The 72,089-nt window shown below is 38.5% G+C and overlaps 4 non-coding genes across 4 annotated transcripts; 1 reads left to right on the plus strand and 3 right to left on the minus strand.

Annotated features, from left to right (window-relative positions):
- Window positions 1-26,622: 26,622 nt before the first annotated feature.
- TRNAH-AUG (transfer RNA histidin (anticodon AUG)) lies at window positions 26,623-26,693 on the minus strand. Its single transcript has one exon. It is a non-coding gene; the product is annotated as a tRNA-His (tRNA).
- A 725-nt stretch (window positions 26,694-27,418) lies between these two features.
- TRNAL-AAG (transfer RNA leucine (anticodon AAG)) lies at window positions 27,419-27,490 on the minus strand. The gene has a single exon. It is a non-coding gene; the product is annotated as a tRNA-Leu (tRNA).
- Window positions 27,491-28,376: 886 nt separating this feature from the next.
- TRNAP-AGG (transfer RNA proline (anticodon AGG)) lies at window positions 28,377-28,448 on the minus strand. The gene has a single exon. It is a non-coding gene; the product is annotated as a tRNA-Pro (tRNA).
- A 29,090-nt stretch (window positions 28,449-57,538) lies between these two features.
- TRNAP-CGG (transfer RNA proline (anticodon CGG)) lies at window positions 57,539-57,610 on the plus strand. Its single transcript has one exon. It is a non-coding gene; the product is annotated as a tRNA-Pro (tRNA).
- The last annotated feature ends 14,479 nt before the right edge of the window (window positions 57,611-72,089 follow it).

Genomic DNA, 72,089 nt, shown 5'->3' on the forward strand with positions numbered 1-72,089 from the left:
CCGGATCCTATTAATTTACAAGGACAATGGGAAATTTCGTTAGTAGAGATAATATATACAAACAGCTTTTACAATGTAATATACAAAACCAATAAGAGAAAAACACCTGAAGATTCATTGGATGATGACAACTTTAAAAAACCTAAAAACCCCAAGTCATGCGACTTAACATACCAGGTCGAACGAAAAGATACAAAACTGACCAGATACGAAATCTATCAACTGCATAATATACCGGCTGGTCATTACAAATCACTAAACCACGTTGTGGAAACTATCAATACTTCCAAAGTATGCGAAAAAACAGCTTCTTTATTTCATATTAATGAAACGACGGGACATGTAAAACTAAAAACCGATGCCACTGGTGATACAAAAATTATCTTCAAGACCCACAAATCATTAGCCGACATCTTGGGGTACAAAGACCATCTCAATATACAAGGTGTGAGCGATAGACCAGCCAGGCTAAACTACCACGTACCATCTCAATTATATATTTATTGCGACCTGGTAGAAGGGGAAATTGTCGGTAACATCCACGCCCCCCTCTTACGTATTATACCCATCGAAGACAAGAAACACGGGGATGCCGTGTGCCTTACTTTTGTCTCACCCCATTACGTCCCTTTGTCAAAACATTATATTAGCGAGGTTGGCATTTATATAAAGGATCACATGGGTGAACCGGCTTTATTTCAGTTTGGACTGTTGCACTGTAAAGTTCATTTAAGATGCGCAAGTCAAACGCGTTAGATAAAAAAGATGTGTCTACACGGATTATTATACCCAACAAGCGATGTCAGGTGGTGGTCTGAGTTTTTACGTCGGCAAACAAGGACAACACGGTCACGGCATAGGGTCCTTCTTGAAATCTTTCGGAAGATACGTATCACCTTTCTTAATTAAAGGGGCAAAGTTCCTTGGTAAACAGCTTCTGGGCACATCTTCAGAGATTATAAACGATGTCGCCGCTGGAAAGGATCTGAAAACTTCCGCTAAAAGAAGATTCACCGAAACGCTGGATGATGTACAACAACAATACGGTAGAGGGGGTGCCAAACAAAAGAAAAGACTAGCTAAAAATAAAAAAATACCAAAGAGAAAGAAATCTATAAAACAAAGAAACACAAACAAATTTAAATCAGATAAACGTAAACTTTCATTCAAAACGGTTCGCGATATTTTCTCTCCCTAAAAAATGACCGAAGCTTGCAGTACTGGTTTCGATATTTTCGCCACCCCTCCCCTTCAAACGGCCATCGAAAATTCCAAATGGGTTCCGTATCAACCTTTGACTTCCTTGAAAGGTGACCAACCTATTGAATTTGAAGTAACGTCTAGCGGCAGCGAATACGTGGACACAGCCTTAACAATGCTGTACACCAGAACTAAAATTGTAAATGAAGATGGAACCGCTTTAACAGCCACTGACGAGGTTGGACCAGTAAATAATTTCCAACACAGTCAATTTGAGCGTGTCGATTTGGAGCTGGGTGATTGCGCAACAACACCCGCTGCTAGTAACTACGCGTACACGGCTTTGCTTTCGGCTCTGACGTCATACGGTCCGGCGGCTAAAGAATCTCATTTGGGGGCTTCTTTGTTTTACAAAGATACAAGTGGAAGCATGGATTCGCTTACAGAAAATATGGGTTTTGTTAAACGACAGAAACTCACAGCATTATCGGAGGAAGTTGAGATGTATTCCAGCCTTTACGTAGACATGTTTAATATCCCTCGACATCTGATAAACGGTGTTTCTATGAAATTAAAATTACACAGAAGCAAACCTAATTTTTGTCTTATGGGTAAACTTCCCGCCGCAGGCACTGGTTATAAACCCGTCATCGTGGAAGCCATATTATACGTCTTAAAGTTGCAATTAGCCCCTAAAATTCTAATTGCTCATGAACAAGCCTTAAGTATTAAACCAGCCCAATATAGTTACACTAGAACGGAAACTAAAATATTTACAATCTCGCCTAATATCTTAAACACATCAATCGGAAACATCTACCTAGGTACCCAGCCCTCAAGGATTACAGTAGCTATTGTAAAGCATACTGCTTACAATGGAACATTGGATAGTAAGCCTTTCGACTTTGGACATTGGAATGTCAATCATCTAGCAGCATTCATCAATTCCGAACAATACCCATCCAGAGCCTTAAGACCCAACTACAGTAAAAAGCAATTTGTCCGAAGCTATTACACTTTATTTTCGGGGTCAAACTGCCACTACAATGACAAGGGAAACAATATCTCTATGGACGACTTTGCCTCGGGTTACGCCATTTACTGTTTAGACTTAACACCTGATGGTTACGCGAGTCATTCAGATCATTGGAGTCCCACGAAGCAAGGACAATTAAGATTAGAATTGGGATTTGAAAAACCCACACCCACTACTCTTAGTTGTATCGTATTAGCCGAATTCCAGGCTTTGTTACAAATAGATAAAAATAGAAACGTGTCAATCGTTTGTTAAACAAATAATGAACGCCGATCAGATAACACGCTTTCTACGATTCACCCCACATTTCCTAGGTGTTTACCCAAGTGATTTATTACCCGAAAAAATTGACAAGTTTCCTTCATCTATTATAATAAATTTAGACAGTCACTATAAAGACGGGTCCCACTGGGTATGCGCTTACTTTGATGGAAACAGAAGGGGTTATTACTTTGACTCCTTGGCTTTAGGGAACTTTCTCCCCTCGATTAAAGAATTTGTTAAAAGAAATTCAAGAAAATGGTCCTTTAACAAAAGAAGACTTCAAAACTTGTCAAGTTCGACATGCGGACTATATTGTATTATGTATATAATACAAAGAACAAAAAGAAAGAGCCACAAATCATTCATGAAGCAGTTTGGACGAGATCGGTTGAAAAATGACGTCATTGTTACAAACATGTTGAAGCGCGCCCGTAAAGATTAACTTAATCCTTTTGTTAACAAATACTCTTTGTAATCTCTTTTGTATTTTTAAAAAATAAATGTGTCACCTTTTTTTAAATACTGTTTTCTTTTATTTCATATATTAAAGAAGGGGGAAGGTAAAAAAGGGGGGGTAGTAAATTTAGGGGGGATATAACTCAGATAATTCTATCATCATATTCATTCAGCATCATGAACTCCGAGCTGCAAAGATATCACTCTTTTTACTCCTGGCCACAAGATGAAAACTATAAAAAAGCTTTAAGCAGAGCGGGTTTTTATTCGTTACATACTGATGATCTAGTACAATGTTTCGAATGCAACGGGATTTTGCTAGCATGGAAACCGACCGATAACCCTTACGAAGAACATTTAAAACATTTCCCTAAATGTAATTTTATCAGAGGTAGGCCTACTAAAAACATACCCTTTACCATTGATGAAACAGAGACGTACACTAAAAATATAAAAGTCAAGACTGAGGAAAATCCACCGGAAAAACCTCAAGAAAACCCGGAAGAAACTTATCACACCTTTAAAGTCAAAACTAAAGATCTCGAAAGATTAGTTTTGGAACTCTACGTTAGAAAACAACTTAACGCGTTGTATATCAAAGAAAGGCTTAATGACTTACGTAAGATTTAAAAATAATATTAAAATTTATCTTCTTCCTTACGAAGATAGAAGGAATTATTTTAGAATAAATCAAATACATTTTAAAATGAAAATTGAAAAAATATCTTTAATATTAGAACCTATACTTTTAAAGAAAATAAAATAACTTTTTTACTTTATATTATGGTCTTTATTCCTACAGAACCATCTTTTGTTATAAGCCTATACAATCAATCAAATATTGAAAGGTAAAAAGAGGAGATCGGGAAAACCCGACTCCACGACCTTGAGTGGCCGCCATCTTGAAATACTCCATACTGGCTGCACACTCTCTTTCGCCTATTCAAAGGCACGAGAGTTACAAGAAACCCATGACTACGCCTGTGTATTTTCAATTACCATATGAGTTAAATGGTTGAAACGAATCTGGCCTTAAAACATTTCGAACAACACTTGTTTTTCATGTACCATCCACAGAGGAAAGACGACAGACTACCTAGACCCTAAGCTAGTCTGTTTATTACAGACTGATTTACTGTATTTTAAAATTAATAATTACCACTTCTGGTCGATGTTGAAATAAACGGGATAGTCTCATTTTGGCAGTATTTGGTCCAATAGCAAATTCGGTCTAATGGGACTCGGCCCAATGGGCCAGCAGCCATTGAAAGGCTGGACGTTTATCGAAATCCTAGATATTCACCGCGTAAAATTTTATAACGATGGTAATGGAGTAGAAGATAATGTAACAGATTTTTTTCTTATGGAATATGACCATTATACGAGGTGGCGTTTCTAGAAGTCAATGTTTACGTGGGATAGACGATAACAAAATTTGGCGTGTTACTAGCCGAAGAAATCGTAATGCTAATGTGTGATATATGACATAATGAAATCGAAATTTTCCGGATTCTTTGTTAATTGATAACGCGGTGCGGAAATTGCGACCACATTTGCTGCGAATGTGAAACTGAGTTTACAGACACACAGAAACGTCCAATGCAAGCGTCACATGGAGAGGAAAAAAACTTTAAATTCTTAAAATTAAAAATTTAAAATGAAAACAAATACAAATTGGAAAGCCGGATAGGTGTCCCCCCATATCACCCAATCTCATTTGCGCGGCTCACCCGCTGTTGGGCAGTTTTGACCCATTCTTTCACAGCAACTCTGTTTTTTGGATGCATTTGAGAAATCCTGTGTTTGAGCACTATTATTACAATTATACTGTAAACTCCAAAAAGGCAAATCTATTTGCTTTTCTTTTGCATTGTGGCTTTTTTTAGAAACCGCAAAATTTCTTTCAAAACCAAGGTGTTACAATTGCCATTAGAATGTTAAATGTATTACTTTAAAAAGAACCATTTAATTTTTTGGAACTTATAAAGAATTTTAAAACTGTTTTCATGGTCACACAGCGTGTTATGAGAAAAGCGACCGTTTCCACCCCTACGGATTTGTATGTTGAAAGTCTTTAAATAAGATATTGGATAACGATTGGTTTTAGGAGAATCCGCTTTTAAGAAATATAGGGTTTAATAATTTATTAAAAAGCTCAGTGGGGCTTTTATGATCATGATTTTTTTTATTAAATGAGTTTAATCATAAGAAAATAATATATAGCTCCCTATAAGTATGAAACGTAGTACATTTTCATACTACAGCATTTGCTTCCAAATTTGGCGCGCTTACGCTTTTACGCCCCGTGGGAGAAGTTTCGGTACTACGAGTAAAAGGGGGGGGGCGAAACCATCGCCGCCACCTAAGGTGCCCGCGAAAGGCACGATGGGCCGGGGAAATATCGCCGCGCCCGTAGAGACACAAGATACTCCTTACCTCGTACCAGTGTAGGAGCTAGCCTCAGTCGTTCAAACCTCGCGCCATCTATTAATCTATTATGATAATTTTGACATGTACATACTTAATCAGTTATAATTATCATAATAATAACTTATAGACATTTATCTATTTAATTTCAATATAAAATTTGAAAATTTTCTAAACAAATATTTCATCTATTTAACGCCAATAACTCTTAATAGGTGGCATTAGAAACTTTTTACAAATTTCAATGGAAGCAAATGCTGTTTACATGGCTTAAATGGAGAGTTTCATACTTATAGGGAGCTATATATTATTTTCTTATGGTTTAATAATTTTCTTTGCTTGGGGGAAAGTTTAAATACACATTGTAACTGATTGCCCCGGTGAAATATAAGTGGCCGGTCGCGAAAGGGGGAATCGTTACAAGCCGCGGGAAAGTGGAATTAGGGAAAATAGGCCTATGTCATTCCGAACGGAAGAATTGAAGTAGCAATAAAACACATACCTTTATGCTCTCAGTGAAAAAAGATTTATTCGAGATTTACAAAACTTCCAAAAGGATGACGCGACTAATTACGCGGACGCATAAACTGACCCGAGCCTGGTCCCAGATAACGGAGAGAAAAAAGATCCGCAATAGAAGAAGATCAACTTCCAACTTCCAACTTTCAACCGTCAACTTTCAACTAACTGTTGCTCGAAGCCCGGGTGTTTCTTATCACCTCGGTTTCGGCGCATACCAAAAAAAGGGGAGGGGGTGAAATAAGTACGCTCGACGGCTGGCAGAACATAAGCAAAGTTCCAGTTCTGCCAAACGTCGTCTGCAGCGGTGTCTGCTAGACGCCGTTGCATACACCCACACAAAAAAAAGAGACGAAACGGGGGCTGGAACAAAGCTCGGGTTGAGTATAAATTCGTTATTATTGGGTTCGTTTTTTTTTTTTTTTTTTTTTTTTTTTTTTTTTTTTCGTGGTGGGGCCTTAGGGGCCGGTGAAGTCTACTCGGGAGGTCTTGATACCTCGTTGTCGGTCCTTTTGGATGAATTTCCTGGGACATACCATGGCACGATGGAGGCCTATCGCGTGACACACGGGGCATTCGTATGTTGCCGTCGGACGAGTGATGTATGGAAAGCCTCCGGGGGTCACGGGATATAAACGGACACGGTCTGATTCCAACATGCCATCCCAGGCAATGGGGAATAAGGTACGGTTGGTTGGCGGGGCCCGTAAATATGGGAGGTCCGGCACAAACAGTCGATCATATTCCGAAACCTCATAAAGTTTTTCCTGGGGGATAGGTATGGGTCCGTAATCTTGGTATAGGCGCTCATATTGGGTATGCAAAGGTGAATTATCTCGGTAGGAGACGGGACGTCGATGGTGATTGTCGTGGTGAGTTTCAACTGGATCCGGAGGCGTACCTTCGGGGTTCGCGGCCTCGGGACCGGGATTTTCATCATGTATATCCGTGGTATCGGGTATCTCATGTGCAGTATCGGGTATCGCAGGTATATCTGGAATGGTTGGAGTAGTGTCGGCGTCGGGAACTGTGATAACGGCGACACTAGGGGCAGGAGCGTCGACGACAGTCTTAGGGAGAGTGGCAGCGGCGGGGGCGATATTTCCCGGGATTGGATCAGGGGCCGGGGCCGCACGTGAATTATCTCGTGGTGGAATGGATCTTGACGGAAGGAGACGCGCGATGCGATCCATAGTTTCCTGGAGGGTAGCGGCAGGTGGGAGCAACGGCGTCAGATTTATTCGTGGTCGGAAGGGAGGCCCGGCCTCTTCTTGAATTGGTCGTTCTTGTTGATCCACGGGAGGTATCGGCTCCAACTGGTCGGTCTCCTCGGGATGAAGCTGCAACACATCGACCTCTGGCAGGGCGGCACAGTGAGCGCGAGGGGCGCGTCGAGGTTGGAGGGGCTCAAGGGGAGGAATCGGGGGTTGTATTTCTTGCTGAAGTATTGAAGCGGGATGCGGAAATGATCTGGCCGGAGGCAAGGAGACAATTGGCATTTCCCTGGGTAGGGGGTTGAGGAGATAATCCTCTGGGGCACATATCTGGCGGGTGCCGCGGCGTAGCCGAGGGGTTCCTGATTTCAAAGAGTCCATCTAGAAATGATTGCAATAATAAATGATTAAATTCCGTAGAGGATGACCGGCAGCTCGAAGGTGCTGCGACGGTTCGTCGAAGTTAAACTGCCGTTAAAATAGTTCGCCTTGGATGAGCTAATCGTACTCGCTCCCAAGGGGGTTTTGCTATGGGCATTCTTTTAAAGCAAAAGTCACTCGGATCTAGGTCGCGTATTCGATTATCCCTTAAATATTGACCGATTTCGTTGGGGGAGCGTAACATACTGCTCTTTCGACCAGGGGGATAATAATAAATATCCATATCCACTTTTCCGGGTTGGACTGTATGGCGGTAACATAGCTCGCGAATCCATCCTTTCCGGAAGGGTTTCTCATAGTTTGTGGCTCTATGCTCCGGAATGGAGGGAGTTATTAGGGGTCGAGTGTCATCTTCACTACTTGAAGAGTCAATTACTTCTACTACGGCGGAAGGGGGAAGATCGCCTTCTGGACTTGTTGACAAGGTATGAGCTTTCTGCTTTTTCTTTTGGGGTCTTGTAGACGAACTTCCTGTCGCAGGCGTTCGGACGCGTTTTCTCCTTCGTTCATTCATTGTAACCTGGATAGCGCTGTCGGAGGAAGAGGAACTCAATTCGTCTCGCACTTGTCCATTTGGGCGGGCTCCTCCGGGTTCTTTTGTCGGTAGACTCCTACTGGATCCCTTTTTCCATAGTCTCTTCCTTGGTCTTATAGCAGAAGATGTAGTTGTCGGGTGACCTCTCTTACGGGAATCGGAGATCCCAGGTTCGTCACTAGTGAGACTACTACTACTAGACGATTTTCTTAACGTCCGTCTTCGGGGTCTTGGAGCCGCGGTGGGGGTCATCGGAGGACCTCGTCTTTCTGGTTCCGTGTCGGATGCTCTGTCGTTGTCGGTAGATGTACTCATTTTCCGAAGCGTTTTCTTCCTAGGTCGGATCCCTTCCGTCGACGTTGTGGTAGGGTGATCCCTCTTCGTTCTCCCGGTTGTGAGTTTCGGAGATACTTGGGCAGTTGCGGGGGAAGGTACGGTTCCTTGGGGAGACGGATTTGGTTCCGGAGGTACTCCTTGAATAACATGATGCTCTTGGGGCTCTTGCCGTGTCTCTTCCCGTTGGGGTACGTCTACGCGAGGAGCATCTGGAGTAACCTCTTTTGGTTCCTGTGTTTTCCTTTTCGGAACTCGGTCGACAAATCGGAATGGACCGAACATTTCCACAACTTCCTCAAAGGACTCGGAGGATGGTGGAGGTCTCTCTTGTGCTGCATTGTGGGAAGGCTCTCCTTCCGGAGGTGGTGTTACTCTTGTCCCTTCTGGAGCTACAGGTGTGCTTGGCATGGTGGTTTCCATATTCCGAACTTCTTCCTCCGGATGAACTTGTTCTGGTTCACCTAGGGGAGGGGTCCCTTCTAGACGTGGTACTCTTGGCCTTTGTGGGGAGACAACCTCCTTTGGTCGAGTTTCTTGGTTGTCTTGATTTTGGTTGTCCGGTTCGATTCCTTCTTCTCCTGGGGAACTGGATGTCTCATTTCCTTCCAATGGAGCTTCCGGAGTTTGGTATAACTTCAACTGAGAGATGTTTATAGGACCGGTCTTTTGTCCAGAAATCATGTCTTCCAAAATATATACCAAGGGACTGCGCTTGTCAACAATTTTAAAGGGGCCGGTCCATTTCGGACAGAGTTTGGCCATTCGGCCAAGATTGGCGTTTGATAAAGGATGAGTTACTTTCCAAACTATAGTTCCGACATCAAATTCTAAATCTTCCCTCCTGAGATCGTAATACTTCTTTTGTTTGGCTTGGGCCAGTTTGGAAAAGTTCTTTGTTAGTCGCCATTGGTCTCTAAGGATTTTTAACGTCTCGGATCGGTCTTCGAATTCTTCGAGGGGTAGGCCAACGTCTATATCCCAAGGGAGTCTAGGCTCTCTTCCCATATTCAAGTAGAACGGGGATCGTTTCGTAGTCTCATGAGGAGCGGAGTTGATCGCAAAGGCTAGAGCATTCAACGTTTCATCCCATGTCCGATGATTATTTTCGACATAAATGGAGATCGTCTCTCCCAGGACGCGATTCACTCGTTCGGTTAAGTTTGACTGTGGATGATACGGGGACGTATGGATTGGACCGATGTTGAATAATTTGCATGTATCATGCCATAAAGAGGACACGAACTGCGTTCCTCGATCGCTGAGGATCTGTTTCGGCGCGCCCCATCTACAGACGAAGTTCTTAAGAGCTGACGCGCAGGCGTCCGCAGTGATCCTTTTCAATGGAATCAGTTCAACAAATTTTGTCATATAGTCCGTGAAGACAAGGAGGTACTTGTATCCTCTTCTACTGACTGGAAAGGGTCCCATAATGTCAACTCCAATCTTATCGAATGGTCCAGTTGGAACGGTGGAGACCATAAGCCCTGGAGTTCTTCGGTTGCTAATCTTATATTGTTGACATAAGACGCATTCCTTGACGTATTGTCTCACGTCCTTCTCTAGATCGGGCCACCAGTACCTGTAGCCGACTCTTTCTTTGGTCTTATATTTTCCTCTGTGAGCGGAAAGCGGGTGATCATGTAAAAGTCGTATTGCTTCCCTTCTTAAAGATCTCGGTAAGAAAATCCTTGCTGGGCGGACTCCAGATGCCTTGTGGTACACCAGATGGTTGACCATCTCAAAATCAGGATTTTCCGGCGGATTATCTTGTTGCAAGAGTTCAATAATGCGACGGATGACAGGATCTTCTCCTTGAGCTGTTATAATGTCATCGCGGTCAAAAATATGAAAGTTCGCGTGAGGGTACGGTGGCAAAACATAAGCTAGATGAGAATGATCCGATGGTGTATTGGATTCTTCGGATGATGTGTCTGGATTCTCTTCTTCTTCCACCGAGGAAGCGACTGACATGGCATAAAGTCCAATCGGAGCTCTTGAAAGGGCATCCGCGACGACGTTTTCAACGCCTTTCTTGTGTTGAACCTTGAAATCAAATGTCTGCAAGTACATCGCCCATCTGACGAGTTTCGAATTTGGTTCTTTCAGTCCAAAGAGCCATTGTAGTGCCTTGTGGTCTGTCACCACCGTGAAGGGGTTACCCTCTAGATACGGGCGAAAATGTCTAATAGCCCAGTGAATCGCGAGACATTCCTTTTCGGATGTACTGTAACTCGCTTCAGCATTTCTAAGGTTCCTGCTAGCGTAGGCAATTGGAACTTCAACTCCGTCTTGGATCTGTGATAACATTGCTCCTAAGCCTGCATCGGAGGCATCTGTGGTCAGGATACTGGGAGCATCAGGTTTATACGCAGCTAGAGGCGGAGATTTGCAAATAGCTTCCTTAATCTTCTGGAAGGCGTTTTCTTGTTCAGGACCCCATTTAAATTTGATTCCCTTTTTTTTCAGATGGTTGAGGGGCGTGGCCAGTTTCGAATAGTGGGGTATAAAGCGGTGATGCCATCCGGCCATTCCGAGGAATCGTTGAAGTTGTCTTAGGGTCCTTGGCCGGGGATATTTTCTGATGGCTTCCATCTTGGATGGGTCAATATAGATTCCTGTCTCATTGATGACATGTCCTAAAACGACAGCTTCCGACTGAGCAAAGCGGCATTTCTTCAACTGAAGAGTCAGACCAGCGTTCTTCAGTTTATTCATGACATATTCGAGCGCGTTCTTTTGTTCCTTCCATGTCTCGGATGCGATGAGGATATCGTCCAGATATACTACGATAGAGAATTTCTCTCCATCCCGGAATACTTCATCCATCAGACGCTGAAATGTGCTTGGTGCGTTGCAGAGTCCAAATGGGAGAACATTGAACTCATACTTGCCGGCATGAGTTATGAAGGCGGTCTTGGGTGCGCTTCCGGGTTCCATCTCGACTTGCCAATAGCCAGATTTCAAATCTAAGGCTGTTATGTACTTGGGTTTTCCCAATTTGTTCAGTGTTTCGTCGATTCGAGGAATCGGGTAGGGATCTTTGGCTGTGATGGAATTGAGTTCTCGAACGTCTATGCAGAATCTATATTTCTTTTTCCCGGTTCCAGATCCATCATCTTGTTCGATGATCACTACGGGAGAAGCCCATGGTGAAGTCGATGGCTTAATGATACCGTCTTTCAACATTTCATAAATATTGCGCTCAATAATTTTCTTCTTCTCTTCACTTACGCGGTATGGTCGTCTGTGGATGGGTTTCGCGCTACCTGTGTGTATTTCATGTACAACTAAACTAGTTCGTCCCAGTTTATCGCTAAATAGTTCCGGAAATCGAAGAAGGAGTTCCTTCAACTCTTTCTTCTGTTTAGTTGAAAGTGCGGTGGATTCGACCGCTTCGTTGACATTCGCGATCATTTGGGGCGATGGAGGCAATTGATCTTCTATTACTTCAATTAACTTTAGGGTTAGTCCGTCTATGGTAAAGGTTAGGTTCCCAAAATCAATTACAGTTCTCCAGTCCTCAAGGAAGTCTTGTCCTAGGATGGCGTCACAAAGTAGGGAGGGGACGATGTGAAATTCTTGACTAAATCGCCGGGTAATATTCTGGTCAAAGGTTATTTGAAAATCTAACATCGTGGAGCCTTTTGTAAATGAATATTGTCCGTTTCCCATGACAATGCACTCGGATTTTTCTGAGTTGGGCTCTAACCTCATGTCTCCTCTAAACCTTTGTATCGCCCTCCATTGATCTAAGCTTATCATTGAGACTTCTGCCCCATTGTCTATTCGAGTTGGTAGGCTTAAATGTTCAAATTGTATCTTTATTAAATGAGGAGTCCGTTTTGGGAGGTCTCCTCTTCGTTGGACTGTGGCAAGGTGAAGGGGTTGTCCTGCCACAGTTTCTTCATTAGGGACTATCGAGACGCGGGAGGGAGACGTGATACCAAGAGCGACTATTTTACTGAAAGTCTTCGCTATAAATCTGGGACTGGCTACGCGAGTATTGATTGAAAATATTTTTAATTGACCATCTGATGGTGCCATCTGCTGAGCAATATTTTTAACTTGCCCGGGTGTAGAACTTAGTAATTAGTTCAATAACGATTAAAAGAACCATTGACAAAGTACTTTGTTATCATAACGAATATAATTTAATGACGGTGAAACTTAACGATTGCATTCACCAACTATTTTAGTTGTCAAATACACAGTTTCGCAAAATAGAGACTTGTTTATGGCGTCGTACCCTAGATTGAAACTAGCATGCGTTAATCAAGGCCCGCGCATACTAGCTTTCGAAGATTTATTTTTGGCATTTTTTTTCACCGCTTGGTGCGCCCTTAAGATTACGGTTTAAAATTTAAAATCTCCTATTGGCGGGTGATTGCAACACGCGTCGCAATCCAAATCATGTTTTGTACAGTGCTGGGGAAATGGGCAAAAGGCTCGTTTTTCGCATAGTTATAATTATTGTATTTCAAACACAGTTCTTATCTATTTTAAATTACTAAAATTTGGCGCTGGTATTTGACTACATAATTCATGGTTACCTCTACAAATGGTTCACCCCAAATCTCCCTGCAACTCAACACGGGTTCGTAAAGGGACGCTCAGTGGACACCAATCATTTATCATTCCTTAGCTTCGTAGAACCTTTGACAAAAAATTTTGAGCAGGTTGATGTTGTTTACTTAGACCTCTCTAAAGCCTTTGATAGAGTGTCCCACCAACTAACACTTAAGAAATTATCCGCTATGGGTTTATCTGGCCCTTTACTACTATGGATTCAAAGCTACTTGAAAGGCCGGAAAAACTTGATAAAATGCAACAACCATTTTTCTGACATCTTTTTCGATGTTACCTGTGGAGTACCTCAGGGCTCCGCACTGGGTCCGCTAATATTTAATATATACATCGCTGATATCCCAAGCTACGTATCAAACTCTAAACTATATGAATTCGCCGACGACATTAAGTGCGCATCATCAATATTAGATATCAAAAATTGCGAAACTCTCCAGAATAACCTACTAAATATTCAAAGATGGTGTAATTCCAATAACATTCCAATCAACGAAACCAAAACCAAAATAATTACCTACACACGAAAGCACAGTCCCATTTTGTTTGACTATAAGCTCAATGATAAACTACTTGATCGCGAAACGAGTATTTCCGACCTGGGGGTAATCTTTAACCATAAACTCTCATTCACGGATCACGTGGACTATACCTCTACACGGGCACGCAGAACGCTAGGAGGGGCCTTGAGCGTATCACGACAGATCCGCTCACACTCCGGTTTTTTAGTACTATTCAAAACTATTGTTCGTCCTATTTTGACATTCAGTTCCTTAAGCTATAGCCAGACTTGTAAAACTAATCTAGAAAAATTGGAGTCGGTACAAAGAAAATTTATCTTTTACTATAAGACGTATTTCACGAATCTGAAAACTTACCATTACGAGGAAGTGCTACTGTCATTACAACTAGAAAGACTACAGTTGGTATTATTAAAACTAGACATAATATTTTTGTCTAAAAGCTTTAATGTATCGAACTGTAACACTAGAAGTCGTTTACTATTTTATAAGAATTTGAAAGTCAACCCAATAAATAGGATGATGACTAATTATAACGACTTTGGTAACTCTTTAGACTTGTTCTCAACTTAAAGAAAACTATAATCGACGGTACAAGAATGTAATATCAAAAGACAATTTTATTTATTTAGAGTTTTCTTAATGTATACCTAATTTTAACAAATATGATTTATTGTATCCCCTATGGACGAATTCCATATTGGGTTTTTTTTTCTTCTCTCTTCTTTTTTTTCTAGTTGGTTTTAACTTAATTTAATATTGCACTGTGCACAACCTAGTAGGTACTTCTGTATTGTTGCTGTGTACATTAAAGAATTATTATTATAATAAGTTGATTTTTATCTTTCGAATAATAATAATATGATTTTGATCTTTCGAATAATAATAATATGATTTTGATCTTTCGAATAATAATAATAATAATAATAATATGACTTTTATCTCTCTAAAAATAATAATATGACTTTATCTTTCTATTATACATTTTGTTTTTTAATAATTATTATAAATTTTCTCTTTTTAATAATTATTATAATAAAGATTTAGAAATATATGCGTTTCCAGTATTTAAATAAACTTAGTCCAAACATTTTTATGCATGATCCATTAAATCTTCGCGCTCTATAAATACAGACATTTACCTTCTAAAAGCGCCATCTTTCGAGAATCAAGCGCAAAAAATAAGCCGGTGCGTCCTTTAAATACCGCCCATAGCCAGAAGACAATGCGCGGAATTCGATTAACGTAGGCTACGATTAAACCATCAATTTATTGACTCTTTTGTTTATAAAATAAAAAATTACTTAAAAAAGTTAAGATTATATACGCCTTGTATGGTTTTAAGTCTAAAAGGCTCAGTTGCAAAAAAGTGGGTTCCTATTAGTTTGTGAAATTTTAGCAAATAAATATAAGTTTGAGTTATTAAATTTAGGCCGATACATATTTTGGATAGTGTTTATTTTCCACAATTACATTTAGAGACATTTAGTAATTATTTTTTTATTTTCCATTTAGTTATTAGATTACATCAATAATATTTTTATATGATTTTTAATAACTTGTAAACAAATTGATGCTAGTAGACGTAGCTTTGGAGGGGCTTGTCATTCGCCCTAATTGTGTACACTTGAATACTGATTTCTGAATTTTTACGTGAATTCCGATGATTACTGAACGATTTCCTTGATTTCTGTGATTACGATTATTTTAGGTGATTTTCATAATCTTAACACTGATTTCCCGTTATTGCCGCTGATTACTTGTGATTCTTGTTTGAGTTCCAATGAATTCCGGTATTTTTTTGGTGAATGCCGTGATAACCACTGGATTCTTCGTGATTTACTATGAATGCAGTGATTATTTCTATTTCAACTGATTATGATTTTCATTTTGGATTTTCGCATTCCTCGTTTGATTATGCATGATTATTTCACGAAATGTGTGATTACCGAGGTGATTTCAAAAGATTACTTAGTAAATCATGTGACTATTTCTGATTTTCTCAAGATTTCACGTGATTTCCAGTGATTATCGGATAAGAATGATTTGGATTTCTGATGATTTTCAAAGAATTCTAGAAATCAAGTAATCGATTTCTGCGACTTGGTACACCTTATTATTAAATTGAAGTGACTAACCCCTCGGACGAAATAGAGAGTCGCGGCGTCTTAGCGAAAATATTTGTATTTCCAATATTATGAGGGTTTCCAATTGTTTTAAATATACTTTAGTTTCTGGCAGTGACCTCTACTATATTATTTCGTTTACACTTATTCCGCTCATAGTATTATTAATTCTTAGTCAAGTTGACTGCTTTAGTAATGTCCCCTTGGTTTAGTTTTATAGATATTCTCTAATTCAATTGCCAATGATTTGAAGGCGTAAAATCACGGGGGTGACATCATTTGAACTTCACCATGCACTGTGAAACACTTATTTTGTGTATCTCAGCGTTACTCGTGAAACCAAATACGTCACTCACTCTGGTTTGGAACGCAGTGTCATTGCACTGACAATTAACGCTCAATTTGATGATCGGGTATAATTTAATGAGAATTTCCCTAAGCAATTCAGTCATAACATTACAGATAGTAACAGGGATAGATTTAATTTTAGAAGTAGGAATGGAGAACAGAGTAATCTTGGCCCGCGTCAAAGTTACGGACCCCCTTCCACGAGACGGGACGGGAGGGGGGTATGAAAGAAGAGGCGGGTCATAGCGGCAGAGGTAAAAAGGAATTACGTCTTTTTCGCCGTCCCCGTCAATAACGTCATCAAAACGTTGTTTAAGTGAGCCAATAAGATAATTTAAACTTTTCGTTACGTGTTGGAGGGAGGGAGGGGCTCTATACTGGGCTACGAGTCGGACTAACCGTTCTCCATTCGTACTTCTAAAATTAAATCTATCCCTGTAGTAATAAAAATATACGATGCGCAACAAGAAGTGGTTTACGGTTACAATTGTGTTATATAAATATCAGAATTTCTTAATACTGATTTAACGTGAGTGATCCACTTTAAAATATCTACTTTATTTAATAATGTATCAGTGCTTTCCAGACGCAGCGTCGCTACGCATTTATAAAATTTTGCGTCAAAAATACTACATTGGATTCGTGGTCAAAATGGAAATTTTATAATACAGTTAATAGTGTAAGTCACGAGGATACTTTATGCCATCAGTGACCACAAATAATGTCACGATCCCTCTGAGTCTAATCTAGTTTCAACGTCTAACACTGGCGATTAAACGATTTTTTCACAATACATTTTTATCAAACAGAAAAAATGTTCAATTAGCTTCTATAAAGCGTGGGTATGCAAAATCGATTTGCTGAAGGACCCGATTTTAAAAGTATAAATAGAAAAAGTATAAGATAAGAGAACCAAATGGAATGACTGAAGTCCAGATATTGAAAATTTTTAGTTTAGAGATATGATCATGAAAAAAGAAATAATTGAAAAAAATTACTTATCTTCGTTTGTTCACCATAATTTCATCTACCCAAAATATTTTAACATGAACTTTAACACTTTTTTCGACATTGCACGTGAGAGCAGAGAGTTTTTAACTTCAAATTCAAATTTTGACAAAAAATTTGTTAATATGAAAAATATTACAATATAAAAGCTTTGTGCAAGGTAAGACAGCAACGGCCCCCTTGCTTTTTCGTCTTTACATATCATTCATTTTCCCTTTTTAAGTCTCAATAATTGGGAAGCTGTTTTCGCGAGCTTTAAGCAATCAGATATTAATTCTATATTTTTAACTTGCGAACCACAATATCGCACCATAATTCAATGGGGTCAATTTTTGTATTATCACCTTGATGGTCTATATATATTCTTAGGTAGTATAATGTTGAACTCGAATTTAGGAGATCACAAAAATCTGAGATTGCTTTCCCACAGTAAGGTATAAATATTCGCGAACACAATTTTTATCTCCAGCACTTTATCTACAGAAAGTTACTATAGCTTACTATTTTACACAACTATAACGATAACCATACTTCATTTAAGAAACACAGAAATTTTGTAATTAATATCGCTTGTAGTTCACGAACCTCAACACGAAAACGAGCTGTTGTTAAAATAATGTCAAAATCGTTAAGAAAACTTAGAAACGTTAATAATTATTAGTTCAGAGATTTGCAACGTCAATCATTAGCATAATAAGCGTGACACTTTTTGATATTATTAAATTCCGAATTTTCTACGTTGCTCATTAAAGGATATATTTACGGAATCGTTGCTATTTCACGAGATTTGAATTTAAAACTGCAATTAACCAAGTTAACTAGTTAGCACTGAGAGGGCTAGGCCCGTTTCTTTTAGAACAAAAATTCGAAAAAATAGCTTTGTTTTATTAGTAATAGTTGTAATAGTTTTGTATTGAAAGTCTTTTCTCTTATAAAATAAGACTAAATCAACATAACCTTTTACTAAGGAAAACGCTATACCACCTTATTTTTCAACAAGCTTGAAAATGCCATCAAATAGCTTTGAACTTGCTAACGTTTTAAACTTACACGTACAGCGAATAAACTTGGAAATGACGCACTTTGAATAGAGACTTACGAATGGTAACTTCGCTGTAGATTTAAGAAATAGGATAGATTGGGCCGCCAACAACCCCATGCTTTTTAATGGGGAATCTAGCGAAAAGACGTGAATTTTTTTCACTTAAAATTAAGGGGGTGTGTCAAGCCGTATCTTCAAACCCTAGCGGCCCTGAAGAATAGCTAAAAGTATTAAACCCAACATTAGCAAGATGCGATACCGATACTTCTTGTTTGTCAGTAGTTTTTTAAACAAATAAGCTAAAAAAGAGAAGGAACACGGCGCTCGAAGGCAGATTAACTCTGTGTTAGATTTTATCGTCAATACCTAGCTATAGCTAAATATTTGCGACTAAACTTCAAATACCTAACTGTTTTAGAAATCGTTTTGGATTTGATCAGCTGTCTTAAAAACCCTTTACAACCTGGTTACATTCTTATAATGTTCCCATCATCATCAGTGTTTAACGAAACATGAAAATTGTCAGCATCTCCAAGGTGAAGACGAAAGAAGCGACTCCAAGCATTGCCGCCTACATTGCCAACTTCGCTGCGATGTCCTTGAACCTGAGTACATGTACTTCATTCTCAGCCTCTGAATGGTCCAATGCGATGTGGTAGTCTCTCTTGAGGGAGCGTAGCCACGGTGTCAATTGACCAGTTTCGAAGAAAGCCCGCATTCTGTAATCACGAATAGGTCATAATTAAAGTTTTCTAATCAACAGCGTAAAACAGGTGGAATCCGAGTGAGCCTAATAATCTGATCTTTGAGCGCCGTTCAATTTCTTTTGCATTGCGTTTATGATTCAAGTTTCGTTGTTTGAAACTCTTTTCATTTTACGCGAGCAAAGTCGAGGGTAACAGCTAGTAGGCGTATTAAATACGTCGTCTTGAAGAGCCTCTCCCAATTATTTAGTTCTGTTTATATAGATTTAGACTGAACAATTGATAATCAACGCTGAGCCCAAAATCGCTTTAGGAGACTGAAATAAAATGATTATTCCAGTTTTTCGCCATCTTGGTGGTCACAGATGGAAAAACCTTTCGGTTTTGAATAACGTAAGCTCATTTCAACCTAGTAATTAGTACAGACGCTCCCTTTAATCTGTGAAGATACCCTCATATAAGCGGTTCCCTTATCCTATGATAGCGGTTCTCATAACCGCGCTTCCCTAAAAAGCTCTTTCCTTAAAATTCCGTTTACCCATAACGACATGTCCCTGTACAGCGCTTCTCGGAAACCTGAAAGTTGCAGCAACTCCCTTGAGAGCACTACAACCAGGATTTAAAAAAAATTGTCATTTAGGATGGTTTATGCTGCGTTATTTGAACTTAAATAGTAGCAAGTCAGTAAGAATAAATACATCAGGTTAAATTTGGTTATTTTAAACCCCAATAGTATTAGTTGAGCCAGGGAGCCTATTCTCTAAAAATCTAAATCATTTGGACGATGATCCAAATCTAAACGTTTGGATCGGCTCCATTTGGATAGGGCGCTTAAAACCGTATTCTCTAACCCAAATCCAAATCGACATTTGGATCTCCCGCCAAACCTTTATCCAAACCAAATGTACGTCACTTCCTCTTTCATTACGTAATTTTACTTAGCGTTTATTGGTCAATTCTTTTGCAGCGTTTAATATAAAAGTAAAATGTTTTTAAGCCTTGGATTTTTGCATGTTAGATTGTAATAATTTTGTAAAATTAAGAAACCTCTTAATTTGATAGTTTTAGCTCATTAGGCCTAATTAATATTAAGTGGGAAATTAATTTCAATGAAAAATAGGTGGATAACTTTTATTAATTGGTAAATAATACACACATTTTTACATTTGAATTTTAGAAGTTAATTTATTATTTATTTTGTCAGCATTAATTTCACTAAGGCAATAAATTAATTACCTACGAGGAATTAACTAGTACATATGTTTAATATTAGAATTTAATTGTTTCAAAACTAATAAGGTTTTGAACCGGTTTTTGTAATTTAGTTATTAAAATTTGTGATTGTCGATTGGTCAATATTGTAAATTAACCAATAATGGAATCAATTTTTGTTAAACTCAATGAAACTGAAATATCAATCAATCATCTACTGAAAGAGGTATCAACCTACTTTTTTTTCAAAATAAGGTGAATAAGGAATAGATGGCTTGCTGCTTCAAACAAGATTTTTCATCATGAAGAGAATATTTTGTTAATTTTAGTCAAATTTAGATATTCGGTAATCGATTTGATATGAGTAAAGCCCTTTTTGCTCATGTCTATTTTAAACTTTAATCACAGATTTCGCTTACCATTTTACAAGCATAATAAACACTACTGAAGGACGCAAATCTATCTGTGATCGGTAACAGTGACCAATATAGCAATTTGCCCAATTAATCGGTTTGAACTTCATTTGCACGTTTCTACTCGTTAATTTGAAATGTTTCGAGAAATTTGAATGGAATATAAGTAGATATCTCTTTCAGTAGATAATTTTTATGTTCATATTTAAGATTCATGGAGTTAAAAAAAAATTGCTATTGGTATTTCAATTAAGCTTTGATATCAACATTGGTTAATTTACGATATGGGCTTATGATGGTAGTCTGTTTATAAGATTAAATCGTTTCTTTAAGTGTCACTAGAGAGTATCTACCTCCAAAATCGAGAGTTAGTAACTTTATAACCATCTTATCACAGGATATCCGAGGGTCAATTTCTTATATCATTGACATGTGATAATCTGACGAATGCTTACTATAGCTCAGTCAACTTTTGGCAAGGCCTAATACTGTTTGGGTTGACTTTCGCCGTCAAATTCCTTTTAAAGCATAGATCATATAGTATCCACCCTTGATTTTCATTTCGCAACACACGTTGGATTCGTAAACCTCGACGCGCGCGGCGCACCACGATTAGAAGCATTAAAATGCAAAAACAACACACTGACCGCATACATTTTTAGTAAATAACATTTCTCACCACAGCTGTTTTCGGGTCTGAAGCGACCGGAAGACGGCAATAAAGAAAAATTCTCCGGGGGGGGGGGTAGTTTCGAGGGAACGAAATTCAAATGCAAGGCGCGTCCCTTGAATTCGTAAACACCGACGTTTAACGCAATTTTAATATTGAAATCTTATACAATTAAGTTAAATTTAAGAAAACAAAGCACTACTTTCAAAGTCTAAACTTCAAAAATACGACGAAAAGAGAAGGCAAACATTTAAATGGCAAAAATTAACGGTAAGCCAAGGCTTAGCACAATTTCACCGCCTTGAAAAATGGGCCAAGTTTAGAAATAGATTGTGGGACAATAAAAAGGTGGAAAATTATGATATTAGGCTTATATTAAAGCTTGAAACCTACTTTATATTATATTTAAAATCCATCCATAAGCAACTCCTCAAAAAATATGAAAATGACCACGAAAAAGAACGGGATGAAAATGGGGAAAAGAGCTATCCAAATGACGATTTGGCCGGCCATTTGGCTTACCAAATGTTTGGATAGGGTTTGAACCAAATGAAAAGGGATTTGGAGTTACAGAATACCGATTAGTGTCATTTGGGGATGAATCGACCCCAAATCCAAATCATTTGGATTAGGAACGATCCAAATGCAGTTAGAGAATAGGGTCCCAGGCAATCTTAGAGAGCTATATTAAAATTGTTTAACCAATGTTTAGTTAAGTTTCATTATAGTATTCGTATTTAATAGCATTAAAATCGTAAGGCTAAAGTAGAAAAGCTCGCCTACAAGAAGAACACGAGGTGTCTTCTCGAGGGGTTCCTCGCGCCCATAAGATTTCGTAGCTTCGAATTTATAATGACACATATCATGCAATTAGATTTTAAATGAGATCTGTAAGTTTCGAAAAATCAACTCCGAAAGGGTATAGTAGTAAGATGTCATTCCACGATTTCTTCCCATATACTCAAATGCAGTCAAAGATAGGGAGCAGCCGCTTCTCATTTTAAAGTGACGGTGAAGAGGAAAATCAAGTGATTTATTTTTATGGATTTTTCTATTAATTACAAGTCACTTCTGAATGGTTAATCATTTAGGAAGTAATTCCAAATGATTTTAGAAATCAAAATATATTCAGATTTTACAGATAAATTAAAAGCACCTTCTCCAAACAATCATTTTTCCAGCAAACAAAATAGTTGTGGCATGTTCTTATCTAGCGCTATAATAGCATGACACGAATGTTTTGTTCGCTGGGTAGTCAGGGTGTTGTATGATTGTTTGGAGGGGCTGCGTAAATATTTACGGATTGATTAACCATGCAATTAATAATAGAAGAATCTATAAAAAATTGGCTTGATTTCCTCTTCACTCTCCCTTCAAACAATTGCAAATTGTTTCGTGGAACTAGAAGCTGGCAGTCTATTATCTCTCTGACAGTCAATCTAAAGAATTAAATAGGTAACGCGATCAATTGTCAAGGCATACATATATTTTTTATTATGCTTAGAAGGTCCCAGAAAAATATGAACATACAAATTTTTACCTAAAATGAGTTTAAAATTTCTCATACTTTAAGAATTGACCATTCTAAGAATCTGAACAAATTTCTAAACAAAAAAGTTCAGTATTTACTTAGAGAAAGAACTCAAGTTGGGTGATTTACCGAATTCTTCCTCTTTCAAACGCTTCCATGTTATAAATTTATAAGATCCGATAAGTATGCGTCAGTATAAGTCAATGTTGTAATCTCATCGAGGGGATATTCACTAAAACTCTCTGTTTGTATTATTCCCGGGATACTACAATTATAGCATAAGTAAATTGTACGGGTAATAATTTATGACTCATTAGGGTAGGTTATAGAGGGGCTATTCACTCATTAGGGTAGGTTATAGAGGGGCTATTCACTCATTAGGGTAGGGCTTGGCGGGGCTATTAACTCATAGGGATAGCGCATCAAGGGGGTTATTCACTCATTGGGGTAGTGAATCGAGGGGCTATTCACTCATTGGGGTAGTGCATCGAGGGGCTATTCACTCAAATTTTCTGTACGCCTGTTAAGTTCAGTACGATGTGGCTACTATTACGAGCTCAGCCCTTGGGTCGTCTTGTTTTGTCAAAGTCTACGAGGGGATAATCACTAAATCTACCAAATTTATAAGATGGGATAAGTATGCGTCGGCATAAGTTTATGTTGTAAACTCATCGAGGGGATATTCATTAAAACTCTCTGTTAATAGTATTCCCGGGATACTACAATTATAACATAAGTAAATTTTAAAGGGTAATAATTTTATGACTCATTAGGGTAGGTTATAGAAGGGCTATTCACTCATTAGGGTAGGGCTTGGCGGGGCTATTCACTCATTGGGGTAGCGCATCGAGGGGCTATTCACTCAAATTTTCTGTACGCCTGTTAAGTTCAGTACGATGTGGCTACTATTACGAGCTCAGTTCTTGGGTCGTCTTGTTTTGTCAAAGAAAGAAACCCCTTTTTGTGTAGGCTTACTTGAAAGCCTAAAAATAGAAGGCAAACTATTACTTTTACCCTAATTCCGAGTTTTCTTGTACAATTTTTGGAAACATCTTCAAGTTTTTGTCTTCCAAATTTCGAAATTATGACATGATTAATGACATTCCTATAAACGATGAACAGATTTATTAGACTACGAGTACTGCCTTAAATCAGATGAGCAATAATGCTGTACGGGTTTTACTTAAAATACGCGAGGTACATAAATGACCAACATCAGTCGCTCACGATATATCAACAGAAGTGGCCACCCTTTTATCAGAGGCCATTGAAATTAAAACAAGTAGCTCCACAGACGCTGGTGAAGATGTAGAAAGTTTTAATAACGTCATAAGAAATCCAGAAGCATTACAGAAATATTGCTTAACAAATTTTAACATGATAGAACCAGTTGAATATAACCTTGGCGGAAATGCATTGCAAAAAATGCATACCTATCAATACGTTCCTATTTTGGATCTCTGGAAGTTATTGCTGTGCAAAACTGACGTATGGAATGAAGTGATGAACCCTGGTCCTAGTGATGACGTAGAAGATGGATCTATCTTTAAAAATCATTGGCTTTTTTCAAAGATAAAGCATGCGTTACATTTACATCTATACAAAAATGAAATTGAAGTGTCAAATCCAATTGGTACTAAAAAATGTATTCACAAACTCAGTTTGACTTATATGACACTTGGCAACATTAACGCGAAATATCGAAGCAAACTTTCGAGCATATATCTAGTAGTCGCAGTCTTGGATCGCTCTCTTCGACAATATGGCTATGAGAAAGTTTACCAGCCTTTGATAGATGATCTGCTTATGCTGGAAACAGAAGGTATTACAGTTTCAAACCGTCCGCAAACTGTGACGTTCATAGGAACGGTATTAACCATAGCTGGAGATAATTTATCTAGTCATGGTCTAGCTGGTTTTATGAAGTCATTTTCAAAGGGCCGTGTGTGCAGATTTTGCATTGCTTCTAGTGAAGAAATAGGAAGGAAATTTAAAGAAAATCAGTATGTTTTGAGGACGGAAGAAGTTATTGATTTTAAAGTTCAAAACGTTGAGAAAAATCAGCTGTAAGCTACAATTTATGGAGTGAGGAACAAATGCTGTTTCAAACAACTTACTAATTTTCAAGTTTCCGAACTATTCCCCCAGATTCCATGCATGATTTAGACATTATAAATCAAAGAATTAAATCCTTAAATATGGACCCATCACAAAAACGAAGATACCAAGTATTGACAGCGTAATTAAAGGGAAATCGAATATTTGCGGTTCTGCCTCACAAAAGCAGTGCTTTTTGCAACTTTTTTCATTACTGTATGGTGACTTAGTGGTTGAGGGTAACAAAATATGGGAATGCCTTCTAATACTTCAAGAGATTTCGGAATTGATTTGCGCCCCTGTTATCGAAAGGGCTTGGCTTCCTCATCTGTATAAAATAATAGAAGACTTACTTTTGTTAACTGCAGTGCTCGAGTTAAAAATTTTCACTTCTAAATTGCATTATCTTATCCACTACCCAAGTTTGTTTTCTGAATTCGGACCTCTTATAAGGTTATGGTGCATGAGATACGAAGCGAAGCACCAGTATTTTAAGGAAATTATCAAACGGTGCAGAAACTACAAAAAAGTCCCTAAAACTGCGGCCAAACGGCATCAGTTCCTTCAGTGTTAAGAACTAAGTGGCTCGACACTGGATTAAGTTGATAGCGGCAAGTCGGTCAGATTAAAAACATCACAGTTGGCCGAAGCTCCGCAGTGAAATATTATCATATATTCGTCATCACATTCCGTTAACGATTTGCAAAGACCTCTTCCAATCACGTATACTTCACTTAAACGGCGTTAAATACGAACGGAATACCGTGATAGTCTTAGACCTCCTTCACAATGAAGATATTCCTTTATTTTTTAAAATGACTAACATCATACAGTGGTCTAATATATAAAAATTTTAACGGAGGAAACACATGGATAAAATCAAACTTTTTATTGATGTAAAAATCAATAAAATACAAGCGTGAGCTTTCGACCCGCGGGTCTTTATCAAACTAACGACACAAATTAAAATAATACAATATATATATATATATAGTCAGATTAGGTCTAACAAAAAAAAAACTAGTTTTTTAACCTCTCTCTATTCGGATACAAGAGTTTTTTATCGAACTCACCCCAAAGTTTCGCCGTTTCCTTCCCCTCATCAAGGTTTAATTCCCCCCCGTCATTAATGTACACCCCTTCGATAAATTTTCTTTTAAATAGATCGGATAGATCTAATATATGGCTTCTCTGTGGAAGGATCTATGTTTCGAACCAGTTTAATAAGCACTACAACTCCTGCGAAGTTAGCGACGCACGAGAATGGAAAGTTATATTGCCTGGTGATGAACTAAATAGTTACTAGGCACTAGAAAATTACGAAAAAGAAGGAAAACTATACATTCCACTTCGACACACCCTGTGCAAATGGACTTAAACTTCAATTTGACAAACTTACACAGTAAAGGACATTAATGAGAAAAAGGCAACTTAACTTAATAGACTAATTTACACGAGGAATAATTTAAAGGAGCTTAATGGGGTTGATTACAGGTTTTCATGTGTATTGAAACCAATAACTTTGTTTTATTATAGTCGAGTGCCTGTCTTTTATGAGTGAAAGTGTCTCCAAAGAAGGCATCGGCGGGGTAAAAAAAAAACAATTTGAAATACGTCTGAAGAACGTGACCAAGGAGAGGTGTGGTTAAAAGAAATTTAGAAAATCTCACCAAAACCATCGCATCACGTGGTGCCTGTGTCGTATTTCAAATAATTTTTACCCTACCACCGTTACTTCTTTACAGTCCCTTTAAACTTCACTAGTTACTTCTGCAAATTGTTGGGTCCGTCCGGGATTTGAACCCGGGACCACTCGCACCCTTAGCGAGTATCACACCCCTAGACCAACGGACCATGTATGTTTCTGGAAAGCGCATGTTATGGACTTACCCTGTAACAAGTTGCTTTCAAATATTCACTAAATTACTTCTGCGAAATGTCGGGTCCGTCCGGGATTTGAACCCGGGACACTCGCACCATAAGCGAGTATCATACCCCTAGACCAACGGACCATGTATGGTTTGGAAAATGCTCATCTTATGGACCTACCCTGTAATAAGTTGCATTCAAATATTCACTAATTACTTCTGAAAAACGTCGGGTCCGTCCGGAATTTTGAACCCGGGACCACTTGCACCCTAAGCGAGTATCATACCCCTAGACCAACGGACCATGTATTTTTCTTTAAAATGCTCATTATATGGACCTTCCCTGTAATAAGTTGCTTTCAAATATTCACTAGTTACTTCTGCAAATTGTCGGGTCCGTCCGGGATTTGGACCCGGGACCACTCGCACCCAAAGCGAGAATCATACCCCTAGACCAACGGACCATGTATGTTTCTGGAAAGCGCATGTTATGGACCTACGCTGTAATAAGTTGCTTTCAAATATTCACTAATTACTTCTGCAAAATGTCGGGTCCGTCCGGGTTTTGAACCCGGGACAACTCGAACCCTAAACGAGTACCATACACCTAGACCAACGGAACATGTACGACACTGAAACATGCCAAACTCATAGCCCTACAATTTAACTAGTTGCATTTAAAAAGTCAATAAACTATTTATGCAAAAACTAGGGTCCGTCCGGGATTTGAACCCGAAAACCCTCGCACCCAAAGCGAGTATCGTACCCCTAGACCAACGGACCATGTATGTTTCTGGAAAGCGCATGTTATGGACCTACCGTGTAATAAGTTGCTTTCAAATATTCACTAATTACTTCTGCAAAATGTCGGGTCCGTCCGGGATTTGAACCCGGGACCATTCGCACCTTAAGCGAGTATCATACCCCTAGACCAACGGACCATGTACGTTTCTGGAAAGCGCATCTTATGGACCTACCCTGTAATAAGTTGCTTTCAAATATCCACTAATTACTTCTGAAAAACGTCGGGTCGGTCCGGAATTTTGAACCCGGGACCACTCCCACCCTAAGCGAGTATCATACCCCTAGACCAACCGACCATGTATTTTTCTGAAAAATGCTCATAATATGGACCTTCCCTGTAATAAGTTGCTTTCAAATATTCACTAATTACTTCTGCAAAATGTCGGGTCTGTCCGGGATTTGAACCCGGGACCACTCGCACCCTAAACGAGTATCATACCCCTAGACCAACGTACCATGTATGTTTCTGGAAAGCGTATGTTATGGACCTAACCTGTAATAAGTTGCTTTCACATATTCAGTAATTACTTCTGCAAAATGTCGGGTCTGCCCGTGATTTGAACCCGGGACCACTCGCACACTAAACGAGTACCATACACCTAGACCAACGGAACATGTACGACAATGAAACATGCTAAACTCATAGCCCTACAATTTAACTAGTTGCATTTAAATAGTCAATAAATTATTTCTGCAAAAACTAGGACCCGTCCGGGATTTGAACCTGGGAACACTCGCACCTAAAGCGAGTATCATACCCCTAGACCAAGGACCATGTATGTCTCTGGAAAACGCTCATCTTATGGACCTACCCTGTAATAAGTTGCTTTCAAATATTCACGAAATTAATTCTACAAAATGTCGGGTCCGTCCGTGATTTGAACCCGGGACCACTCGCACCCTAAGCGAGTATCACACCCCTAGACCAACGGACCATGTATGTTTCTGGAAAATGATCATCTAATGGACCTACCCTGTAATAAGCTGGTTTCAAATATTCACTAATTACTTCTGCAAAATGTCGGGTCCGTCCGGGATTTCAACCCGGGACCACTCGCACCCTAAGCGAGTATCATACCCCTAGACCAACGGACCATGTATAGCTTCTGGAAAATGCTCATCTTAGGGACCTACCCTGTAATAAGTTGCTTTCAAATATTCACAAATTACTTCTGCAAAATGTCGGGTCCGTCGCACCCAAAGCGAGTATCATACCCCTAGACCAACGGTCCATGTATGTTTCTGGAAAGCGCATGTTATGGACCTTCCCTGTAATAAGTTGCTTTCAAATATTCACTAATTACTTCTGCAAAATGTCGGGTCCGTAAGGGATTTGAACCCGGGACCACTCGCACCCAAAGCGAGTATCATACCCCTAGACCAACGGACCATGTATTTTACTGGAAAATGCTCATCTTATGGACCAACCCTGTAATAAGTTTCTTTCAAATATTCCCTAAATTACTTCTGCAAAATGTCTAATCCGTCCGATTTTTAACACGAGACCACTCGCACCCTAAACGAGTATCATACCCCTAGACCAACGGACCATTTATAGTTTCTGGAAAATGCTCATCTTACTGACCTACCCTGTAATAAGTTGCTTTCAAATATTCACTAATTACTTCTGCAAAATGTCGGGTCCGTCGCACCCAAAGCGAGTATCATACCCCTAGACCAACGGACCATGTATTTTACTGGAAAATGCATTTTAGTCTTTATAGTGTCTGTCCTCTTTAAAGATTATTAAAAAAGCTAATTTCCAGCTCTCATTTGTTTTGGAGTTCTGTATATAGTCTGCTCTGTTTTATGCTAGAAACATATCCTAATTCCTAACCAGTGTAACTAGGGTAACCAGGCTAACTCTAGGTTTTTTTTACTGTATTTACCGTGTGCGCTTCCCGTTTGAAGTAAAAAATGCCATATTTATTCAAATTATTAAGGTTTTGAAATAAAGATAGTGCTTTTCACCCATTGTAAAGATCGATAACTTCAAAATACTACTGGAAAGATGACAAAAAGTTTAATGTGTTGTGTTTTCTCTATGGCAGTTAAAGAGTGGTGTTTACGTTAGCGCAGTTAATTCAACATTCTCATTTGAGGTATACAGGGTTTCATTATCTGTTAATATCACTAAAATGCTACTAATTGTGAAGGTGCGTGATATAATTCCTGAAGCTCAACCAACGTAGAAGACCAGAGGACAAGATCATTCTTTAAAACAATTTCTATACTATTGAACAGTCAGTATGTAACGTTAATCATTTTATAAACTATTTGTTACCAACAGTGGATTTTGTTAATTCATAAATATAACAGTGCTGCTGGTTAATCCAGGAGGACAGTGTCGTTTTGTAATTTAATTAGTCAAATAATTTCCATGTTTACATCTGCGCAGATTTATCAAACGTAATCACGTGGGAAACGGAGGGTTACGTTGCTCACCATTTCCAAAGTTCACATTGCCGTTTGTTTATTTGTCTAAATTGCTATGAATTGTTTACGTTTTTAATTTAATTACTGGTATTCAAGCCAAAGCTGCCAAACTATAGAATCACATCATTCATTAACATATGTTATAGATGATATTTTTGTTACCGCAAATTTAGCACGGGGTGTTATAAAAATTGAACGCAATGTGTTGGCAAGAATGAAAAACTCTTCTGATCTTAAATCTTAACGCAAATGAACAGAAGAACGTACAAACGATGCGATGACTAAAACCAGCACCATATTCTGACGGCGCGCGTCGGGAAAATTTTCCTCCGCCAATGATATAAATGCGGTCGAAGCAAGGCCTTAAATAAGCGGTCTTTCGAACTACAACCATGCTCGATTTGTTTACTTTCTGTTAGGCCTAATACCCCCTTTTAAACACCCCCATATATCTCTCTCCCGCCACTTTGTTTCTCGTGTTATCTCGGAAAAATCCATGAGAAATAAGATAACGGAACCAAAAAACCTTTATTGCTGCGCTTTCTTTAAAATTAGTAAATAATTTTCGGACAAAAAAGAGTCAAGCAACTTTTGTGAATGAACGAAAGAAGCGCCGTCTGCCACTTTATCCGTTTCCCGCCTTTCTGATAGAGCGGCATTCCCGGGCCGGCTTTATGACACTTCAGTAATTCAGATCAGGTCTGTTCATAAGATTAGCGCTTTCTACATATGAGACTCTGAACTGCGTAAATTCAAAGTTTAAGTGGGACAGCTATTCAGTAGTTTAAATAAGCTCAAAACAGGCTTTAATAGTTACAAAACATACCAACTATTAAGTACTTATTATAGTTGGTTCCAATTTTAGTTGGAATGTACTATAATTAGGCTTACAAAACTAAATAAACATTTTGTAAAAATTAAATAATTATCACAGAATAAAGTCAAACAAAAAATAACCTGAGTAAATGCCTGACACTCTTATAACAATAACTAATAACTGTACTAATTATAATATAATTACATTTTTAAGGCTTAAATATTCTTTAATATTAAGATTTCTTAATAATTAGTGTATATAAACTGTAAAGATTATTTTTCTTACTTCTTTGACTAAAAAAATCTAATAGGAGTTTTTTTTCATGGCCCAAATGGTTGTTATTATGAAATATTTCCAAAAGTTCTGCTGTCTTATCTTTTGATGTGCCTATTAAAAAGGCATGAATATAAATTTTTGTCATAAAACTCTCAACACTTTCTTATCAAAACATCTCTTAAGTGTTGAGTAATTAATTACTTAATCAAGATCAATTCCTTTTAACCAAGATGAAAGATCCCCAATTTTTAATTCTCCTCTCCTTGTTGACAGCCCCTCCTTCTAATTCGTCCTTTTCTAGCAAAATATCAGCAGCTTTAATGCATGATGAATATGCTCCATGGACGGTGGAATAGAATGTGGAATGGGTAGCTTCACCAGAAAATAATAAAACAGACTGTTCGAGAAATTTTAATTTTGAAACTCTAGACTTATGCAAGAGTAGCAGACAACAGGTGGCCGCCATTTCGGGATTGAATAAAAATTAACCCTTACTTTATGATGGTAAGGGTCAACATAGACTGGTTTCTCCAACATTTCAATTTCTTTTTGAGATCCTCTCAAACCAATAGACGTGTAAGATCCTTGTGTGTAAGGGTAAATAATTAAAAAAAATTATGATAAATATTTCTTAAGCCTTAACAATGGTATATAAGGATCTCTTAAGAACTTCCTTAAAGCATTGGTGCAAAATTCCCCTATTTCATCTTCACTTAATGTTTTTGCATACTCAGCTTCATCACCGGAAAGCCACGCGACTAATATTGTATCACTAATTTTTCTAAATGAGTAAATTTTCCGGAACCAATTTTCCTTAATGTCCGCCCTAGGTTCAGCCAGGGAGGAGAGACTTGAGAGGGAGTGTTAAAGTGAATAGGCGCGTTCTTTCGCTTCGTGGCTAAAATCGTCTCTCTCTGGCGCTGACTCAGGGACTCATGGCGGTGTCCGCGCGCATGCGTCAAATTTAAAAACCGGCTTTGAACTAGAATGGGAAGGTCGTGTTTGAATTTCTGCCATGGTTAACTATAAGAAGTGTTGTTTTTTAATTGTTCAAGTAACCCTAAGTATTTAACAAGACCCGACATGGTGAATTTCGTTTTCAAACCCTTTTCCAAACCAAAAACAAAGCTTGAAATTTATTGAAAGTGAATAAAAGCTAGTGGAAATCGGTCTTCCACTAGCTAATATCCATCTTTTACACTTTTCTATCTGGGTTTTTGGCTTTGGAAACGCGTGGAAGGATATTCCTTTCATACATTTTTAAGCGAATACCTTGAATCATTCTTTACAACCGTTACAAAAACAATTTGGCATTTTTATTAAGGTTTGGTTTCCTCCCAACAGACGTTGATTGTTGGTTTAACAGAGTGAGTGGGGTAACAGTCGATAGAAGCGGAAGCTGGCGGCAGAGAGAATTTTTAAATTCTCTCCCAACTGCACGAGTCCGTCCAACTGAGGTTGGTAATGAATTTTATGGTAAAATTATGAAGGGGATTTGACGAATGTTCTATTGCAGCATGGCACCCTTATTCGAAACGAAAGTTTTCAAATATCTGGACTTTGAGCTCGATTACAGAATTGAACAGCTCAAGTGGGAGAAACCGTTGAAAAGCGTGACTGATTTGGACCTGAGTAGCGTCTGCGCTCCTTTCTACTTTCTTCTCGTGTTCTTGTCGGGAACAGTAGCCGACGTCAAAACAGAAATTATCTTCTACTAATTAACTTGAAAGATGCAAAGTAAACACATCACGAAATGAAATGGAATTTCGCTAAAATACACCAACTTCAAAATGACTGCACGTTACGTCACTTTTTTATTTAGCCCACGTATTTCGAAATAATTTGCCTTAAATGTTTATCAGTTTGAAAAATGTTGTGGGCAATGTTTACTTTACAATTCAAAACCGCATTTGAAACTTGAAATACCGTTTAGTTTTCAGAACTACCTATAAATTGTTTGTGAGTCCAGGCTATTTGTCGGACAAAGCACAGTACCAAGAAGCCTGTTCTCCTGTTGTAAATTGTATCAATCCTGCTTGTCATGGAGGCATATTTAAAATGATCCCTCAACATTAAGTGCTATATTTTGCCCCTTTGCTTCAAAATGGTTGCTTACACCATTACTGCTAAATTTCAAAATCAGTCTGTAATCTTCTATTGGGTGAAATAAAATTTTAATTTGACGCGAGATATTTTGGAGGTTGTCAATAATGCTTATTAAATCTTATTAAGCCCAAAACGTATTTCAAAATAGTTTTAATTTTGAAACTGTTGATGAAATTGAACTTTTCTTTTCAAAGTTTTAGTGAGAATCACTTAAAGGGAGAGTGAAAAGGAAAATCAAGGTAAATGTTTTATAACGATTATTCTACTAATTACTAGACCAATCTGCGTAGTGAAATATTCAAGAAATCCTTCCTCACGATTTCAAAATTTGACAATTTAAAATAAGCACCTTTGACCAATCGCGTAACGCCCTCCCTTGTTGTAAACAAGATTTATTAAGCAAGCTCTTTATCTCTCTAACCACGATCATCATATCGCGTGTTGAATTTCACTATAGCTCGACATGGATCGTGTTAAGAATATTTTGTTAAATTAGTTTTCCACTAGCTGCATTTATTTAATTAATCTTGTTGGGAACCGACCAAACGAAATGACCCATAAATGGCATGTCACGCGAGCTTCTTTATAGCTAAATTCATTCTTAGAAAGGGTAAGTATTGCCGTGCAAAACGTGTTCTCTTCCACGCTCTATATTGACCAAGAACAACTCTTCTTGGCTGGTCTTTAATTTTAATCAAAATTATTGATTAGATAAACTAGATATTTGAGAAAAGGATTGTTGTACATTTTGTCTTCGCCTTTCGGATTGTACAAGCTACGGCTTAAGTGGAAAAAATTAACCACAGAGTGTACTTAGGACTTCAATTCTCGCTTCCGTCGTTCTCGAACTAGTTATCTCGAGCTGTAAGTCTCTCCGCAGCATTACAAAGTATAAGTAGTGTCATACTTATGGATGTAACATGTCTTATAAACTTATGATTACACTTATATCAAACATGAATGCCTATATATAGGACTGCGGGGAGGTATGGAACATAACGGTAATTGTCGCGTCGCAGCATAGCAGCAGCCAGCAGTGGGGCTAGAAAACGTTTTTGGAGATTTCATAGAGGGCGCTTTGAGAGTGATAGGATGAATCTAATTCCTGCCGTTTTTCTTCACAACCCTTTCGGTCCCACAATCTGTTGTTGTCAATTACATCGATTGGGGGAAAGGGGTCACGTGCGCGGCACTAACCCTTCTATGCCAGCATGGCTCACTCGAGATAATAAAACTCTCTTGTTTTAATACTAATACTAATACAATCCTATTTGAACGCCAAAACGATCGTATCTGAACGCTTCATTAGCCCAAGGCGGTTATTCAAAATTGAAATTGGATGGGATAAAGATTCATTTTTGAATGGTTATGTATAAGTTGTTCAAAAATGAATGGTTGAGTTAAGTTTTGATCGACATGACGGTAGTTTGATCAAAAATAAATGCTCATGACTGGTTTTGAACGCCTAAAACACCCCTTGTTCAAAATTGAATGTCTCTGGTTAAATGTGAACGCGTCATTAGAGGCTTGTTCAAAATTGAACGGTCACTATCAGCTTTGAATGCCAAAAGCACGCTTATTTTTTACAGTGTATAGTAGCTTTATGCATTCCAGAGTATATGAAGAGTCTTTTTGGTCTCCTAGACGCTTCCGAGTGAGTCGCTTCCCCTTAATAAGGGAATTTTGGAAACTCTTTCTTTTCTATATCCGCCATGCCCAGGATATTCCCTTTTTCCTCTCTCTCTCTCTTACTCTCTCTGTATTTTTCTCACTTTATTTCTATTACGAAAATCCCTCTTACACTTTCTCCAAACCATTCCCGAGTCTATAGTTCGAACTTATATTTGCAACTACAAACACTTCTTTTAATTGTTTAGGGTTTATAAAAATATTATCAAAATAATTAACGAAAATTCACTTAAGGAAAAGATCAGGTAACATGATTATACCTTAATGAAACGGCCTTTCTCTAAACATAAAAAGAACTAAATATTAAAATAAAAAAATAGCTTATCTCTTATTACAAATGATAATTAGTAAATTTAATTAGTCTTAAAACAATCAAGGACTACTGCGCCAAATCCCATTTGTTTAGTGCATGGCGTCTGCTAGCCAGAACCATAACCTTACCCCAGCGTGATTGGTTGAATTCTCACAGCCTAAGAGAGGTAAGGGTAAGGTAAAACAATGGCGGGTTAGCGCAGTAGTCTGAGATTGTTTTTAAGACTAATTAAATGTACAAATTATTTTCTAATAAGAGATAATTTATTTATTCTTTTAATATTAATTTCCTTTTATATTTAGAAAAAGGCCGTTCTGTTATTTTAAGCAGGAATACATAGATTTACTACTTGGAATCCTTAAGAGGCCATTTTAAGGGACTAGGTGTCTGACTGAAAGGGGAGGTGGTGTAGAAACCGTCACCGTTGACGTCATACATACTTTACTTGACGTATTTTGCGACCTGCGCCGCGACTCCCGCGACCTATGCGCGGTGAACCCGAATGTAAACATGATGCATCGTCTGAACAAGTAGACCAAGGATTACGTTTCTAAAAAAAAGGCGAGACTCGCTTTCCGTTAAAAACTCGATATTACTATTCTCACAGGGTGGAGTAAAAATTTAATTCCTTCCACTCTTCACCAAAGTTATACAAAAACAAAACATCAGTATCCCTATGCAAAGGCTTAGGGTTTAAGGGGATGTAATGTCATCTTTTCTCGAAATTATTAAAGCATTCGTTTTCAATACTGAATTTCGAGCTACACTAACTTCTAAATCGTCAACTTTAGTTACAGTTAGAGAATTTTTCGCCTCAAAAACGTCGTTAACGTCACACTCTATTCCAAGTTCTCGCACTTTCCGACCATTTCGGAGCCGAAACTGATGCAGACGACAGCTTAAAAGGTCATGATCTCGATCTGTCCCACACATTCGCATAACCAATGAGACGCGAGGAAGAAGGAGCAAGTGGTTGAAAAGTTTTTGGCGCTTCCCCTCACGGTCAATCAGATAATGAGACGCGAGGAAGGAGGAGCAAGTGGTTTAAAAGTTTTTGGCGCTTCCCCTCACGGTCAATCAGATATTTGTATGTGGTCTATGGCCTCTTATAGATTCCAAGTACTAAATCTATGTATTCCTGTTTTTGATAGATTTTCATAGCCTTATGTATTCCTGTTTTTGATAGATTTTCATAGCCTAACTTATATTAAAGAGATAATCCATAAGGAAGAGAGACCAAATAAAATAACGAACTGTTTATTAAACAAGTGAGAGAGTGAGACTGATTAAATGTTAACATAACATTGCTATTTATAGCAGTTACTAAAAAACAGTTTTAAGATATTAACCGGTTAAAAAACTAACATCGTATTTCTTAGGTTACAGAGTTAATATAATCCGAGTAGATAAGAGTCGATTTCTCCAACACCCCTTCTCGACGATTATCGGATAATCCGGCTTTGGACATCAAGTACTTTAGTTTTTCTTTTGTTAAAGGCTTGGTTAACATGTCGGCGGTCATTTCCTCGGTTGGACAATAGTTGATATCGATGATGTTGTTTTCTCTCATATCCTTGAGGAAGTGGTATCGGACGTCAATGTGTTTCGTCCTAGCGCTGATCCGTTCGGAAAGACTCATCTTGATGCATCCTTGATTGTCCTCAAATAAGCAGGTTGGCGTGGTAGCCGGGAATCCAACATCTTCAAGAAGCTGTCGTAGCCAAATGACTTCTTGGGCGGCATGATCTGCTGCGACGTATTCGGCTTCTGTCGATGAGAGTGCGACAGTTGATTGTTTCCGAATTGACCATGCGATCGTTCCCTGTCCGAATTGGAATAGGTATCCGCTCGTTGATTTTCGGTCTTGATGATCACCGGCCCAATCTGCATCAACGTAGACGATAAGTTCTGGTGGTTTCTTTAAAGCTGGGAAATGAAGTCGGACATCTTTTGTTCCCTTGAGATAACGCATTACTCGTCTGACGGCCGTCCAATCTCTTTCTCTCGGCTTTGAGACTCTTCGGCATAGGTAGCTGATGCTAAATGCAATGTCTGGTTGTGAAACGGTAGCGATGTGTGATTCCAATTGCTTCTCGATATTGGTTGTTGTTAGGTAGGATATCTTCGTCTCCAGACAATTTTGGATAAGAGGGATCCTTAGGAGTTTTGGATTTCTTCGCATCTTGCATGCCGAAGTCTTCGAGCATGAACGCTATTTTAGTTCCTTGATGGATTGTAAAGCTTCCGTCAATTCCTCGCTCAATCTGGATACCGAGGTAATACGAGGCGTTTCCTAGGTCCTTTAGCTCGAAGTGCTTATTTAGTTTCTCGTACAGATTGTTGATGGTGGCTTCATTCTCGTTCAACACCAACAGATCATCTACGTATAGTAGGACATACGTCCAGGTACCGTCTTGTTCCAATTTCGAGTAAAGTCCTGGATCGGCTTTGCTACGATTGAATCCTTCATCAAGTAGAATTTGATTGGCTTTGACGTTCCAGGCCCTTGCAGATTGCTTCAATCCGTATAGGCTGCGCTTTAGTTTGCAGACCTTCTCTTCATTTCCAGGTTGGATGAAACCCGGAGGCTGTTCCATATACAGGTCCTGGACTATGTCTCCACGCAGGAATGCGGTTTTGACGTCATAGTGTTTGACCGGTAAGTTCTTGGCTGCGGCGATACTGAGTAGAAGTCGTACGGTCTCGTACGTCACGACCTGTGCAAACGTCTCGTCAAAATCTTCGCCAAACTTCTAAGAATAGCCTTTGGCGACTAATCGAGCTTTATATTTGCTGAGTGTTCCATTTTGATCATGTTTGGCTTTGAACACCCAACGGCAACCAATGGCCTTCCGATTTGGTGGTAGGTCTGTTAACTCCCAGGTGCCTTTTTCATGCAAAGATGATATTTCTTCTTTAGCAGCATCTGTCCAGTTCTTCCTTTCTCTCGGATTTAAGTCGGCGAGTTCCTCCCATGAGCTTGGTTCGCGAGGATATTGAACCGTTGCCTTGTACGTCAATCTCTTTGGTGGAATGCCCTTACTATCCCTTTCCGATCGTCTTGGAAGAATAGGAACTGATGGTATTTCTTCAGATTCTTGTTCTCCATCAGATGATGATTCTGATTGTTCCTTTTTCGGATGTGACGTGATCAAGGAGTCAGCTGAATTAGTCTCTTTTTCCCCTTCTGGCTCTGATATGATGCTTTCTTCAAAGGTGTTGTCACCTGTTCCTTCATCGAAAGTGACAGAACGGCTGAAGTGAACTTTGGCAGTCTCAGGATTGAGAATACGATAGCCTTTCGTTGCTAAGCCATATCCGACCAGGACTCCTTTAAAAGCTTTGTCTCCGAATTTTACTTGTTTCTCCTTGGGAATGTACGAATAGGCTTTACTTCCGAATACACGGATGTGTCCAATACGTGGCTTTGATCCACTCCAAAGCTCATAAGGTGTTACGTCAATAGCTCTTGTTGGCAGACGATTTTGAAGATAGGCGGCGGTCGTGACAGCTTCACCCCAGTAACGGTTCTCGAGTTGTGCGTCTAACAGCATGCATTTGGCCATTTCCGTCAAAGATCGATTCTTGCGTTCCGCAACTCCGTTCTGTTGTGGATTATACGGTACGGTCAACTGGTGTTCGATGCCAAGTTCCTTGAGATAATCTTCAATTTCATGGCTGATATATTCTCCACCATTGTCTGATTGAAGAGCTTTCGGGTATCTTCCGAATTTGGTCCTTACGGATGCAATGAAATCCTTGAATGCAGTTAGAACGGAGTTCTTGGTCTTCATCAGATAGAGCTGTGTAAATCTTGAGTAGTCATCGATAAATGTTAGTATGTATCGATTACCGCCAGGTGTCACTGTCGGCATTGGCCCGCATACGTCCGTATGGATTAGTTCCATAGGCTTCTTGGTCTTGGATGTTGGGAATGGTTTAGCTGTCATCTTTCCCTTTAGACAACATTCGCAAATAAGCTTCCGCTGACATTCGGATAGCTTGATACCATCGGCAAGATTCTTCGATGAAAGTGACTTCACAGCATCTATATCCCGATGCCCTAGCCGTCTATGCCATAGGTGAATGCAATCGGCTGTATGCGAGTTGCTGGCAACTTTTGCTATTTGCTTGGTTTGAAGTCGATAAAGGAATCCATCCATCTTGGCGAAAGCTGCAACGTTTTGACCTTCCATGATTCTGCATTCGTCGCCTTCAAAGATAACAGTGTGTCCTGTCTGCGTCAAACGGTGTACAGAAAGTAAGCTGCCTCCTAGTTTTGAAACATAAAGGATGTTCTTCACGGCTATACTATGTACTTCTCCGTTTGGAGCGAGGCAGTCAATCATGCCATCGCCAATCCCTTCCGCCATTATGATTGAGTCGTCGGCGAGATGAATCTTCTCTGATTTCGGCGTTATGAATTTGAAATTCTTCCGATCGCTGGACATGTGACTGGTGGCCCCTGAGTCCACATACCATGAGTTCGCTTGTGAGCTATTCGAAGCCTTGAAGGCTGTATACTCCCCGCTCGTTCTCTTTTCTACCGCTGCTTTACTTCGCTCACTTCGGGATGCAGCATGTTCTCGATCCAGCTTATCTTTGTAGCTTCGGCAGTCCTTCATATAGTGCCCTGGCTTGTTACAATGATAACACACTCCTCTGCTTGGACGACGCCTTTGATTATTGAATCTTCGACCTTTGCTTTGACTTGAAGTCTGCAACGCTGTGTCATTCCTAGAGGAAGCTGCTAAAGTCTCTTGACGTCGATTGAATTCGTCCAGTAATTTCGCTTTCACTAAGTCTAGTGTCAGATCTGCTTCCGGTCTCACTTCGAGGGCTGTGACCAAGACATTGTAAGATTCAGGTAGACTGCAGAGTAACATGGCAGCGACGTGTGTATCAGGCAGTTTTTCTCCGATTCCTCGTAATTTCTCGACGATCTCCAACATGGACACTATGTGGTCTTGCATACTTTGGTCATCGTCCTTGAAGCGCATTCGATGCATCTTCCGTAGCAGGAATAATTTGCTTGTGATGTTCGCTTGCTCATGTAACTTCTGGAGTGTCTCCCACATGGAATGGGCAGTCTTCTCGTGAACGATATGAATTAATTGATCGTCTTCCACAGACAGTGCTATAGCAGCTTGGGGTTGCTTGTCTCTCTTATCCCAGTCAGCAGGAGATTCCGACGAAGGTTTCGCTTTCTCGACGACTTCCCATAGATTGTCTCTGGTCAGTACCATCTTCATTTTGAATTTCCATAGTTGATAGTTAGTATTGTTCAACTTCGTGACAAGAGATTTAAAGTCGCTTGAAGCCATCTTGTACGTATTGACCGAAGACTAAGTCTTATTATACTATAATACTACTATACTAACTGGTACCCGACTTTCCTTAACACAAGTATTTAAACGTGGCTGAGCCCATAACCTGATAGATTTTTATAGCCTTATACCTAACTTATATTAAAGAGATAATCCATAAGGAAGAGAGACCAAATAAAATAACGAACTGTTTATTAAACAAGTGAGAGAGTGAGACTGATTAAATGATAACATAACATTGCTATTTATAGCAGTTACTAAAAAAACAGTATTAAGATATTAACCGGTTAAAAAACTAACATCGTATTTCTTAGGTTACAGAGTTAATATAATCCGAGTAGATAAGAGTCGATTTCTCCAACAGTTTTAAGGTATAATGAATTACTTTAACGGGATCTTTTCCTTTTACCACTAATCGTTAATTAATTAATTTCCTTGCTGATTGCATATACCGTTCCGATAATATTTATATTAGCAATAAGGAGTCAAACAAAGAAATCACTCTCCCAGTTTTCCCATCCCCTATAGGGGTTAAAGTTCAATGTGAACAAGGCCTTTCATTCGATAGAGAATATAGTTATAGACAATATTCTTTGACTAAAAGTGGATAGCTATAGTCCTTGGCACCCTCGTCCGCGGCGGCGGGCGGCGGCAGCTGACCAAGAAAGTTAATCCTTCTCTTTCTCTTTTAGCTATATAGTTCTCATTCCTGGCTTTTTCCATATATATGGGAAGACGTGTGCCCATCCCTCGCCCCTTCTTTTATAACTAAGAAGTACCATAAGTTTATAAGATTTGTTCCAAATAAGTACGACGACACTTCGTAATGCTACTGAGAGACTTACAGCTCGAGATAACTAGTTCGAGGGAGAACGACGTAAGCGAGTCAATTGAAGTCCTACACTCTGTTAATTAATTTTGCAGGACTTCCATCTAAGTCCTATTTTGTCCGCATTACTAAGTCCAAATTTGACAGCGCCTCACCAGGCGTCTTCGCTTTACCCTGAATCTATGACCTACCTCACTCACTTCAAAATTACAAGCTACAGTTTCTAAGTTACAAGTGTATGACAAACTTATGGAGAACATATCTTATGATATTATGGAAGTACGTAGATATTGCATCCATACGGTAATAGTTAGCTGTGGCATAGGGGCTAGCCACCACCCCTCTATGCATTGTAAAGGGACCCACCTGTAAACAAGCCACAGGCTTAGAGTGGAAATCCCTTCTTAGACAAAGCTTAGATTATTATTATTATTATTATTATTATTATTAGAGAGCAAGATGCGCCTATAAAACATCTCCGGAGCAACCAGAAGGGGGATGGGAGGACAATGGTCAGACGAAAGGGTCAAGACGGAAAAAGAATGTCCGGTTATAAGAGAAGGTATTAGCGCCAATATATAGGCGGATCAGGAAGAAGATATTTAGCTTATGTGCTCCATACCTCCCTCGCCCCTATTCTCAGAACCAAAAAGGGATAGTCGACTTGCTTCGCTTTTAAAGTTTTCTTCGAATTCGGTAAATTAAGGTTTATTATGTGTAACGGCCATATCGCAAACGCGAAATGGCGTTACCCCTAGTAGGCCGTTGCTCCTCACAACGTTAAAATTAGCGAGCTTGGGGTGGCAGCGGAACGAGCATACGCTTGTAAAACTATCAGGGGGTCTAAGAAAGTCCTATTGCGCCGCGCAACTGTCCTCGTCGGAATCCCGACAGAGACGTAACCCCTTGACCAAAAGTCAAGGGGGAAAGAACCCTTAGACCCGACTCGAGACCCTGTGTCTATAAAAGGAGGGGCCGGGGACCAGGGGGGATCTTATCTTTAGGCTGCTGACGGAGGAGAAGAAGCTCACCTTTTTATTTGTATTTTTGTTACGTTTTACTTTTTTACATTAAATTAATTTAAAAGAGTGTTGTGGTCGCGAGCCGATTTAGTTGATTGAAAGTTAGTTTAGTTTAGAAATTAGTGATTTTTGTATAGTGATACCGCTATATTGAATTATACCGGAAACTAGATCCGGGGTTTCCGCTAATAATGGTGAAGGCACTGAGTCCGGAGACCCGGCTCAGCAAATGAGCCACTTATTAGTGATGCCTTGCGTCAAGCCTTTCAAGGTTTTGTCTCAGGTAGCGGGGTAGCTAGTGTTGGAAATCCAACGCAAACACCTCAGGTAAGGTTGCGAGTAGACGCTCCAACCTATTTAGGACCCGCAGATGAGAAATCTCCGATGGATTTCCTCGAGGCTCTTCTGCGGTATCAATCAGCGACCGGCTATAGTGATAAGGATATCCTTTTTCACGTGATCCCTTTGTCTTTACAAGGGCCGGCCGATCGCTGGTTTAAATTTGTGGGGGGTTCAGCCGCTTTCAAAAACCTTTCGGAATTCCGAGATTGTTTTAAAAAAGAGTATCAGGCTACTGACTACTCTAGGTGCATTCAAATTTAGTTGGATAACCGAACTCAAGGAGAAAATGAACCGTTGACTCAGTACATCCATTGTTTATCGGAGTATTCTCACCGATTAGAAACACCGGAGTCTGAGTCGGTACAAATTCATCGAGTCCTACAGCAGTGTCATCCGACATACCGTAGAATGCTAAGGGGAAAGCTTTCGCTACCCTTGCTGAATTGGCTGAGGAGGCTAAGATTATTCAATCTGATCTCCTAGCCGAGGTAATGTACAGACCCCCACCGTCAATGGCGGAATCCTTAGAACCTGGTTTGGCATATGGGGCAAGCGCTACGATTGTGCAATCGCATCAATCGGTTAGTAAAGCCGTCACTATGTCTGTTTCTGCGGATGCAAATGCATTTGCGGGAAATCAGGTGGGAGTAGAATTGGCAGCCTTGGATCCGTATTCTTATTTTAGAGTACAGAGACAAGTGATGAGCGGAGTAAATACTCGCTCAGGTAATAATTCTGGTGCAACTTTTAATGCACAATCCAATGGCGGAAATCCAGTCCAAAGGAGAGGTAATCGGGGTATTGGGCGCTGTTACAAGTGCAACCAACCCGGCCATTTCAAAAGGGATTGTACTAATCCGGGAAATGGGCAAACGAGGCAACCGAGATAATCGGAAATCCGAATTATTCTTGGGAGGGGCCTCTTGATAAAATTGAAACCAAAATAACGAGGGCCAAACACCAGGCAAGAAATTCGAAAACTCGAATTTTCGCGCCATCGGTTAATCGCTGTTCCGATTTTGGCGGGAAAACTCCCTCATTGTTGAGATTTCAAGCTATGGGGCAATCGTTCCTTGGCTTGTTAGATAGCGGATAGGAATTGGGGGGGGGGGAGTATGAAAGTTTGGGGGGATATTTAAGACGAATATTTCTATAATCATATTCATTCATCATCATGAATTCAGAGCTGCAGCGATATCATACTTTTTACTCTTGGCCTCAATATGGAAACTATAAGCATAGCGGGTTTTTTTTCGTTACATAACAATGACCTGGTACAGTGCTTCGAATGCAACGGGATTTTATTAGCCTGGAAACCAACCGATAATCCATACGAAGAACATTTAAAAAAATTCCCTAAATGCAACTTTATCAGAGGTGGTCCTACTAAAAACATACCGTTTAGGTTTGATGAAATATAGACGTACACCTGAACTATTAACAACGATATCAAGACTGAGGAAAAAACACCGGAAAACCGCTAGAAAACACTTAAAAAAATTTTATCACACTTCTAAAGTTTAAACTAAAGATCTCGAAAGATTAGTCCTGGAACATTACTGTAGAAAACTATTTAACGCTTTGTATATCAAAGAAAAACTTAATGACTTACGTAAGATTTAAAAATAATATTAAAGTTTATCTTCTTCCTTACGAAGACAGAAGGAATTGCTAAACATAGTTTTCGCTAAACGGGGTTTCGCTCTTTTCCCCGTGAGTTCATCCCCCGTTCTCTCCCCGGTGTCGGGCTGCCAGACTCTGGATGAAGCAGTCGTGGCAGACGACGGACTAATGTTAATATAGGAAATACCATAGATGGGCCTAGGCTTAAACGTTTCATTATTTAATAATGAGTTCAGGGTCGTTAAAAATAAATTTTCCGCGTTATTTTGACTCTTTGGAGGAAGAGTTCAAATTAATTTATAAACATAAATGCCTTAAATTTGTTGGATTTGATCCTTACGACGACGTTATGGATAATTAACAATCGGATGTATCGCTCTGGCCCAAAGTAGAGTTTCCCGACATTTCAACCTATTTGCTGCACACAACTAACTCTGTTACATTAGAACAAATGAAAAACCATAAAGGTATGGAATCTCATACATTCTTAACAAGTCGCCATATTAAAGGAATCTTTGTTAAGAAACTAGACAAAGAATCAAACGAAACAAATCTTGTTCTTGTGTGGGGAAAGGTATGATTATGAAGTTACTAACTTTAATTTCTTACAAGCGATGCCATTTATAAACTAATATTCTTTCATTATTCAGGTTAAACACACACAAAAAGCAAATGAGGATTGTTTATATAACGGGATTTTAGCTAGAGATACGGGAGAAATAATAACAGCCCATTGTAACTGCATGGCTGGAATGGGGGAGTCATGCTCTCACATTTGTGCACTGCTTTTCCTTATTGATGCTGGGGTACCCCTTTTAAAAACACAATCATGCACTTCTGGCATAAACCAGTGGCTGGCCCCACATATAAACGCGCCAGAGAAATAAACTTCAGTTCAGCTAAACAGAGAAAAAAAGAAAGGATCCACTGATAATCGACGGTGGTGAGAGTGCTATTTTCAAGCCCAGGAAGAAAGATATTGTTCCAGAGGCTTCTGGTGAGAAGTTTCAAGATTATTAAGAAAGCCTTGCTGGATCAAATTCCAAACCTGTTATATTGTCACTCATAAGTCCCTTTAGTCTCAAATATGTTCCTAAGTCAATTGATCTGCCAAAGCCATTATCTAGTCTAAAATTTGATAAAGATGGAATGGATAATTTACCATGTGAAGAAATTTTAAAAGAATGCGAAAAATTTTAAGAGCAAAACAAAATGATCAAAGAACAAGCTGAGAAGGTTGAATCAGAAACAGGCAAATTGTAAATTGTGGTTTTCCCAAAAAGCTGGTAGGACTACAACTTCAAATATCAAAGCCATCTGTAAAACATCTATAGAGAATCCCTCAATTAGTCTGTTGAATTCAATATGCTATCCGGGAAGGATTTTCACTTCACCTGCAACCGATGGGGGAATTAGACATGAAGGCGATTGTATAGCAAAGTTTCAAGAAATAAACAAAAAGCATCACGAGGACTTAACTATATCTAAGTCAGGTTTGGTTATAAGTACAGAATACCCTTTCATGGGAGCTTCTCCCGATGGAATAATTTCATGCAGATGTTGTGGAATTGGTGTATTTGAAGTAAAATGCCCCTATTCGGCTAAAGATAAGGCATTTGAAGAGTATGCAAAGTCTAAATCATCATGTTTCAAATATTGTGCAATAACAAAGACCTATAACCTGGACGCGAATCACACCTACTATTACCAAGTGCAAACTGAAATGCTCATCTGTGATAAACAATACTGTGATTTCGTTATATAGGCCCCTAAGGATATCAAAATTGAAAGAATTCTATCCGATTTAGACCTACAGAAAAGTATAATTGATAAATGTTAAAATTTTTTAAAAAATGTATATTGCCTGAAATAGCTTACCAATATTTCACGAAAAATGTTATTCGTAAAGGTATTCGAGGTATTTCTCCAAATTTAAATATTCCGAAGGCCACTAAAACCATTCCTAACCCCAATAAAACGGTTCCTAGCAATATTCTCAAAGCCACAAAAACCATTCCTAACAGTATTCCCAAGGCCTATAAAACCGTTCCTAGCAATATTCTCAAGGCCACTAAAACCACTCTTAACAGTATTCCCAAGGCCAATGAAACCGTTCCTAAGACTTTTCTCTGCAATATTCTCAAAAAAAAAACGAAAACCGTTCCCAAGCCCCTACAACCGCTCCCAACAACATTCCCAAAGCAATCTACTGCTATTGCCGTAAAGAAGAAGAAGGAAAAATGATTGCATGTGACGATAATAGTTGCACCCGAGAACGGTTTCATTATAACTGCTTGCGAATAAAAAGAGCGCCACGTTCGAAATATTGGCATTGTCGAGACTGCAAAGAAAACAGACAAAAATCCAAATGAAAGGAAAATAAAGCTTGCTTAAAAAATGTCACTTTTAGGATAGGTAGCCGCGAGAACAGAAAAAAATCCTCGTAAAAAACAGATACACGGCGTCTTAAATAGTCTAAGCAAAAGCTACCCAGATTAATAAGATCTTCGTGCCTTAATCCCAAAAATCTATGGTATTGTGTATAGTTTTAACTAAAGAATATTCAGTCTTTATATTAGTTCCCTAATTTATGTACCTGGTTAATCGGTTCTTAAAGCGCAAGGATCCGAAGGAGCCGCCCTATCGAATTATATTCCTCCGCATAAGAGGGGTTCTTTCCTAGGAGCTTGGGAAATATCGTGTAGCTCCTCCTGGCACAATGGCACATGTTACGTACTTCATGTCTAAAGCCTAATTGGCTTCAGACTTTACTAGACTAGAGCATGCTAAAAACGGGTTATTTTCAGAAGACCAGTTGCACTTTTCAATCCCATCCCTCATTCCTTTCATTATTTGTGTCAACGGTCAACGAAATTGTTGTATTATCTAAATTTATTTCACGTGAAAACCATGAAAACCAGCCAGGATGGGCTGCCAGCCGCTGCTGCCTTGACCGGTCAATTCACTTTTTCAACGAAATGGAAAAAAAATCTCTTAGAAACTACAATTTTTAGCCACATCGTATGATATACATCTACGATGTGGACATTTGTATGACCTGCCCTGTTGGCGGTGGCATTGTAGGAGTATCTCTGTACTGCCTTTGGCAGTATAAAATTTTTCTTTCCTCACTGAAGGGAGAGTCAATGGGAGCTGATGGGAGAGGATTGTGGTGAGGTGATATTTTTCGTTAGTCATTGAAGTAAGAGTTAATATGAGATGATTAAGCATTGCATTAAATTTAACTAGTAAGGTTAAGCATTGTTTGGTTCACATTTGCTCTATGTTTCAAGCGAGAGATAGAGGATTATGATATAGCCTTAAAATGGAAGGTTTAATACTCCCTTTAAAATTCCAATCACCCGTCGACAAGTATTTCACGCTTTCAATCCCACTCCCCTATTTCAACATTCAAAGAAATCGTGGGGAATTTTAAAAGCAGAAGCTTCTCGGAACCGGGTTATTACAATTATAACATAAGTAAATTTCAAGTTTTCTGTTTATGTCGCACTATTACAAATATAACAGAAGTAAATTTCAAATTCTCTGTTTATGTCGCACTATTTCAATTATAACATAAGTGCATTTATTGAAGTGAGAATAATTAAGTAGATAACGATGTGGCTACTATTATGGCCCAGCCATTGGATCGTCTTGTTTACATTTTACAGAACAAAATAAAACTATTCTGTTCGGAAAACACTGCTCTGTAGTGGTTTTAATGGTTTTTTTGCAGTCAGTTAAACGCAAAAATTATTTTTATGAGGTCACTATCTTCATCCATTTCGGTATTATGGATGACAATTTTTTGGAGGGGCCCGTGGCCACTTCTAAAATTTTTGGGGGGGCTCGGGCCCCACGGGCCTATAGAACTCTACGCCTATGATAGCATGCGTAATTTTCTAAATATAAATTATGATTTTTCTGAAAATAGAAGAAACGTTATTTTGAGATCTGTAAATTTTAATTTTTAAAAAACTTTTTGGTTTACAATTTTTAGATTAAAACTTTCTACATCTGAGATTTTAATTAAGTTTTGAAAAGTTTTTGGTTTACAAATTTTTAAGTTACAATTTTTTTCATCTTTTTCTCTTTCTTTCTGTCCTGAGACTGGATTTTTTTCCTTTCATTTATGAAATTCATTCTTATAATTGTTCTCATTTTAATAAAGGCAAAGACAAGTTCTTTCGAGTAGTTGGATTTTTGTGTTAAAATTAAATTTGTCACGGCATTAACAATTCCCTCTTCTTTTCGAAGCCTAATTATACCCATTTCATTCGATTCGTGGTATTTTAAAAATTCAGATTCAAAAAATCGAACATCATTTAAAAAACTATTTGATGGTTTGGTAATTCCATCATAGCTTAATTGCGCCACCCATGTTGGTTTGGCATAGCAGTGTTCTAGTTCTAAATTATTTTTGCATGTCAGATCTAAGTTTGGGAATGCCTTATCAAATTTATTGGCCACCCAACCTGCCAAATATTCTAGTCCATTTTCTTCACATTCTGTGAGGGTTTTGTTTGTGTCTATGTTTAAAGTTGCCTGCGTTTTTATCACCCTCTTGTTATAATCTTTGTTTGAGGAACTGTAGGTTGTTTTCCGTATCATCATTTCTGGCCTAAACTCAATAGCACTGTCATCATTTATTTCAAATACGTTGTCTATAAATTCACTAATTTCTATGTCATCAGGAGTAATTTTAGACTTTCTAAAAATGTTTGTTACAAAATATTCATCTTGCGAATTGCCTATTGTATTTGTATTTGTCTGAATGATGCCAGGGTTTTTACCTAAAATGATCATTCGAATTCTATAGAGAGCATTAAGAGGTGTTGGATGATCATCCAAGCCACCTCGTGTACGTAGCTGTGAAAAGAAATTCTCAAGACAGTCCTGATTTAGGCGATGCGTCAATATGTATTTAATCCCGTATTTTTCGTTTAACTGATGATATAGATTTATGACTGAATTAATACTAATTATGATGGCTTTCTGAAAAACTTGCATTGTGGTTTTCTTTAAAGGTAACGCCTGCTTGAAAATTTCAGACATCTTTATTAAAGCTTGAGTTTGTTCATCTAAGTGCGTTCCAAATCCGATTTTTGAAATTATGTCATCATCTCTCACGTAGCTGTTCATGATGTCGAACCACTGATTGACAGTTTCTATAAAGTCGGCCGTATTTTCTCCTAAATCACCCAATTTCATTCTTTTTATTGCCGAGGCCACAGTATGCGACATCAGTTCCGCAGTCATTCTCACATTTTGGCGTTGAGTTCCTTGACATTCCAAGTGGAGTTTCGTTATTTTGTGGCATCTCCTTAATTCACTTTGATCTTGCTTAAAAAATGACAACACAGGTTCTTTGGTAATCAGCTTTCCATTGTAGTTAAATCCGTTGTCGAGAAACCAGTTTCGAATTAATTTCAATAGGTGTGGGGCATCAGCTAAACAAAAAATCTCCTCTAGAGGGTTTACAGGATTTGGAAATGAGTTTTGGTTAACAGAAATACCCAGCTCTCTCCACAGTCCTTGATTTCCCGCACCCATGTCATTTACGCAGGCCACCACAGTGAAGCCAGCAGAATTTAGTTCCGTGATCGCCTGGTATAAAAGTGACGCAGTCATTTTTTCATCGAATCCAAGATAAATTGGCTGTTTCCAACTTGCAAATAATCCTCGGGCCATTATCACTTGTAGCTGACTATGTTCGCCCATGATCTGGTCATGTTTTACGTCGTATTCCAATACTGATCTAACTTTTACTTCATCAAATGTCAATACTATTAATTTCTCTATGATTGGCATGTGCGTTCCATTTGCTTTCAATATTTTTAGAACATCATTTAGTAATCCTGGCCTGAAATCTAGCTTAGAAGCAAAGTGCCTAAGTGTTGCTATATGAGGCAAAGGAATATTGCGCTTCTCACGAAGGTATATGTAGGCTCGTTTGCTGAGGTACCGTAATGCAAAGGCCCTTGCAATATCTTCATCATCCCACTTCACTTTTTTGGAGCCTTTTAACATTTTAATTTGGCTTTTAGTAAAAACCTTTTGTAAAATTTCTTCATGTTTGAAGTTGTTTTCCGAGAGCAACTTATTCTCTTTTTTCAGCCTTTTTAAGTCTTTCCTCAATAAACGTAATTCAATACCTTGAATTGAGTTATTGCACCTTAATGAGCGTATTTTTTGGTCCTTCTTGGTTAATCTGTTCATCAGCATCTTAGTTTTCGCGATACTTGCTTTTCGCGCTAAGAGAAGTTTCTTATTTTTGGCCAAAACCTCCTTAAAATTGCACTGACATGGACTCCTTGTAGAATTTCGAATAGAAGAGATACTTCGTGAAGGTCGATTCGAAGAATTTAAGTTTCCACAATCATAATAGGAGTTGATACCCGAATCAATTGTGTGCGAGTCTTGGCTTAGTTGCTCATTACTTTCTTCAAGTTTTCTTATGCTATTTTGCTTTGATAACTTCTTTAAAAGCGAACATTTCGGAGTTTCATTTACCATGAACCTTGATTTTACCTTTTTGGACATAGGAGAGGTAATTATCTTTGAAAAATCACATATACTGTTTTCTTTATTGACTGGCAATGATTGACTTTCCTTGCATATTTTTGGCGTACTTTGGTATTGGAAGTCAAACAGACTAGACGTAAAGGAACTTTGGGATTGAGGGGTCAATAAAGAATTCCTTGATTTCTCAAGTAGGCTTTCTCTCTTTTGGGAAGAGGGAGATGTCAACGTGTTGAAATCATAGGCGTAGAGTTCTATAGGCCCGTGGGGCCCGAGCCCCCCCAAAAATTTTAGAAGTGGCCACGGGCCCCTCCAAAAAATTGTCATCCATAATACCGAAATGGATGAAGATAGTGACCTCATAAAAATAATTTTTGCGTTTAACTGACTGCAAAAAAACCATTAAAACCACTACAGAGCAGTGTTTTCCGAACAGAATAGTTTTATTTTGTTCTGTAAAATGTAAACAAGACGATCCAAGGGCTGGGCCATAATAGTAGCCACATCGTTATCTACTTAATTATTCTCACACAATAAATGCACTTATGTTATAATTGAAATAGTGCGACATAAACAGAGAATTTGAAATTTACTTCTGTTATATTTGTAATAGTGCGACATAAACAGAAAACTTGAAATTTACTTATGTTATAATTGTAATAACCCGGTTCCGAGAAGCTTCTGCTTTTAAAATTCCCCACGATTTCTTTGAATGTTGAAATAGGGGAGTGGGATTGAAAGCGTGAAATACTTGTCGACGGGTGATTGGAATTTTAAAGGGAGTATTAAACCTTCCATTTTAAGGCTATATCATAATCCTCTATCTCTCGCTTGAAACATAGAGCAAATGTGAACCAAACAATGCTTAACCTTACTAGTTAAATTTAATGCAATGCTTAATCATCTCATATTAACTCTTACTTCAATGACTAACGAAAAATATCACCTCACCACAATCCTCTCCCATCAGCTCCCATTGACTCTCCCTTCAGTGAGGAAAGAAAAATTTTATACTGCCAAAGGCAGTACAGAGATACTCCTACAATGCCACCGCCAACAGGGCAGGTCATACAAATGTCCACATCGTAGATGTATATTATACGATGTGGCTAAAAATTGTAGTTTCTAAGAGATTTTTTTTCCATTTCGTTGAAAAAGTGAATTGACCGGTCAAGGCAGCAGCGGCTGGCAGCCCATCCTGGCTGGTTTTCATGGTTTTCACGTGAAATAAATTTAGATAATACAACAATTTCGTTGACCGTTGACACAAATAATGAAAGGAATGAGGGATGGGATTGAAAAGTGCAACTGGTCTTCTGAAAATAACCCGTTTTTAGCATGCTCTAGTCTAGTAAAGTCTGAAGCCGATTAGGCTTTAGACATGAAGTACGTAACATGTGCCATTGTGCCAGGAGGAGCTACACGATATTCCCCAAGCTCCTAGGAAAGAACCCCCCTTATGCGGAGGAATATAATTCGATAGGGCGGCTCCTTCGGATCCTTGCGCTTTAAGAACCGATTAACCAGGTACATAAATTAGGGAACTAATATAAAGACTGAATATTCTTTAGTTAAAACTATACACAATACCATAGATTTTTGGGATTAAGGCACGAAGATCTTATTAATCTGGGTAGCTTTTGCTTAGACTATTTAAGACGCCGTGTATCTGTTTTTTACGAGGATTTTTTTCTGTTCTCGCGGCTACGGCTGGAGGGTCGGGAATCGGGATACCGCCGATACCTAGCCGAGGCTTAGTGTAGTTTTCGAGTCTACTATTATTCGCAGAGCTATTTTTCTGTTGAAATTAAAAAAATTCTTATAATATTTAGTTGAAGACTTATTAAATGACTCGAAAATTTTCGAAACTTGAGCTTTAAAACGTTGAATATAATATTACGACTAACGAACGATACCGCAAATTGCCTTTCAAGCTTCCCGGTTATGTCGCCGGCGAGGTCGAGTCGAGGTCCCTTGCAAGAAAATAGTAATAGCCGTCGCCGATTGGTCTGGCATTAAAGAGCCTATCTACGGTTAGGGGACTTATGATTGGTTAAGAGCTTTTTTGTTCGTCTGTATAGTTTTTACTTCGAGAATGTCATGAAATATATGGCCAAAGCTATAGAAAATTGGGACTTACGTACTTTATGTGTGAAGCATAATCCGCTTTTGGAATAGTGCGACGAATGTAAGGCCAGGGATACTAGATGCTTTAAGAGGGATTCGAGGGGAGACGGAAATTGCGACAGAGTTATCGGCGTGTCATGCGCAGTACAGTCTACCGGACTTCTAGATTTTAGTGCAATTCAAAGCCGAATCAAGGATGATGGCGGGAGGATGTGAAATATGAGAGAAATAGGCGCGCTGTGGAACGGCTTAGGTCCGGTGGAACGCAATAAATGGGGGAATACTCGGAATAGGAATTCAATTTGTCCTTGATAGTGAAAACCAAGACGGCGCGCATTATAGATCGCCGTTAAAAAACCCTCTGCCGCAGTCTCATACGTGAAAGGCTTGGGCTGATAATCCTTCTTTAACCATCTAGTATCCCTGGTAAGGCGCGGCGCTGGCCAACTCCATAGAGTAGATAAACAATTTTCAAAATGTTTTTCGAGGAACAAGTATAAATTAGTCTTATGGGTTAAGTCGCTCGCACGGTTTTCTAAGTTGGTGATTTTCCCGAGTTTTGAAAGTGGTCTCGAAATGTTTGTAAGGATTTTTACATTCGGATTGTAATGCGCAAATACGGATAAATTTGTTTTAAAACGGCCTAGATTATCTTTAGAGGAAAACATAGTACATGGATATACTTAATAAATATACTATATAATGTAGTATATATAAATTTAGAACTTAGTATTAGTTAGGAATTTATATACATCATATGCATGCATCATGCATCATGCTATATATGTATTGGTCCAGGCCGGTTGGGCCGGGCCCCACCAAACATTTTCGAAACTCTACGCCTATGGATACAATATATATTCGACAGCATCTAGTGGAGCCCGTCGGGGAGGTGGGGGGGGTTATAGCAAAGCCAAACTCGTCTCCCGCTAAACCCACGCGGGCGTCGGGGAGGTGGGGGAGGGGGTCTCCATATTCCTTCTACCTCTCTCTTATCTTGACTATAATTTATCTCGCTTTATATTACAAGCAAGCGTGGCTTCGTGCCAGCGCGCGCGGACGGGCGACTTAAGTGACGTCACGTATGGATCAGGACTTTGCGGGTTCGAGGCCCGGCGCCGACAGTAAAATAATTTCAATTGAAATTAAATACGTTACGCCACCTTTGAGGTGTAACGTGAACTACGGGTGAATTTCGAGTCGAAAATTCGCGGGAAATTTGAAATTCAAAAAGTTTATTTATGACGAAACTCATCAGGTGACAGCAAAAAAAACCAGCCAGCCGGCCAGCAGGGGTCAGAATAATAGTTTTCCAGCTCTAAAGAGCTTAAGTTAAAATGTCACTTGTCGGAAAATTTGCATCTTCAGAAGGCATTTCGGGTAAATCCTGCTCCGCAACTGTTGAATTAATTAGATCTGTGGGTGGATCCTTTCTTTCAACTGTTATTCTCCCTTTCTTATGCAAGGCAAGGGCCGAGTGAGGTGCACTATCAATAAGCTTTTGCCTAAAAGTCTTTAGTTCTTCCTCTGTAGGCTTCCGATGAACTGTTAGCGCTTCTTTTACATGACAGAGTGTGTCCAACGGCACTGGGTCATACATCAATTTAGCATCTAGTTTATGTTTCCCCCAAATCTGGGTAGCATCGGTGCAACTATAATCATCGAGTGCCTCTATATTACTTCTGTTTAACAGAAGTAAGAGAGCCAGCGAATGCTTACACTGCTCTGAAAGGCCAGCTTTGTACGAACACTTAACCGTGAATTCTTCCCTTATTTTCAAACTGCAACATACTTGATGTGGCTCACTCTTCAAATCGCTAGTCTTAAGGCACATGGCAATGATTTCTAATGAATTCGCGTCTCTTTTTACCTCTCCGAGTGACGTATGTCACGGAGAGGTATTACACCGGGTGTATCTGTCTGTGTGTCTGTCTGTCAGACCCCACGTGACCGCGTTCGCAGTTTACAAATCGGAGCAAACAAATACCCGATTTCCGGAAAGCGTTCGCGGTTCACGGAAATTTGGCCATTCATCTACCAACACCAGTCTTTACTAACTGGCTTCTAAGGACCACAATCTGCTAGTCTTTGTCCATCCCACATGGACACTAGTGTGTACTTGCTAGCTTCCAAGCACAACCATCTTCTGATCTTCGTCAATTTCACCTTGCACCAGCTGCTATGCACCACCATCTTCTGTTCTTCGTCAATTCCACATTGACACCAGCTTCTATGCACCACCATCTTCTGTTCTTCGTCAATTCCACATAGACGCCAGTCAGTCCATTCTGGACTCTTTTCCTTCGTCACCGTTTGGTTTCAAGATATACGCGGCGATCGGCTAGGGTTACGAGAAACGTCTAGCCTCCCAATGGCAGGGCTTCCACCATCGGTTCACGCGAATGCGTTTTTATCTATTATTGGTTTCAGAATATACGCGGCGATCGGCTAGGGTTAGGAGAAACGTCTAGCCTCCCAATGGCAGGGCTTCCACCATCGGTTCACGCGAATGCGTTTTTATCTATTATTATAATGGAAACGAATCGTATATATACCCCAAAATTTGAAAAAATTGGGCAAGAGGGGTACCCTTCACTTTAAACGTCAATATTAGCAAAGTTTCGAAAGATAATAGGAACAACTTTATTTTAAACGATTTAACTATTTTTAAAGTTATTTACTGGCGATTAAAATAATTAAAAATAATTATATTTATTTAAATATTAAAGATAAACCCAAGTACCGAAGTCGTTAAATCATTGCCTCCTATACCTATCAAGGCCCGTGCATTGCGTTATATATCCTTCATTGCCTCCTATATCCAACAAGGCCCATGCGTTGTGATATATTTCCTTCATTGCCTCCTATATCTATCAAGGCCAGTGCATTGCGATATATTTTTGAGAACAACAACCAAAATGGGAAGCTCCTCTCAGAACCATAATAATTTGTTTTCTCTGTTATATGAAATGAAAATATGGATAATATTTTCGGCAATTCGATCTGAATGGCTCTTTCTGATGTATCATTCTCTCAGCACTGTTCATAATGGACAGGAACGTAGAGATTCGAGACACTAGGAATTACGATAGTGTTTCAAATCCTCTGTAATGAGGGCTTAAAGGCTTGGAGTGAGTCGAAAGATAAATACACATCCTATTTTTTGGTTGTACCATGCGTACCACAATGTTGCCAGGCGTTTATTGAAGGATGCTTGGGTACTAGTACAGACTGTTACGTCTACCAAGTTTCTTAGCATCCAACAATAAATAGGATTCATAAAAGCCAGTGTTACGCGCATGTCATGGGTCAAGTCGTTAAATATATCGACGCAGTTAAATAGCTGATGGCATTATTTTATCCACTTTTTCATTGCGTTTCGAGAGGAAGTTCAACTTTGGCACGGACGACAGATGGCGCTCTTAATCTTCTACCCCCAAAAATCGCTGTTGTCTGCTCGTTTTCCCCTTCCGCGTTTTTTCGTTATAAACTTATGATTTAACGAACTGTTAAGAAAAAATTTCATATTTCCTAAGACAGATAAGCTTCTACTCCTTTCATCTTACTACCAGATAGATTTAACTTTGTTAAATTATAATCAGATGAATTTGAGTTACAATGTCGTAAAATCCTGTGCATACAGTTACCTAGGAGTGATAGAGACATTTTTAACGATGCCTAGAGATGATTAACTTAAGCGAAATTGTTTTACGTTTGAATAAAAATACCGCTTCCAGTAGTGGGTTTATAGTACTCCTTGTTTGTGTAAGATTAGTGAAGCTGTAGAGCGTAATCATGGTAAACGCTTTAAAATATATATTTTCAATAAAAACACCGCTTCCACTAGTGGATTTATACTCCTTGTGTTTGTGTAACATTAGTGTAGGTGTAGAGAGTAAACGCTTAAAAATATATTTTCAAAAATGAAGAATATAGAACATTTATTTTGTATCAAAAAATATTTTGGTGCTAAGATTGCTTTAGAAAAATCCAAACGGCTAGGTATTGGTAAAAAAGACATGTGTAAGCTATTTGTAGATGAGATAATGTTTTACGTGTTTTAAATGAGGCTAAAACTTCCACTATTGTGTCTAAAAAAGTTGTTGGCAATGTATATTTTTTAAATATGACGGAATTGCGGTTGATATGATAGCGCCCTATTTGCGAAAAAAAACCTTTTTTTAAACAGTTGAATCACTCTTTGATAGAATTTCAAGAGAAGAACTTAAGCGTTAAATTTGCTCGATTAATTTTGTTCGGAAAATAATATATTTAAGCGCTACGTATTACTGAAGGAGATTGATTTTGCCAATCTTTGTGAGTATTTAACTGTTTAATAATTATTTTGGTTAAGTGGAGGCCTAGCTTATGTGTGATTGAGTTGTGGCTTCCATGTTTTGGGGACATTTGCTTTTTCTGTGGCGAGGTATGATTCAGCTTTGATATGGACAAATGTTACAAATCATACTGGTAGACTAAGAATACGGTTGAGGTATAGCGAGAGAGTAGAGTTTCCACAGCAATTGAGAGATATTGAAAAGGCTTGAACAATTGACTATTTTAAAATTGAATTCCTGCACTTGCAAAGAATTAAAAAAAGCGATAGATGCATATATTTAAGTTGTTTAAGGGGTAGTGATAGTCATCTCCACTCGGAGAGGTAATATTTTGGCTTTCCCAACTTGTTTAGTGAACACTTGAAAGCAATTTATTTCAGGGTAGGTCCATAAGATGAGCATTTTCCAGAAACATACATGGTCCGTTGGTCTAGGGGTATGATACTCGCTTCGGGTGCGAGTGGTCCCGTGTTCAAATCCCGGACGGACCCTAGTTTTTGCGGAAGTAGTTTAGAGACTATTTAAATTCAACTAGTTAAATTGTAGGCCTATGAGTTGAGCAAGTCTAAAATACAGACGTGGTCCGTTGGTCTAGGGGTATGATACTCGCTTAGGGTGCGAGTGGTCCCGGGTTCAAATCCCGGCAGACCCTAGTTTTTGCGGAAGTAACTTAGAGACTATTTAAATGCAACTAGTTAAATTGTAGGCATATGAGTTGAGCAAGTCTCAAATACACACATGGTCCGTTGGTCTAGGGGTATGATACTCGCTTTGGGTGCGAGTGGTCCCGGGTTCAAATTCCGGACGAACCCTAGTTTTTGCGGAAGTAATCAAGAGACTATTTAAATGCAACTAACTACAGGGTAGGCCTATGAGTTGAGCATGTATCAGATACACACATGGTCCGTTGGCCTAGAGGTATGATACTCTCTTCGGGTGCGAGTAGTGCTGGGTTCAAATCCCAAACAGACCCGAGTTTTTGCAGAAATAATTTAGTGAATGTTTAAATGCAACTTGTTTAATTGTAGGCCTATGATTTCATCACGTTTCAGTGTCGCACATGATCCGTTGGTCTAGGGTATGATACTCGCTTTGGGTGCGTGTTGCCCCGACTTAAAATCCCGGACGGACCCCATTTTTTGAGTAATTTAGAGGTTTTTTAAAAGCAACTAGTTAAATTGTAGGACCATGAGTGGAATATGTTTCAGATATACACATGGTCTGTTGGTCTATAGGTATGATACTCGGTTCGGGTGCGATTGGTCCTTTGGTCAAATCCCGGACGTACCCGAGTTTTTGCAGAAGTAATTTAGAGACTATTAAATGCAATTAGTTAAATTGTAGGACCATGAGTAATGGTAAAATGACAGTTCGGCATAACGGGGTTTAAAAATCCAATGTTAGTCCTAAGGGGTTATCACCTCGACGGTTTTTACCGGATAATCTATGCCGTTGATTGTTCGTCATTCACCGGAAGGAGTCGTTTATATCTTCCCGTCAAAGTGTTTATGCTTAAGATAGGACGGGAGAGGTTTCACTTTATCGCGGCTACACTCGACGGTCAATTAAATTTTTGAGGTTCTATAGAACGTGCGAGGTATGGACTTTCATTAGATGGGCCGTGCCGTCGACGGCTCGTTTAGTTTCCCCATGATTAGGCTTAAGATATAGGACGGGAGAGGTTTCTCTTTAACGCGGCTACACTCGACGGACAATTCAATTTTGAGGTATTCTATAGATTAACATGTGGTGTTCAGGCTTATTTTTCCTTTATACCCATTTTTGTCATTGCTATTGACGAGAGAGAATTTCTACGGTTATTCAGTTCATCTCGATCGTACAGTTTCTCCGAGATTTTTAATACCTCATTTTCATTATGGAAAGTAAAGATTTCATCGCCATTGGTTACAAAACAGGGTATATTATCCCCTCTAAATATTAAGCTTACTCTTTATTTCTTAAGAGAACAAAAACGCTGGTATAAATTGGGGGAGATTCAAGTCGTGTTCATTGTACCAACGATATTGAACGATTCAAGATGTAAGTATAGGCGAGCTATTTAGCGTTATTGGGATATGTTTTAATAATATTTATATGGAGGGTCACCGCCAAAGTATTTCCCATTTTAATCGGGAAAGGAATCAGTATAACACCGGACTGTGAAATTCAGCTAGGTTCTTTGGATGGGAGTTCGCTAATTACCTTGACTGAGGAGGAATTCCAGGAGCTATACCGAGAGCGTAGAGAAATCACGTACTTCTTAGACAACGAGTCGGTTGCCCCCTCATCTTGGTTTTTCGATTGATCTCAATCAAAACGGGTTGACTTATCCGTATTTCAAGGCATTAGGATCGTTAGTGTTCGAGAAATGCGCCTAGGTAGTGGTGTGGATTACGGGAAATACTTCCCTACGAAAGTCGGTTTCACCGTTTCAAAACCTCTCTGGCTATCATTATTGGATAAATACGACGAAGTTACAACGTTTCTAGGTGAGGCTAAACGGGTTCACGAGAAAATTCATAAACGTGTGCTAGACCAGATAAGGGAAACAATTCTCTAAAACTTGTGACGGATGTGAGTGGGATAATCCCTCTCAAATAAAACATGAATGCATAATGTGTGACTGGAATATACGTGTGGAAATGAATTTTACATTAGGTATGAGTAAAATCAGTTATTCCGAGATTACAAAAGACTTTACAGTGAATACATTTCTGGATGAACAATTCTGCGAATATATGCTTTGTAATATTGCTTAGAAATCGAAAAAAATTACTATTAAAAAAATTTCACACCCTAATAAATCATTGTCACACTTTTTAAGATAAGGGTACTACAGGTTTTTGAAGTTTTGCATATACTTCCTCAAAACCGATCGTTTGCAGCGAATTTTTCTACTACGAAACAGTTCGATTAGAAGTTTTTCTAAACGACCGTTTTTATTCGAGTTTTTAAAACCAAAACGATTCATTACAGATGAGGACTTCTTCACGATATAGGGTTAATCCTACGGGAAATTCATTTCACAAATGATCTATTTTTCAAAACCAGACGAACGCTTCTATGGAGATGAAATTAAACAATCTACTTAAAAACTATGGTTTATTTAAACCAAAACCGTCATAAAATCGAACGTTTGGAAATTCTTGCACCGGAGGGGTTTGTATAAGTGAATATCCGTTTGACTTCGCTCATTTATTAGCTGACGGTAGGATGATTCGGTCATGTATCCATTCTACAATACATTTAACGCCATCTTGGCTGGTCCATCCCAGTCCAGTAAGACTGGTTCTCAAACTAATTGAGTATCGGGACATAGGCGTAGAGTTCTATAGGCCCGTGGGGCCCGAGCCCCCCCAAAAATTTTAGAAGTGGCCACGGGCCCCTCCAAAAAATTGTCATCCATAATACCGAAATAAAAATAATTTTTGCGTTTAACTGACTGCAAAAAAACCATTAAAACCACTACAGAGCAGTGTTTTCCGAACAGAATAGTTTTATTTTGTTCTGTAAAATGTAAACAAGACGATCCAAGGGCTGGGCCATAATAGTAGCCACATCGTTATCTACTTAATTATTCTCACACAATAAATGCACTTATGTTATAATTGAAATAGTGCGACATAAACAGAGAATTTGAAATTTACTTCTGTTATATTTGTAATAGTGCGACATAAACAGAAAACTTGAAATTTACTTATGTTATAATTGTAATAACCCGGTTCCGAGAAGCTTCTGCTTTTAAAATTCCCCACGATTTCTTTGAATGTTGAAATAGGGGAGTGGGATTGAAAGCGTGAAATACTTGTCGACGGGTGATTGGAATTTTAAAGGGAGTATTAAACCTTCCATTTTAAGGCTATATCATAATCCTCTATCTCTCGCTTGAAACATAGAGCAAATGTGAACCAAACAATGCTTAACCTTACTAGTTAAATTTAATGCAATGCTTAATCATCTCATATTAACTCTTACTTCAATGACTAACGAAAAATATCACCTCACCACAATCCTCTCCCATCAGCTCCCATTGACTCTCCCTTCAGTGAGGAAAGAAAAATTTTATACTGCCAAAGGCAGTACAGAGATACTCCTACAATGCCACCGCCAACAGGGCAGGTCATACAAATGTCCACATCGTAGATGTATATCATACGATGTGGCTAAAAATTGTAGTTTCTAAGAGATTTTTTTTCCATTTCGTTGAAAAAGTGAATTGACCGGTCAAGGCAGCAGCGGCTGGCAGCCCATCCTGGCTGGTTTTCATGGTTTTCACGTGAAATAAATTTAGATAATACAACAATTTCGTTGACCGTTGACACAAATAATGAAAGGAATGAGGGATGGGATTGAAAAGTGCAACTGGTCTTCTGAAAATAACCCGTTTTTAGCATGCTCTAGTCTAGTAAAGTCTGAAGCCGATTAGGCTTTAGACATGAAGTACGTAACATGTGCCATTGTGCCAGGAGGAGCTACACGATATTCCCCAAGCTCCTAGGAAAGAACCCCCCTTATGCGGAGGAATATAATTCGATAGGGCGGCTCCTTCGGATCCTTGCGCTTTAAGAACCGATTAACCAGGTACATAAATTAGGGAACTAATATAAAGACTGAATATTCTTTAGTTAAAACTATACACAATACCATAGATTTTTGGGATTAAGGCACGAAGATCTTATTAATCTGGGTAGCTTTTGCTTAGACTATTTAAGACGCCGTGTATCTGTTTTTTACGAGGATTTTTTTCTGTTCTCGCGGCTACGGCTGGAGGGTCGGGAATCGGGATACCGCCGATACCTAGCCGAGGCTTAGTGTAGTTTTCGAGTCTACTATTATTCGCAGAGCTATTTTTCTGTTGAAATTAAAAAAATTCTTATAATATTTAGTTGAAGACTTATTAAATGACTCGAAAATTTTCGAAACTTGAGCTTTAAAACGTTGAATATAATATTACGACTAACGAACGATACCGCAAATTGCCTTTCAAGCTTCCCGGTTATGTCGCCGGCGAGGTCGAGTCGAGGTCCCTTGCAAGAAAATAGTAATAGCCGTCGCCGATTGGTCTGGCATTAAAGAGCCTATCTACGGTTAGGGGACTTATGATTGGTTAAGAGCTTTTTTGTTCGTCTGTATAGTTTTTACTTCGAGAATGTCATGAAATATATGGCCAAAGCTATAGAAAATTGGGACTTACGTACTTTATGTGTGAAGCATAATCCGCTTTTGGAATAGTGCGACGAATGTAAGGCCAGGGATACTAGATGCTTTAAGAGGGATTCGAGGGGAGACGGAAATTGCGACAGAGTTATCGGCGTGTCATGCGCAGTACAGTCTACCGGACTTCTAGATTTTAGTGCAATTCAAAGCCGAATCAAGGATGATGGCGGGAGGATGTGAAATATGAGAGAAATAGGCGCGCTGTGGAACGGCTTAGGTCCGGTGGAACGCAATAAATGGGGGAATACTCGGAATAGGAATTCAATTTGTCCTTGATAGTGAAAACCAAGACGGCGCGCATTATAGATCGCCGTTAAAAAACCCTCTGCCGCAGTCTCATACGTGAAAGGCTTGGGCTGATAATCCTTCTTTAACCATCTAGTATCCCTGGTAAGGCGCGGCGCTGGCCAACTCCATAGAGTAGATAAACAATTTTCAAAATGTTTTTCGAGGAACAAGTATAAATTAGTCTTATGGGTTAAGTCGCTCGCACGGTTTTCTAAGTTGGTGATTTTCCCGAGTTTTGAAAGTGGTCTCGAAATGTTTGTAAGGATTTTTACATTCGGATTGTAATGCGCAAATACGGATAAATTTGTTTTAAAACGGCCTAGATTATCTTTAGAGGAAAACATAGTACATGGATATACTTAATAAATATACTATATAATGTAGTATATATAAATTTAGAACTTAGTATTAGTTAGGAATTTATATACATCATATGCATGCATCATGCATCATGCTATCTATGTATTGGTCCAGGCCGGTTGGGCCGGGCCCCACCAAACATTTTCGAAACTCTACGCCTATGGCAACAAGAAGTTGTCGACGACTACAAACACACCGTGTTCAACGGAGTCTACCCATTAAACCGAATACCATTGGAACGAATCCCATTCGTCCGAAAATTTCTAGCCAGTATTTTAAAATCTAGCCCAATGGCGGTTTTCTATTAAAGGGAAATATTTTCCCATTCAATCGAATCTCATTGGAACGAATTCCCTTCAACCGAAAGTTCCAAGCTAGTATATTAGTTTATTTGATTTCGAAGTGGTCTGCGTCCCACCGTGGTCTAGTGGTAAAGCGTCGGATCGTCACGCAGAAAATCTTCGTTCAAATCTCCATCAGGAAGGTGAGTTTACTAAAATCGAATTATAAGTATAATTCTGAATAATCGACAATAATCGAATTTAATTTCCTTGCAGGTGCTGACTTTAAAAGGCGAATTTATAATTCAGCAGAATTAGGGATTTCACAACGAGAAATATAGCATTGTTAGGTTGAGTTACAAATTGGATGTTATAGCTGGGGTATTTTTTTTTTTTGGTTTTTTAGGTTAGGTTGGGTTAGGTTAGGTTAGGTTTGTTTAAGTTAGTTTAGTAATATTTTATAAATCATGTAACAATGTTATGCCTTTTCCAAAATATTGATGTTCAGCTTCATTGACTTCTCCAATAATATGCCTTTTCCAAAACATTACTGTTATGTTAGGTTAGGTTTGGTTAAGCTAGGTTAGTAATATTTTATAAATCATTTAACAATGTTACGCCTTTTCCAAAATATTGATGTTTAGCTTCATTGACTTTTCAAATAATATGCCTTTTCCAAAATATTAATGTTTAGCTTCATTGACTTTTCAAATAATATGCCTTTTCCAAAACATTACTCTTAAGTTAGGTTACGTTTGGTTAAGTTAGGTTAGTAATATTTTCTAAATCATTTAACAATGGTATGCCTTTTCCAAAATATTGATGTTTAGCTTCATTGACTTCTGAAATAATATGCCTTTTCCAAATCATTACTGTTATGTTAGGTTAGGTTTGGTTAAGTTAGGTAAGTAATATTTTATAAATCATTTAACAATGTTACGCCTTTTCCAAAATATTGATGTTTAGCTTCATTGACTTCTCCAATAATATGCCTTTTCCAAAATATTACTGTTATGTTAGGTTTGGTTTGGTTTGGTTAGGAGGACGTCTCTTCCTCTTTGGAGCGGTTATACACTTCAAGTAAGTGTATCCCTTATGGAATGAAAAAATAAATAAATAAAACCGTCAAATTCTACTCTATTTGAGTCTTTTTGGGTATGCAAAATTTGGTTAATTGGAATAAGAGAACTGGGAATTGGGTTGAATGAGGTTTGGGTAAATGGGAATTGGGTGTTTTTATTTGGGTGAAATGGGGGGTAACCTTAATTAGTACCCAAAAAGTTTTAAGTGCAATATGACCTTTAATTTTTCATATATTTACGTACAAAATATAAAAACATTAATTGGCTAAAACATTTTTATTAGAAGATAACTATAGAAGCTTTTTAGACCAAATTAATGCAATAATTTACCGCCAAATTCGGCTACTTTTCGGTCGAATGGGATTCTGTCGAATGGGTTTCGGTCGAATGGGCCAGGAGCTGTTCAACAGCTCTTGGGTGAGAAGCAGTCCGCAACTGCACGAGTCCCTCCAACTGAGGTCGGTAACGAATTTTATGGTAAAATTATTAGAGCGTTTTAACGAATGTTCTGTTGCAACATGGCACCCTTATTCGAAAAAAAAGTTTTCGATTATCTGGAATTTCATCTAGATTACAAGATGGATCAGCTTAAGTGGGAGAGACCGTTGAAAAGCGTGACTGATTTGGACCTGAGTAGCGTCGGCGTTCCTTTCTTCTTTCTTCTCACGCTGTTGTCGGGAACAGTAGCCGTGGTCACGACCAAAATTATCTTCTATTAAATAACACGAACACGTAAAATTAAATACGTTACCACACCAAATCTAAATTTCTCTATTATACAAAAACTTTAATTTACTTCGAAATGTATAGTTCACGACAAAAACCACCGCGTGTTGCAATCTAATCTTGAACTGATTATCCACTTATGACACGAATGCGATGAAATATTCACTCACTCTCGTGTGAATTTAAATAAAATTAAACTTGGCAAAAATGGTTTTGGAAACTTGAAAATAGTATAGTTTGTTGTCATTTTTATGGCAGTTTTAACTATCTTTGAAAAAGTACAGATGTGGTTTCCGTTTGAAAGTTGAAAAGAATTGCGAAAATCAAAAATAATTTTTTTTTGTAAATAAGCCATAAAATACATTTTGTTTTTCAAATATAAAATAATTTCAACAATTTAAAAAAGCGCCAATTAAGATAGTCGTGTTAGAAGCTAAATTACGATGAAACACTTTCCGCACGAATAAAGATAGTTACAAATACAAGTATTTTCAAAGATTAAAATTGTAAAAACAGCTTGAAAGCATTCGTTAAAGCCCTGTCCTATAATTACCTATTCAAACCACAATACTAATCTTCCTTAAAACCATTCATCGTTTAAATTCATGGGATTTTCTTGTCAATATCCAAGAGTTATACAAATTAACCTAATCTTAGCTTCAAAACAATTAATTAACTACCAATTATTTTCATGAAGACCACAAATCAACTTTGACTTATATATAATAAACTGAAATGATATCGGGGGGGCTATAATTTGCTCCCTGGCTTCAAAATACTCGTTTACACCGTTACTGTTAAATTTCAAATTGGGTCTGTAATTTTATTGTGGGCAAAATAAAAAGTTAATTTGACGCGAGATATTTTTGCAGTTGCCAATCATTATTTTTATTAAACCTTATTTGTCCATTTATTCATTAACACTTTGAAAAGGTTTTCGGGGAATTATTTATGTTAAAATCAAATATGCTATAATTAAGTCAACCCATAAGTGCATCTACAACATCCAAAATCATTTGTAAATGAGGGAACTAGAAGTTGGTCAAGTCAAAATTCTTCAATTCTATTCTACAATATTTTTCGTCTGCTACATGTATTTAGAGAATCGTTTCGAAACGAATATTTTGAAAAACGAGTAATATTCGTTTAAACGAATACTCTATTCAGATTTCGAATAGGAGATCTGATAAAACCGAGGGAGTAGACACTTGAGAACTCAGGTGTACATATGTCTTGAACTCAATGCACAGTCAAAGCTGAACTCTGAGTTCTGAAGGCTTTGAACTCAATGCACTGTCAAAGCTGAACTCTTTTGAACTCGGGTGTACACAGAGATCCAAAGTGTCTACCCCCTCGGATAAAACGTTTAATACAAACACGCGTGCAACGATGTTTTGGCTCCTTCAAGTCTCGAATTGAATAATAAAGCCATAGGAAAATATTATATAGCTTCCTATAAGTATGAAACGTTGTACATTTTCATACTACAGCATTTGTTTCCAGAATTGACGCGCTTACGCTTTTACGCCCCCTGCGGGACGTTTTAAAACTACGAGTATAGGGGAGGGGCAAAACCGCCACCAAACTCCTTACCTCCTACCAGTGTATTGGCTAGCCTTGGTCGTCAAAATAAAAATATTCCAAGCTAGTTTTTGCCGTCATCTATTAATCTATTATGATAATATTGTCAAGCACTTAATCACTTATAATTATCATAATCAAGACCTTTAACGATTTAATTAAAATATGAATTTTTCTAAGCAAATATTTAATTTTTTTAACGTCAAAAAATCTCTAAAGGTCGCAATGGAAACTTTTTACAAATTTTACCGGAAGAAACTGCTGTTTACATCGTTTAAATGAAGAGATTCATACTTATATTATTTTCTTATGATAAAGCCAAACTCTATTACGAGAATAATAAATAATTTAGTTGAAATAGAACCTGTTCTCTTCCAAACGAAATATTTCCAAAATTCAATTGTTCTAGTCTGGTCTTTATTTTTAATAAAAATCGTTTGGATAGCTTAATTATCTTCATTTCCGTTACCCTGGTAACCGAAACATTAGCAGGTGTGTTTTGTTTGGCAAAAATAGCTGATAAAATGATATTTTAAATTGATTGGCCAAACTCTGTTAAGCACGACGCCAAAACGGTACTCGAAAGATAGTAGCAAATTGTCTCTAAATTTAATAAAATGTTTATGACTTGAACAATTTGAGAGATTTGAAGTTAATAAGATAGTTTCATTTCATGTCGTCGCCTTTCAGATTTTACACGTTATGATTTAAATGGACCCCAAAATGGCGCTGAACGAAATGGAATTTCTCGGAAATAATCGATATTTTAAATACAGGTATTTAATTTGCATTTTGAAATACTTATCCTTGATATATTGATCAATAGGTTCGGCAATGAGACTGAAATTAAATACGGCATACCTCCGGTGAGTTTATAATCATTCGTTCGCGTTATTGAAGCGAGGCTTGAGCAATCTCTCGGATATGAGATTTATTTTCTTGATGACAATTGCACTTTCATTTTTTGTCAGCTTTGGGGGAGTATTAAGAGCAAACGGACCCTGTTCAAAATGATGGCGGATTATTTGAAACGATCTCTAAACATAAAGTAAATTCCATATTTGAAAATATATTAGACGACTATTAATTGGGGCGAGCGAGAAAGAATCGCCTTAACGCGATAAATTAATCCTCGCTAGTTTGACAAAATTGATACGCGGAAAGTGGCGGGTGAAACCGATTAGTAGTGATTTAGACAAAAATAAAAGTCCTATCGGGGAAAAAAGGTGAATAATTGTAATTGTAATCGTACCGAACCCTCAGAAACCAATATCTTTATAACATTCAGAAGATTATGTTAAGGTCATATTTTAATTCGTCTTGTCGATTATTTTTCAGGGTCGATAAGTTTCTCGGTACTTCCCCTATTGATTTATATACTCTTAAACCTACACACAGGATTTTGAAAGTGAGTGATTAAAACGCTTTGATTTATTAATCAATTACGAAGCATAAATAGTTAATTTTACGATGGTTTTAGAAATTTCATATCTTCACGTTAAACACTCCAAGTTCATTTTTCGATGGCCGACTGGATTATTTCACTCCGTCTTCTCCCTACGGAACGACCGACACGATTATCATTTCGGGGGCCCCGAAGAGAGTCACGTCCACTTCCTTGTCCTTCTTAAACATGGACACTCCAGTAAATTTCGCTCAATTAACATTCCGCTCACCGCCCAATTCATTGCATTCCATTCTCGGTTTGATTAGGTGGTGATTTTAATCGCGTCCACTTTGGTCGTTCTGTCCATTTTGCCCATCGCTTACTCCATCGTAACCAACAAATACAAATCGATACCCATCAAGAAAGTGGTCAAGAAAATGGCCCGAGAAACCCTGGAAAATGTTTGGGAGAACGCGTCGCTCTTCTGTCTCGAACGTAAGCGATCAAGCGCGCGTTAACATTTAATAACAATTAACTCTTGAGGGAACATGTTTCGTATGATGGATTCAATTACCAAAGACTATGTTTCCGTAACGAAAGATGTCTAGCGCTTTCATCACTCATGGTAAAGCGAACTGGACAATTTTGTTCCTTACAGCGATTCCCTCCGTTTTACCCCACATAACTTGTCGTCTCCTCGCTTCGTCATGGCTGATCGGAGTGACTTTCATTCTGTTTTTCCTGGGTTGTTATTTGCGGACGGAGTTCACGACGGAAAGCTACAATCGCATCGACACCCTCTCGGATTTGATCAAATCGGGAATTCCACCTATAATGCTCGAGGAAACATACAGCCGCCTCCAAGTATTGGTGAATAGCCTTCCGAATGTTAAGATTCTCAATTCTTCTGACGTCATTGTTCCGTATCTACAGGCAGACCAGGACCCGGCTGTTAAGGAATGGCTAGGCGAACTCGATCATAAGAAATGTTTCAGCGATTTACTAGATACCTTAAGCAAAACTTTCATTCCCATTGTTTCCGGGCAGAAAGCTGCAATCTCAACGGTTGAATATCTAAATATTATCTTCGAAATCTTTAATTGGAAAAAGTTCTACCCGATAAAAGGAGGGCTTTATTTTTCGCAACAAGAAGTTGTCGACGACTACAAACACACCGTGTTCAACAGCTCTTGGGTGAGAAGCAGTCCGCAACTGCACGAGTCCCTCCAACTGAGGTCGGTAAAGAATTTTATGGTAAAATTATTAGAGCGTTTTAACGAATGTTCTGTTGCAGCATGGCACCCTTATTCGAAACGAAAGTTTTCGATTATCTGGAATTTCATCTAGATTACAAGATGGAACAGCTCAAGTGGGAGAGACCGTTGAAAAGCGTGACTGATTTGGACCTGAGTAGCGTCGGCGTTCCTTTCTTCTTTCTTCTCACACTGTTGTCGGGAACAGTAGCCGTGGTCACGACCGAAATTATCTTCTATTAAATAACACGAACACGTAAAATTAAATACGTCACCACACCAAATCTAAATTTCTTTATAATACAAAAACTTTAATTTACTTCGAAATGTATAGTTCACGACAAAAACCACCGCGTGTTGCAATCTAATCTTGAACTGATTATCCACTTATGACACGAATGCGATGAAATATTCACTCACTCTCGTGTGAATTTAAATAAAATTAAACTTGGCAAAAATGGTTTTGGAAACTTGAAAATAGTATAGTTTGTTGTCATTTTTATGGCAGTTTTAACTATCTTTGAAAAAGTACAGTTGTGGTTTCCGTTTGAAAGTTGAAAAGAATTGCGAAAACCAAAAATTTATTTTTTTGTAAATAAGTCATAAACTACATTTTGTTTTTCAAATATAATATAAATTCGCACGAATAAAGATAGTTAGAGATGCAAGTATTTTCAAAGATTAAAATTGTAAAAACAGCTTGAAAGCATTCGTTAAAGCCCCGACCTATAATAACCTATTCAAACCACAATTCTAATCTTCCTTAAAACTATTCATCGTTTAAATTCATGGGATTTTCTTGTCAATATCCTAGAGTTATACAAATTAACCTAACCTTAGCTTCAAAACAATTAATTAACGACCAATTATTTTCATGAAGACCACAAATCAACTTTGACTTATGTATAATAAACTGAAATGATATCGGGGGGGCTATAATTTGCTCCCTGGCTTCAAAATATACGTTTACACCGTTACTGTTAATTTTCAAATTGGGTCTGTAATTTTATTGAGGGCAAAATAAAAAGTTAATTTGACGCGAGATATTTTTGGAGCTGCCAATCATTTTTTTATTAACCCTGAATTGTCCATTTATTCATTAACACTTTGAAAAGTTTTCGGGGAATTATTTATGTGATAATCAAATATGCTATAATTAAGCCAACCCATAAGTGCATCTACCACATCCACAATCACTTTTAAATGAGGGAACTACAAGGTGGTCAAGTTAATTTTTTTCCGTCTGTAGTTATAAAGCAAGCGAAAGCTTATAGACCAGTTTAACACTTTCGATAAGTTATCCCTCACGTGATAATTAAAAACGGTAAAATTTTAACTTCACGAGACATTCATCCGCCGATTTTCGTGTTCAAGGTTTGATGACACCTATGACTAATCACCTATTTTTATACCGCTCTCTCATAGACGGCACGAGGTTCACAACAACCTCTTAGACGATAATTATCCCACTCGCGATAACTCGTTTAAAGGTAGGGTGAAGTAGAAAACCAAGTGATTTTTCATCGATTCTTCTACTAATTATAAGACCATTCTGCATAGTGAAACATCAGGAAATATCTCCGAATGATTTCAAAATTCAAATTAGGTTCAGATTTTATGGATAATTAGAAATAAGGCCTCTGACCAATTGCGTAACGCCCCTCCTTCTTGTTAACAAAATTCACGTGGCACGCTCGCTCTTTGCCGAACGTAATTTAGCGCGAGATTTGATAAAGATTGCTCGTGATGTGACAATCGTGGCGCGAGATGTAGAGCTTGCAACGGAAATTTTGTTAACAGGAAGGCTGGACGTTACGCGATTGGTCGAAGGTCCTTATTTCAAATTATCCATAAAATCTGAACCTAATTTGAATTTTAAAATCATTCGGAGATATTTCCTGGATGTTTCACTATGCAGAGTGGTCTAAAAATTAGTAGAAGAATCGATAAAAAAATCACTTGATTTTCCTCTTCACCCTCCCTTTAAAAAGTTAGAGAATTGCCCCCATAATTATTCTTAGCGTGGGAACCAGAGAGAAAGAAAAAATTCCATTCTATGCCGGAAGTACAATATTTTTCGTCTGCTACAATTATTTAGAAAACTATTAATCGTTTTGAAAAATGGACTAGATTTTTTTGAAAAACGAGTAATATTCAATTAAACGAGTACTAAGACCCTATTCTCTAAGGTCCTTTTGGAGGAATTTCGGTACGAATCTTTTCATTCGGAGTCAATTTCTCCGAATGAAAATAAAACCTATTCTGTAAGAACCTTATCCTAATCATACGGTGATAACCTCTCCGAATCATTCGGCGGCCGAAAGAGATGGCCGAATCGGGCATTCGGAGTTTTTACCGCCTCTCTTCCCTCCATAAATCTTAGATTCGCGGAACTTCCGCCAGAGTTTTCTAGTTTTTTCCCATACCTCTTGGTTGGCACCTTGGCTGCGGTTCATATTTTGTTAGTATGGCTGCTTTGTTTTTTCAACTCGAGCTTCATCGCTTGCGATTTGAACGTGGTAATCGTTTTGCTCGTCGCTACTTACGAGTTCAAAGGGTATTTCGAGAATTAAATCAAGCGTGGGAGTTAGATGATCTTCGATTCAGGCAAAATTTTAGGTTAACGCGGGACATGGCTTTAGGCCTTTGCGAAACGTTGACCAAGCCTCTACAAGGTATTAGATCGACGGCTTTGCCAGTAGATTTAAAGGAAAGACAACGTTAAATTTATCATGCATTTAAGGGATCATTTCGCTAGATGAAATTGCATTAATTAACACAGATTTAATTGTAAA

The sequence above is a fragment of the Phalangium opilio genome, unplaced genomic scaffold, assembly GCF_054372755.1.
Source record: "Phalangium opilio isolate 3A_F unplaced genomic scaffold, DU_Popi_V2 ptg000094l_1, whole genome shotgun sequence".
Lineage (NCBI taxonomy): Eukaryota > Metazoa > Arthropoda > Arachnida > Opiliones > Phalangiidae > Phalangium > Phalangium opilio.